The sequence below is a fragment of the Anticarsia gemmatalis genome, chromosome 18 (assembly GCF_050436995.1).
Source record: "Anticarsia gemmatalis isolate Benzon Research Colony breed Stoneville strain chromosome 18, ilAntGemm2 primary, whole genome shotgun sequence".
In the NCBI taxonomy this organism is placed as follows: Eukaryota; Metazoa; Arthropoda; class Insecta; order Lepidoptera; family Erebidae; genus Anticarsia; species Anticarsia gemmatalis.
Genome location: NC_134762.1, coordinates 8881257 through 8934636, shown reverse-complemented (window position 1 = coordinate 8934636; position 53380 = coordinate 8881257). Strand labels below are relative to the sequence as shown.

Here is a 53380-nt window from a genome sequence, read left to right as displayed (position 1 = left end):
TGCATAATATAATATATTCGGCGGATATTTTGCCTTCAGTTCTAACTAAATAATACGATAACAGGGAAAGGCGTGGCTTTGCTGGTCACCCATTCGCTCAGCATTTATAAAAGTTATGGATTTTACTTTCAGCCGATTTTTGGCCTGAGTCCACGCTGCAATACCTCAAAGACCGTTTTAAAGAAATCTTAGGGAGGCAAGAGTTTATCTAAATGTCTTCCTTCCGCGTTAAAGCTAGCGATTATTATTTTAATATATCCATGCCCATTTAGGTCGGCGGCGAAGGTTTTTAAAAAACACGCGAGAATTTCGGATCCAACTTCAATTTTCCGTCTTCAACACTCAAACGGTCGCCGGTTTTAAAAGAGTCGGCGGAAGTGTAGTGTAAACGGTGCTTTCAATGATTGACCTGAGAAAGATAAGATACGTTAATATAAATATTGTTGAATTGCGTAAATGTATTTTATTGTATCACCTGTACTGGAGAGCAAAATGCTTGTGTTTATGGTACTAGCTGTTTATTATGCAGCTGTCTCAGGTATATTTTTGAGCCACATAGATTTGTACAATATTATATTAACTTAGCCACCATGTGTTAAAAGCCAACTGTATCAACTGATATTTAACCTAACTGAAGATTTTAAAACAGAAAATTCAGTAATACACGTCAGGATTGATACTGCTGCGTTTTTATCAAAAAGAAAGGCTTCCTTTTCCATTTTTTTTATACTTTTTTTTTTTAGAGGCGCCTATAGCCATTTGCGCTCACCGGTTGGTAAACGATCTGTGGGTAAAGCAACCCTTGGCGCGGTCACTCTATAGATGGGTGACCGCATAGTGGTATTTGAACTGGGCGTCTCCGTGCTTCGGAGGGGGCGTAAAAAGTCGGTCCCGGCTGTTGTTTACTAAGATAACAGTCGTTAAGCCATGTTCAAGGCATTCGGGCGGCTTGAACAACTTTGGCACTAGGTTGACCACTAACCATACATTATGAAGAAGAAGATATACTTTTTTCATCGCTCTCACTAATTGTTTGACATTTCTTTTCTAGCTGTTCCTTTCAACTCTCCGCGGATAGTAGGTGGTGAGGAGACTACTATTGACAAATACCCGTCAATGGTAGTTATTCTTCAAGCCTGGGATTCAGTGAACTTTCGTCAAGGATGTGGTGGTACCATCATGAATCAAAGATCTGTTCTCACTGCCGCTCACTGCTTTGAGTAAGTATTGTTTGAAGGAACCATATGCTAATTTAGATCGATCTATTGTCAAACACAAATTATTTAGTGGATTTTCGGAGCATATTAGATGACTGGTTAAGTTTGGGTTCAAAAACAAGACACTCGACCAAAAACTGCAGAAAAAACGTACCGTGACAATATATTCTCTCAATTTTCTTTACAGTGAAAGACATTGATTCTCAATACCTATATTTCTTTTGTTTTTGCAGCCCACCGACTGTCTCATGGTACCGCGCTCGCGTCGGTTCCACATACGCACACAGCGGAGGCACACTCCACACTGTCAGCAGTCTCATTATCCATCCCGACTACCGGACAGGCCATGACATCGCTCTGATGCGCACAACCAGTCCCATTGTGTACGGCGACGTTGTTCAACCAGCACCTATCGCTGGTCCCAACTATTTCCTGGGAGACAATGAAGAAACATGGGCAACTGGATGGGGCTCTGTTTACGTAAGTATATGACATTGTACTGTTGATAAACATAAGATGAGATAGAAATAAGCACTGTAGGATGTGACTGTCAATTCTGGAGAGCTAAAACAGGAAGAATTAAGAGACAAATCTGGAGTCCTTGACACCTTACGAGTTGTTCGAGCCTTCGCACGTTGTGTACTTTTTGCCAATAAGCATCTTAGTGTACACATGATAATGGCCGCCTTTACACACACGCTCTTTCGCGCTTTCTTAGGAGCGAACAGGATTACGCACGGGAATAACGGTGCGTTCTTAACTCGCGATTTTCTTTGCAGGCTTGACAGATGAGCGCGGCGCGCGCTCTTCCCTTCCCCTCACACACCCTTTACACGCGCGATTGTTGTTTCATGCGCGATAGAGCGTGTTTGTAAAGGCAGCTAATCTCTTACTTACATACTTTTTTACTTTTTAGATGATGGGACCCAGATCTGAAGAATTGCGTCACGTTAAATTCTGGACTATCAACCAAGATATTTGTGGTGAAAGATACCGCACTAACATGGGCGACAATATCCTGTGCACTGGCTGGCTTGATGTTGGTGGTGTAAGTCAGTGCCATGGCGACTCCGGTGGTCCCGTCTACCACCACGGTGTGGTCGTCGGAGTCACTCATGGAGGGAATGCATGCGCTTCTCCTATTTTCCCTGCTCTCAGCATGAGGGTGTCATTCTACTCCAACTGGATCCAGGCTAACGGATAAGATTGTGTGTTTAAAAATAAATGCTATTGAACTTTTGATCTTATTTAAATAATATACCCATATGAAAGCTAACCTTACTTTGCGTAGCTGTGTCGCTATAGGTCGACCACTTAGTAGAAAGCGACGTCATGTACGATTAATTTAATCTAAAAATATTCTGTCCTATCCTGTAACTGAACAGGCTGGTCAAAAGTAGTTTGGGTTGATTTTGCTAGTCAATAGTAGTGTTGACTGGTTAAGAGTTTTGATGCAACATATCTTCTAGCAGTTGTAGCAAAAGACTGCATACTCTTCTGGGTCAATGATGCTCTAAAATCTAAATTTATTGTACTTAAGTTAAGTTTAGTCATCTGTCCGTAAATTGACCGCACCAAACATGTCTTAACCAAACTTGTTGCTTATCATTGATAGCAACTGACTGACTTAAAGGCAATTCATGATGACTTGTCACCAGTAGCCAAACAGATTACGACTCAATAATATTCTATTCTAAGAAAAAATATACCTTACTTGCATAAAGATTAATAAGATTTGTGTATCATAACGAGATTAAATTAATAATTGTTAGTTCAAAACATTACATTACAGTAAAACTATCTTATGCCCCCAGCTACGCTCGAGATGATTCATTTATTAATATTTACGCATTATGATCTAGAATAAGAACCTCTAAGAAATAACAAACATAATATACCTACTTTTTTGACTAGTAAAACAAACACTGCTGCAAAGCACAGTAATATTAAGAAGTATATTGCTTAACTAGTATCACAATTCTCTACCTCTATCGACTACCGACAACTGGCTGGCTATCGAAATAAAAGTTATGACAATTGGTACAGCGCCTCTAGCGGGCGTCGTAAAAACTATTTTGTAGTACATTTTAAAAGTCAAACTTTCGACGCGCACGCAACGCCGCGCCGGCCATTCGCACACGCCCGAAAAATGTAGGTAAACCAGAGAAACCTAGTAGACAGGAAACTGAAGCCTAAGTAACAATTTAGTTATCATATCTTAGTAAGTATCAGTAGCAATCGAAATTCACAGATAATTTTCAATTGGGTATTTCCAGTTCTTGTTTAGATCAACAATTAATCATGTGTTATCTGAAAAATGTATTTGTATAATGATTATAATATTAAGAGAATCAGATTATTTGATTGATTTCTTTTGATCTTATTAAGTAGAGGAAATGGAATGTTCTCTGAGATGCTAACGGTGATACTATTAAACTACTGTTATAACGTACGTTTAAAACATACTAGAAAATTTGTTAGCTTAGGAATGATGCAACTTTTGCTTATGTACAACAACTTCTTTTCTTCTTGTACAATGTACATAGCAGAGGCTTTTGATTCCTTATGTTGTAATTATCAGAAGTGTAATTATAATCATAGTTTTTACCCTTTGGGTACGGAACCCTAAAAACTAGTAAATATATCGATTGATATTGATACTCAAAATCCAAACGTAAGTAACTTTTTTCAAACATACGTTTAAAAGATAAAGATACTTTAATTGAACTATTACTACTATAAAACATTACAGGTCGTTTAAACAATTAATTCAGAGTTCGTATTTGAAAATGAAACAAAGTTCTCTTTACACGTAATTTTTATTTATCTATTTAATCTTAAGCATTAGCTTGAATCCAGTTAGAGTAGTGTGTGACCCTCATATTGAGACCAGGGTATAGGGGGGAAGCGCATCCCGTTCCTCCATGAGACACTCCGACGACCACACCATGATGGTAGACGGGACCACCGGAGTCACCATGGCACTGGTCACGACCACCAACATCAAGCCAACCAACGCACAAGAAATTGTCACCAAGAGTACCACGGTACCTTTCCCGACAAATTGTCTGGTTGATGGTCCAGAATTGTACGTGACGGAGTTCTTCAGACCTGGGTCCCATTAACTGTGAAATAAAATAATAAAGTTAGTCGAAGTTTTCACGTATATGGAGTTCTATTATAATAAGTTAGTGTATGTGATTCCGCGTAGAGTAGGTAATCTGCTACCCTGAACACAAAATGGAGTGGAGCCACAGATTAAAATGTGTGGTTAATGCAGGAAGTAGGTATAGTGGTCCGGTTGACCTGACAAAGTTATGGACTTTACTCGTATATGCTTCTGCTTTTTTAACCTACGCGCCTTCACCCAAGCAACCACCACGGCGCACAATTTTGTGATGCACATTCTATAGTGGTATTATCCAATAATGTACCTGAGGAGCTCGTGGCTTAGTTAACAACAGCTGCACGGATCGATCTCTTAGGTTAAACAACGCTTGCCGACTTTGAACTGTTTTGCTCTTCCATGTACATGATGATATCTATTTATTTATATTTATGATGTTTCGTAAGACACGATAAATTGTGGGTCCAGGCTGTCATTTCCAAAGACCTTTGACAGCTATTAACAGTAGGCAGGAGCTCGAAAGTCTGACAACCAGTCTTACTGAAGGGTATCGTGTTATAACCCAGGTTACTAGGTTGGTCCGATAGGCAGTCGCTCCATGTAAAATATTCGTGAGACTGGAAGCCGAGTCCAATATAGTTGGAAGATAAGCTAGGCTGACGATATCTTAGACTGTACTTACATAAATAGTACCCCATCCAGTAGCCCACGTCACTTCGTTATCTCCAAGAAAATAGTTAGCACCAGCAATAGGAGCTGGTTGTACGACGTTGCTGTACACAATGGGACTGGCGGTGCGCATCAAAGCTATGTCATGGTCAAAGTAATTGTAGTCAGGATGGAAGAGGAAACTGCCTACAACGTGGAGTGTACCTCCACTGTGAGCGAATGTGGAGCCGACGCGAGCACGGTACCATGAGACAGTAGGGGGACTGAAAAATAGAAATTTTAAGTCAACCAAGCAAAATTTGAAGGAATTAAAAATAGGATATTATAGTTAAATTTGAATTAAATTACGGGCTTCTTATTGTTAAATAAATAAATATTATTGGAGAACTCACACACGGTCATCTGATTCCAAACTAAGTAGAGCTTTTACTATGCTAACCAGACAACTGATAAACTTACTGATATACTTCTAAATACATACAAATATTAATAAATTAACCATGACCAACGTGACCATTGAAACCACTGCGCCAAACGTGCAGTTATGCAAATCGTCGAAATGAGATTGTGTCAAGAATTTCAAGATATCGGCAAACTAGTTTAGTAGAAAATGTTTTTGTATATTTTTATTCATTTTTCAAGACAACTTATTGAAAAATTCCATATTATTTTAGTTGAACACTAGATTGGTTACAGTTTGCTACAGTAAATAAATATTTAATTAATACAATACTTACTCAAAACAGTGAGCGGCAGTGAGCACAGATCTTTGATTCAAGATGGTTCCACCACATATTTGATAAAAATTCACAGTGTCCCAGCCTTGAAGGATAACTACCATGGAAGGGTACTTGTCAATAGTGGTCACCTCACCACCCACAATCCTCTGAGAGTTGAAGGGGACAGCTAGTGAAAGAAATGTAAAATAAATAATAAATGATGTAAAGCATTAATTTCGACAAACGGTGAAGAAGAATTGAAAAGAGTGTTCTTAATATTATTTACTTTTTAGTAGTAGTAAGTAAATAAGTATGTTTATAAGTTATTTGGTTGCCATAGTCCAAGCTCTGCTTAGTTTTCACATGACCGCGTGAGAGTTGCCTAATAAAAAAAATATAAACATGTAACACGATAAAAAAGAACTCATACCTGAGACAGCTGCATAGCAAGCAGCTAATAAAATAAACACACGCATTTTCCCCTCCAATAAAAATAATACAAAAAATAAGATTTTGACATCCCAACAACATTTATATTGAAAACTTAATCTTATCTTTCTTAGAATTCTCATAAGCCACGTATACACTGCGCCAACCAGATTTCCAATATTTGCGCCCAGACGTAAATTAAGGAAAAGGAAGAAGAAGAAATTGTACATCGAAAAAAAATTCAACCACTTGTCGGGTCATAGAAATTTGATTTTTTTAGAAATATTAGTCATTTCTACATGCAAAGTGTCCAATTAGATTTCAAATCCGGCGATAGTTAGTGAATATGTATGAATGTTTGTTACTCTTTCACACAAATACTACTTACTGAACCGATTACGATGTTTGGGATGTAGGTAGCTGAAAATCCAGAATAACACATAGGCTACTTTATATCGGGATTTACACGGGAAAGATTTCCACACGGATGAAGTCGCGGATGGCTTCTAGTCAATAATAATAATACAGATATTTTTAAAACCCATTGAAATAAAAACCGCGTTGGAAGTGGTTCAGTTTAAGTTCAATATTGGTATGTGTATCGGTTCAACATAATGGGAACGGTGCCTTGTTTATATCAATTAACTTGCTAATCGCTTAGTTATCAGAATCTGCTAAAGATTAGAAGTGATGTAATCTATACAGATGTGGAACAATAATAATTGTGACCCAATTGACGCAACAGTTCTTGCGGGACACTTCCTTTAAGCAATTTATAGAAGACATTACTTAAAATGTATACTAAGATACCTGGGTCATATGTGGCCAAAAAATATGACCATATACAAACCAAACACGAAATATTATAACGCGACCATTAATTGTAGCAAGTGTCGCATGAATCTAAACAGCGTACCTGTCAACCCTTCCAGCGCCCTGCTAGTCGCCTAGTGTCAGTTAAAGTAAAACATGCATGAAGTTCGCAACAATGGTATGTGGCCATATTTCACCCAGATACCTTACTTGTCTTATATATATATTCCCTTCTCCGTTTGAAAAGAGACCCTTGCCCAACAGTGGAACAGTTAGGGGTTAAAAAATACTTATCTATACTAATATTATAAAGCTGAAGAGTTTGTTTGTTTGAACGCGCTAATCTCAGGAACTGCTGGTCCGATTTGAAAAATTCTTTCAGTGTTAGATAGTCTATTTATCGAGGAAGGATATAGGCTATCTATCATCACGCTACAATTAATAGGAGCCGAGTACCAGTAAAAAATGTTACAAAAACGGGGAAAATTTGACTCATTCTCTCTTATGTGACGCAAGCAAAGTTACGCGGGTCAGCTAGTGATAAATAAACAAAAAACGATTTTCATCATCTTCAAACATTTCTCAATTTATTTAAAAATCTTAAGCGTTAGCCTGGATCCAGTTGGAGTAATATGAGACTCTCATATTAAGGCCAGGGTAGATCGGAGAGGCACATCCTATTCCTCCATGAGATACTCCGACAACTACACCATGATGATAGACGGGACCACCAGAGTCACCGTGACACTGATCACGACCACCCACATCCAGCCAGCCAACACACAGGTAGTTGTCACCAAGGTCATCGCTGTACCTTCCACGGCAGATATCTTGGTCGATAGTCCAGAATTGAACGTGTCGCAGTTCTTCAGATACAGGTCCCGTTTCCTGTAAAGTATAAAAAATATGTAAGTAAGAGATTATTCTGCACATAAGATGCTTATTGGACTACTACTACTAATCGTATGGTTAGTGGTCAACCTAGTGTCAAAGTTGTTCAAGCCGCCCGAAAGGCCTTTGACGTGGCTTAACGACTGTTATCTTAATTGACAACAAACGGGACCGACTTTTTACGTGCCCTCCGTAGCACGGAGACGCCCAGCTCGAAAACCACTATGTGGTGACCCATCTATGGAATGACCGCGCCAAGGTTTGCTTAACCCACAGATCGTTTACCGACGGGTGAGCGCAACTGGCTACGGGCGCCTATTGGCTATGGTATATATTATGGGCATATTGGAAAAAAGTATACATATAATGTGCGAAGGTTCGTGCTCGTACAGCTAGTAAAGTGTCATCGTCTTCGAATCTGTCTCGTAATTCTTCCTTAGCTCCCCAGATTTTACAGTCACACCTGCATATTTTTTTGCCGTTATATGTCTATTAACAGTAAAATAACATATACTTACGTAAATAGCACCCCATCCAGTAGCCCAGACTTCTTCATCACCTAGTAGCTGATAGTTGGGACCAGCGATAGGAGCTGGTTGTACGACGTCGCTGTACACAATGGGACTGGCAGTATGCATCAGAGCGATGTCATGGTCTGTCCGGTAGTCAGGATGGATTATGAGACTGCTGGCAGCGTGGAGCGTGCCTCCGCTGTGTGCGAATGTTGAACCGACGCGAGCGCGGTATATTGAGACAGTCAGTGGGCTGAAAAAATAAAAGAATTATCAGGTTGATAGAGGAATTTTGTCTGTACTTATTAAGAAAGGATGCATATGATGGCAAAATTGAAAAAGAGAAAAAGATGTCTTTATATTTATGACAGTTGTTTTTTTTCGTGTCTTATTTCTATATTAAACCTTTTCACTGTGCATTTACAATGTCTAGCCATACTTAGTCCAGATCAACTACACATGTTTGACGATAGATCGATCTGCTCATAAATCTTTAGTTATGAAGCTGAAGAGTATTTTTGTTTCTTTTTAAAAGCGCTCATCTCAGGAAGTACTGGTTCGAATTGCAAAATTATTTTTGTGTCGAATAGACCATTTATTGAGGAAGGCTTTAGGCTTTATATCATCACGCTACGACCAATAGGAGCAGAGTACCAGTAAAAAATGTTTCAAAAACGGGGCAAATTATGACCCATTCTCTCTTATGTGACAAAAGCTAAGTCAGCTAGTTGTTTATATACTTACCGAAAACAGTGAGCGGCAGTGAGAATAGATCGTTGATTCAAGATGGTACCACCACATAATTGATGAAAATTCACAGAATCCCAGCCTTGAAGAATAACTACCATGGACGGGTAATTGTCAATAGTGGTCACCTCACCACCTACAATCCTCTGAGAATTGAAGGGGACAGCTGGAAAAGCAATGTTAAACAATTAGATCAATTAAAGTAAAGTATTAAAAATGTTGAAAATGAAACCTTTACGGTATTACAGAATTTAGTAATTTAGTTGAATTCAGTAATGTAGTTACGCTATTTATCTGGCCTATCGTCTGTGGATGTCTAAATTAGACGCACCCCCTTGTCTGTGGAGCCGATTTAGTGGGTTCGATCCGACAATCCGATCCGTCCGATTCAATCGATAATTACGATATTTAAATGACATGTACCGGCCGAAATCTTGGTCCAGTAACAAAATTTTGGTTGCTTATGAAGCCTTCGTAAGATTTAAAAAGGGAACTATATATAAACCCCTAAATATGAAAAAAAAACTACCCCTTGCAGTAGGGGTGAAATTTTCGCGACCGGTCGCTCCACAGATGCGGCATTTGCAAGACCGACCGGAAGCCGCTTCACAGACGAGGGGGTAGATACAGTTGGCTTTTAACACTTAGTTTGTAGGCATGTCAATGTAACTTGGTACAAATCGACATAGTTCAGAAATAATTTCCATACCTGAGACAGCTGCATAGCAAACAGCCAGTAACATAAACACACGCATTTTGCTCTCCAATACAGATGATACAATAAAATACATTTTAGCCATTCAGTTATATTTATATTAACTTATCTAATCTTTCTTAGGTCAATCGTTAAAAGTACCGTTTACACCCACCGTTTAAACCGGCGTATAGACAGTTTGACAGACTTAGAGTGTTCTTAGGTAAAAAGGGAGTTTGAAATATGTTACTTAATTAGTCCAGTCATTATAGTAAGTTCACCTGGGAATTCGAGATACCCAGCTGTAAATCTGTAAATACTTGTATATTGACACCCTAAAAGTTGTCTCAAAACCTACATATCGATACTCGACAACGGTTCACCGTAAAAAAGATGTTTTCAAACAAAATTTGTAGAGAATTTTATACTGTACAATATTGATAATGAATACAAATAGCAAAAATTCCAAAGGAAATGAGATATTTACAAAAAAAGCGCAAAAAAACAGTTTTTGTGACCTTTGACCATGAAATTTTATAGTTGCGTACACCCTACCATATGTAGGTTTTGAGACAACTTTTAGGATGTCAATATACAAGTATTTACAGATTTACAACTGGGTATCTCGAATTCCGAGATTCTTACCTAATTTAAGCTTAAATGACTGGACTATAATATTGAATTTGACTGTCGATTAATAAACACAGCACGCAAGAGAGGGGCGCGTGCCCACTCCAATAAACACAACTTCACGACGCGCGGTCATTGTCCACATAGAAAAAAATACTTTTATTACCGCTAGAGGAGCTCGTGGCTGAGTAAACAACAGCCGCACGCATCGATCTCTGAAATTAAGCTACGCTTGCTGAGGTTGTTCTGTGGATGGGTGATCGTCTTATACATAACGAGTTCCTCCGTATTTCGGAAGGTATGTTAAATTGAGGATACTGGCTGTCATTTCGAAGATCTTTGACAGTCGTTAACAGTAGGCAGAAGCTTGAATGTCTGATAACCTGTCTCACCGAAGGGTTTCGTATTATGACCTAGGATAATTTTATCGTTTAAAGATATATTATGATCTAAGAAATCAAGAACCTTTACTATACACACGAGGAAAAGACGTTATTCATAAACAAAAGTTGCACTAAAAGTTTCAAATTGATAATTTCGAAACATATTTTTATTCCTTAGCATTTTAAGCACTCGAAAAAAAATAAGTGTAAAATCACCCTAAAAATCGGGCAATAAATAATCTTAAAAGCTAAGGGAAAACCCTCGAACACATATATTTATTTCCTCCATTTTATAAGAGTAAAAGTAATCAATCAATAATTTGATTCACTTGATATTATAATCATTTTACAAATACATTTTTCAGATAACACATTTTTAATTATTACTTAATTGTTGTTCTAAACAAGAACTGGAAATACCCAATTGAAAATTATCTGTGAATTTTAATTGCTACTGATAGTTACTAAGTCAATAATAACTAGAATCGACACCTTCAGCACATAATATCGTAACACCTTTTTTATCGAAAATACATTTTTTACACTACCGGTATCGTAATTACGGGTATGCGTCGGGAGGTCGTGGCTTCTATTCCCACACGGAACAATTATTTGTGCGATCCACAAATAATTGTTTCGGGTCTGGTTGCGCTTTGTGTCCGTTGTTTGTATGTTTGTAAAAGTCCCCGCGACACAAGAGAAATTGTCAGTGCGGGAGTAGTCTTTAAAAAAAAATGATCCCTGAAATCAGAGGTACGAACCTCAAAATACCACCCTATACGCGGTAACTTTTAAAATATACGACCGTATGCCTTTATAAGACTCGTTGATTAAAAGTAATTTTACTTTTCTGATTTCAGGGATCTATAAACACTTATACCCGTAATTACAATAGAAGAAAAAAAAATCGATAAAAAAGGTGTTACGACCGTATATGCTGAAGGTGTCGAGATTGTTAATCAGGCTTTTATTTCCTGCTATTTTCGGTTACTAGATATACAATATATTTGACTAGCGTATGCATTAAGTGGGGGAAGATATAATGATATATAAGTACGAGCTTCATTATTACGCGAAAATAATTCAAACCAGATTGCAACCATGTTCTATGGTACTATTTTACAGAAAGAATACGTTTGTAAGTTTTGAAGACCCTTGAAGACAGAGCTTTCGGCACATAAAATGCCTCCAATGATGCCGATCTACTCATCGGCCCTGTATAATCTATCATTATAGACACCTACATATTTTACATATTGACTGCCTCTGTGGCGCGGTCGGTAGTGTATGCGACCACCGTGCGCGAGGTCCCGGTTTCGAGTCCTAGATCGGGCCTAAAAGTCTTTTCTGAGATTTTCTGTTAAGAATTTCTTAGAAATTGCTCGGAGTTAGGAAAAAAAACGAAGAAAATAGTCGAAAACCTCCGTGCCTCGAAGAGCACGTAAAGCCGTCGATCCTGCGCCTGACCTCTCACTGGTCGTGTCGGTTATCTGACCCACCGGGTTATGAGAGGAAAGGAATAGAGAGTGTACCTGTGTATTGTGCACACACTTGGACACTTTAAACACAGTCCTGCATCGTTGGCCAGTTTCAATAAAACATTATTATTATCGGTACTTAATTGTACATGGTACAGCTTACTCCTGGCCGAGTCAGATTTAATTTGCAACTGGCTGCTAGATTAAACGCTGCAGGTGAAGAAACGCCTTCGTACAAATACCACAAAACAAATTACATTGCAAACTCATTATTTAAATTCTAATATCCAAAGCTTGTTCTCCGGAGATGAAAATTAGCGACAATTTCACGTTGCTTTGTTGTTAAACGCAATTCCGCGGTGCATGTCCCCTGTAGATTGTTCTAGAAGTTCCTTGGTACAACTTTTAGATTACAATAGTGGAAGTTGTAGAAAATTGTTGCTTGTCGAGCCAATTATGAATCCTTTTTGTGGGTTGCTATAGTAATTACGAGGAACTTGGATTCAAACTTGGATTTAGTATATTAAATATTATTTAAAGGAATCTTGCTTGAATCTTAAAGACAAGTTAGTTATAAAAATATTTCTAAGGAGAAGTATCTGAGGAAGTTCTTATAACTATGAATTGTAAAAAAATATTGTAGAATATACAAAACACTTGTTTTGTTGGAGAATTTGTGTGTAAGGCTTGGTGGTTGGTGTCAAGCTTGCCTTTTGTTGAAGTTAATTCTAAAAACCATTAAAATTCCTAGTTTTAGATAAACTTAGACATGCGTAATAGTGTCAAAAAACATTCAAATCAAGCGTAATCAGGAGCTACAGATTGTTATACTGTAATTGTTGTGAACTAACAAAGAGCTATTTTGTTTTGATTTAGCCAGTTTTCCATATAAATATGGTTGTATTTGTTTACCAATAATTGAGCCCTTAGGCAACAAAAAGTATAATGCACTAACTATAGGTATGATAATTCTAATTTCTGCTTTTTTGTACCATTTAGGTAGATGCTGTACTGTCTGCTTATCTTTAATAAAATAAAAACAAAACTTTTCTTTAAACATCATAATTTATTATGAAGTATATATGTTACTGTAAAAGCCCGAACGGTGGTAAATCCTAAGATTTTCCGGTATAACCTAAGATTTACCAATTCGCAATGGTAAAAGTCCGAACAATTCTTTTATTTCGAACTTTTACCTATTTTCACTTGATGATGTCCAGATGTCGCCGGAGCCCTTACACTACCTTAATCTTATCTTTATTATTCAATTGACTTTAATACGTTTTATCTATATGTTCGTTAAGCTATCCGGTATTTGATTTATTACTGATAAAGATAGCAAGTATGTATGAGCAGGTGGTTTTATTTATGTTTGTACTAAGTCGTATAAGTGCTACTGTTTTGGTTCATCCAAGTACAAGAAGTGGGCGTTAAGGACATTAAAAACTCGACTAGAAAGTTTTTTATATAAAGTAGTCCGTACCTCGATTCTCTACCACTATCGACTACCGACAACCGGCTAGCTATCGACATTTTGACATTTAGAATGTACTGTCAAAAAAGTTTCTCTGACGCCCGTCAGAGGCGCTGATCAGATTTTCATACAAAATTTCTCGATGACAGTTCGGTTGTCGGTAGTCGATAGTAGTAGAGAATTGAGCTACGGGTAGTTTTATTTATGTTTGTACTAAGTCGTATAAGTGCTACTGTTTTGGTACATTCAAGTACAAGAAGTGGGCGTTAAGGACATTAAAAACTCTTTAGACAGTTTTTATATGGCAGGCGCATTTATTGGAAGTCTGTGGCGCGGTTGGTAGTGTATGCGATTGCTGCGCAAGGGGTCTCGGTTTCGAATCCTGGGTCGGGACAAAAAGTCTTTTTTGAGATTTTCTGTTAAGACATTTCTTAGAAATTGCCCAGAGTTGAAAACTTGAGGTCGTAGACCTCCGTGGCTCAGAGAGCATGTAAAGTAGTCCGTAGTCCTGTCCGTCCCACCGGACTATGACAGTGAAAGTATAGAGAGTGTACCTGTGTATTGTGCACAAACTTGGACACTATAAACAAAGTCCTGGACGGTTGGCCAGTTTCAATGAAATTGACCGCCGGATCGGCTGTGACATTATTATTATTAGTTTGTTAGACAACTCTTGACCGGCGAGAGCAACTGGTTACGAACCCATCTTTACGTACAAATATTAAAAAATATAAAAGTAAATAAAAAACATGTCGCCCGTTCATCCCACTTAATATTCGTGAAACGTAACGCAATAAATCTAAAAATATAACTTTCCCTAATTCGGGGCGCGGCTCAATTTCAAGTAATAAAATAAAGTTTTTATATGAGGGTTGGACAGTGACCTCGGTTCTTTTTAATTACTTTATAAGTACTTTAATTAACTTGTATTCATATTTTTGAAACTGACTTACCCCCGGTTTCTATCTGCATTAAACGGTAGTTTATCTATTCAATAGCGTTTTTTTTGCATGAGTTTTGACGCTCTTGAATAGATAAACTACCGAATGTACCTCAGAAACCTGGAGTCAATGTGTTAAGTGTAAACTTCTGTTATAGCAAATGGTTTGCTCTGGTTTTACCTGGATTAGGCTAATTTAGCAAAAAATATGTACAGAAGCTTCGAAAATCATAATTATACAATTATACATATACACAAAGCCACAAAATTGTTGTACTCCCTCCAATATTTATGTAATAAACACACCAACAATTAATAACAACTCATGAATCCACCCTGTACACCATAAATAAGAAAGTCTGTCTATCTGTTACGTTCTCACGGCTAAACCACTAACCGTTTTTGACGAAATTAAAGCCCGGGTCATGAACAAAATTTATAGAGTAAGCATTTTTTTTAAATCAGCCTTTATCTAGCCGCAAGTGTTGAAAACTTGTACCTAATTGTAGCCGAATGGGGCATCTAGTTTTAATAAATCTAATAATTGTACTTTATAGATATCCTCTCATTTATAAATCAAACATTGCGCTAGGATCACCAAAACACAGAGAAAAATTAATTTATAGTCCCACGTTGTAGCTGTAACGATTCCTAGAATCAAACTCTGGTTTTCATACTCGGAAATTCGGCATAATATTAAAATTGAGACCAGTAAGTAAGCGACTATACATTTTAGAACGCATGTCGGGACATGGGACCAATTCAATAAACCAAATGGATGTTTGTCGCAAAGGATTAAATGTTCTATAGACAGATTCTATGTTACAACTTTGAATAGAGTCCTACGAGGGGCTTAGTCTGTGTAGGCAGATACATAACACTATTGTATGATTTAATTATTTTGTTGTTTTGCTAGTTGGGAATTGATTTATGTGCATAAATTTACTGTTGTTGTTTTCAGTACATACACAATATCACGCTTTTTTAAACGGGGAAAGGCAGAGACCAAAGAATGCCACTTGGTACGATCCTTACAAACTTCCCTTGCCTCATTCTCATATCTTATCATACAGTAACGCCGGTATATCCTTTAAAAGGTTTCTACGTAAGATTGTCGAGTGGTCCACCTAGTGTCATAGTTGTTCAAGCCGTCGAAAGACCCGCTCAAGGGTCTTCTTCATGATTTAACGACTGTTATCCGATGGACAATATTCGGAACCAATTTGTAACGTGCCCTTTGAAGCACGAAAAACATCAAAATTACTGATATAAATGCATGAATAAACTGACTAGGCTTTTTGTCTGTCTATTAAAATTTAGGGCTTTAATGCTGTTTGATGTTTATGATAATGTGATAGGAAATTTCACATTTTTTTATTCATAATTCCATGCCCATAGAGCCGTGGGCAGAAGCTAGATTAAAATCAAATCAAAACAGACATCAAAAGTATCTGTTCATATTTACATAAATATATTTTAGTATTGATTGATTATTCTCCATTAGTGGTCCGGGGTTTTACTAAGACTGGCGAAACATGGATGTGATACATACACCTCTGCAGCCGAAAATCATTGTTGTGCCTACACTGAAGCGCAATTCTCTACACAAGGTACTGTCGAGTATCCCGTACCGTGATTTTCTACCACTATCGACTACTGACAACCAGCTATCTATCTAAAACTTTTGTGTGACAATCGGTTCAGCGCCTCTAGTGGACATCGTAGAAACTATTTTTGCCTCGATACCTATTTGTTGGTTCCAAGAGGAGAGGTTCGTAGAGAATCACGCTACTGATTTGATCTTTTTGTATTGTTGTGAAATAATAATAAGTTATTGTTAGTGCCAGCTACAAAATCAGTGCTTTGCCTAGCACAACGTATACTAAGCTGAAGACTCTTGTTGCATTTCAGTATATATTAGTAATTATGTCTGTAATTTATTTACTTTTAATGTTTAACAAAAATAAATGGCTTAACTAGACATCTCCACAACTCGTCTACTTCAAGGCATGTACAAAAGTGGAGTTTCTACGTGGAATACACAAGTTAATTACAACTCAGTAACACGTAGAACTGAGACAGAACTTACAACTTTGAGACCAGTTTAAACTCACTCACAGCAATATAAATGAGTTGGTTAGCTTACTGCGTAGAGAGAAGTTTCTTATAGTTTTCTTTAATGAGTTGTTATAATTTGTGGGTAGTTTAAGTAAATGAGGAAAGAAGTATCAAGTTAGTTACTATTTTCCTTCAACGCTATACTGTATTTTCAACGTAGATACCTTTTGGAGACTGGTAACTTTGATACAGCGTATAAAACATTTTGTTTTCTTTTTTTAGGCATTCAGCAATACTATGGTTGTTGATGAGATTGTGCATTGTAAGATTATGACATGACAGTGACACTATGACAATATTTCATGGCAAAAGAATTGTTTTCTTCGTATATGTGACTATGTCATCGATTATCAGTACAGTCCACATACAGTCGCCATTAGCAAGTATCGAGAGCTTGACATTTAAAATGTTCCTGAAATTAATTCTCACAGCACCCGTTAGGGCGCTGATCGGATTTTCATACAACATTTGTGGATAATAGTAGAAATTCACACTATATTGTATTCACTGGACGAGTCCTCTCCCAAAATCAAATTTTATTTTTCATATTTTTCCCCCTAATTACACCACATTAAGCGTCACAAACTTCTTTAAAAGCAAGTCGTTGAAATATTGACTTATTCACAACAAGTTGTCTGCTCCCTCGGCGCTAAAACACCTTTTAAAACTCGCACTGTGATTTCACGTCAAACATTTTGAAGTGGAACACCAACTTAGAAGCGAAGAGCGGGAAGCAAGTTTAGTTCATAAAACATTTTTATACGGAAAACATAAAATCGGGCCTCGTGAGATGTGAGTGGACTGACTGGGTTCCATTTTTTTCCACAAATAAGCAAATATTAAGGACTTTATCATAGAAACTCTTGTTTTACATTTTTTTGGACTTTCCCAAGTTTCGGTTCGATCGAGAAATTTATACTGAAATGCCGCAGAGGGGCGATTTCCTACCTCTATGGACAACCGAGTAGCTATCGACAATTTTTTTGTGAAAAACTAATCAGCGCCACCTCGTGTCATTCATCGGAACTATTTTTTTAAATGCATTTTAATTGTCAAACTTTGTACTCGTTATCGAAAGTTCATACCGTACATAAACCGGATTTTTTCAAGAAATAGTTCCGCTCTCCTCTATTTCTTTAAACACAGCCTTCTCCACGTGTTCTACTTAGCACCCTGAAGATCTTTACGTTGCACTCCACGTTAGTTTGTTGTTACTTAAGATGTCACCTTCACGCTAAAAATAGTCTACAACTTGCAGTACTTAATGTATGAAGTTTTGAAATATTTCCTATTAGACTGTAAGTAGGAAAGAGGCTTGGTAATGGTGTAGATAGTTGTGAACTCTGTAAAGTAAAAACTATTTTCAAGTAATATTTTATGTATCAAGTCCCTAACCCGCAATTGGCCAGCATGGTTGACTCGAGGTCTTACCCCTCCCTCACTACGAGAGGAGACCCTTGCCCAGCAGTGTGACAGTAATGTTAAATTTATTTGTTACTAGCTGACCCGGCAAACGTTGTTATGCCATATACCTAAATAAAAAAAGTGTCACGTAGGACATGAAAAATAGATGTTGGCCGATTCGCAGACCTACTCAATATGCTCACAAAATTTCATGAGAATCGGTCAAGCCGTTTCGGAGGAATATGGCAACGAAAACCGTGACGCGAGAATTTTATATATTAGATTTTATGTATTTGGGTAATCGTGTTGAAAGTTATTGTTGAATAAACTTGTTACGAAAATGAACGTGTATTGTTACTGAAAAAAATCTAATAAAGCGTTACAGACGTATCGAAATTTAAACTGGATACAAACATTCTAAGCTGTCAGCAATTGATGGTATTAAACAGTTATCGGTATATCTCTTCCCCACTTACTATTGACTGATTTTGAACCCTGGTTTGCGTGACGTTTCGCGCTGGTTACCGTGGCGCTTAATCTAATGGCAAACAAATTATAGTTACGTTACATTACATGTTCGTTACGTGTTTGTAACGTAATGTAACGTAACTGTAATTTGCTTGCCATCGAGACGCTAAGAAGAAGAAGAAGAAGAAGAACATAATGTACATACTAGAACATTTGCAACAGCATTTTAATCAATAAAAATAGTAACAATACTAATGTTTTTTATCTTCAAAAGTATTTTTTTACAATCACTGTATATTTACGAGCGAATCATAGTAATAATTAAATGGACGTATTCATACAATAAAATACGATGCAATTTGTACCTGACTCTGCAAGTTCAATTTTGCAAATAACCTTTCATATTATTTTTATGCAAAAACATTCAGTATTTTAACTCACCTAGTAATATCTTTCCGCTACGGAATTATTCATTCATTCGCATCAATAAAACCATATTTCCCACTCAAAGTAAATTAATTAATTAAATACTGTTTGTTTCGACAATAATGGCTTCATTCCACACAGGGCTATTTGTAAAACACTTCATACTCTTTAGTGAAGGTGGGTGAATTTAATTTATTAATTTTGTCAAGCTTTTATAATGTTTATGTTTCTTCTATTTATTTATTATTGTTTAAACAAAACGACACGAGGTTCATGCGATTGTTATTTACCTTCATATTATAACCTTCAAGTAAAATGTCGCTTCAGTACATGCAAGAGGGATTTTTAAATAGGGTCATATCGTTCAAACGTCACATGATATCGAGAATTTGACAGTTAATCGATAAGAGTTCGATACCAATGTCTCGAAAAAGGTTTATCGAGTTTTACTATTTAATCCTTATTTTTATTTGGGAACGTACCTACTATACTTTATTACTATACTATTACATTTTTGTAAGAATCATTAATGTTAAATATTATGTCTGTTATGTCTCTAGAATTAAAATCATATTTAATGTTAATGTTTATTTACTCGTATGTTGTCTTTTTAAAATATTTTACTCTTATTTATTGTTATTGAATTATTATTTAGAGCTCCATATAAATCAAACAATCAAGCTTTCAAAATCAAAAAGCTTAACTCTAAACAGCGGGCATTCAACAATGATTGTTTTGAGGAAATTCAAGTATTTTGCTCTCCACCGCTTTTGAAATAACAAACAATTAGACAGGAGTGACGTCTGGAGGCGTTCATTAGTTTATTTTCTCATTTGTGAAGGAAAACAAAGAATCTCATTGTTTGAAAGTTTACTTCTAATAAGAGGAAGGCTATTGTGCTTCAGTTTACGGCTTGAGGTTTTAGAAAATAAGCCATTTTTTCATAAAAACTACTTCAGTAGCGTGATTCCCTACGGTTGGTACTATCGAGTACCGAGAGCTAGACATTTAAAACATACTGCGGATATACTTTCTACGGCGCCCACTTGAGGCGCTGATCAGATTCTTATACAAAATTTCTCGACCGTAAAATTTTTCGAATCGGTTGTCGATAGTTGATGAGAATCGCGTTACAGCTATCCGTGTTAAAAAATATTTGTTTTTCTAACGTTATTGTGGCACATGTCGCATTTGGCCAGCAGGGTGGTGGACTCAACGTTTAATATAACCTCTCTCTCGTCACGGGAGTAGATCCATGCCCAGCCATCGGACAGTAGAGATTTAAATTTAATTTAATTTTTCGGTTAATATTTTGTTAGTCACTAGTCTAGTTGTATTCTAAGTATGTCAGTAAATTGGTATTCCGTGATACTTAATTATGATGACGTGACTTCTTCATTCATCTCTTTACAACATTAAATCCCTAATGTAGAGATATACCTTCAACTAAAGATACTGAATTATAATAAATCAGTTTCACAAAGCTCCATAATTAAATCGGCTTATCCATCGATATCAAAGGAAGCTGCATTCGATATTGAATATGTTATCCATTGATTCGCTTTTGTCAACACATTGCAGGCTTAAGGCTTAAGTCTGTTTCTGTGTATATCGTGTGCATACAGATTTACTAACGAGCTTAACATATTAATATATACTATATGCATATGCTTTTTCAAAAGTACACGATTTACCGGTATACATATACTGCCGTGATTTCGGCTGCAAGAAAATATTTCGCGGCGTAAAATTCCCACCTCTTAATCTATGATAGGTTATTAGCTATCTGTGTACCAAATTGCATCAAAACCCGGTCAGTAGTTTTTGCGGTAAATAGTAAGAAATAATCTGCTATTAATCTATCCCTACAAATTTTCGAATTCCTTTTAGTAGTAGAATTAGTAAATATCTAATAAAAGGACCGATTTCAAATATATTTAGTTTGGAGAAGGTTTAAAAGTGGCGTTAAACATAGGCTACTTTTCTAAAAATATAACCCTAAAGCGGCTTAAATAGGGGATGAAACATTGAACGCGAGTGCAGGTCAGTTAAAAACGCCGTAAATATTTTTAAACCACCCCTTACTCAATGCCAAACATGCAGTGAAAGTACAACCTTGCTGTTATTCTTTCAAACGATTTTCTTATTTTCAACCCTAAATTCAACCCCATAGGGTTTAAATTTATGTTTCAGTTAGTTCTATTTATATTTTTTTAATCGCAAGCTCAACAATGTTTAAAGTGCAAGTGACAAAACAAACGGTTCATACAAAGCCTTAGCGTTGCCGGCGACTTTTTAAAAGAGGTATCAACCCTGAGCCGACATAATAGCTTATTGTTAACAGAATGTTTATGAAACTTGTGAGTATTAGGGTTGATACGCTGGGCTGATTTTAGTCAAAAATATATTTAGGCTCTTAAAAAAAAATAATGTTTCTTGCCTAAAGCTTTTGCACTCATTTCCCTCAACCCTATGGAATATAATCGTGATTTTCTTATAATTATACAATGTAGGTAAGTGATGCTATGTAGAATAAAGTTTTTGAGAGAAAGTATACCAATAATATTAGGTTCTTTTATTTCTACAGAATTTTATAGACTTTTTCTACGGGATTGTCTCTATTTGTGGGTGTGGATGTATGTATAGTTTAATTAAAATAAAGCAGTTTTTGAGAGACAGTTGGTATACCAATAAAATTAGTGGTTCTCATATTTCTACAGAACTTTATGTCCAAAAAGTAAAGCATTATGTACAATTTCTAAATAAAAATATCTTATAAAATATCGCGGGATCATAAAAGCTTCCAATTTACGAGTATTACTTATTTCACAGTATATTATAAATAATTCTGCTCTCAAAAATTCCAATTTTAGCCGTACAAAATTAAATCGAGTCTCATTTTATATTAAAATGATAATGTGCTATGATTATCTGAGCGTGAATTACTTCGAAAGGTTTGAATATAATTTCGTGAAAAATATATTAGCATCTAAAATTAGTTTGAAGCGGAAAATTAATTTACATATACAATCAAGAACATAAACATATTCATTTTAAAATATATATTTTAGAACTAAGTTGTGTAAATAACTATTTGCTCCAACATTATTAAGATTAAAGTTGTGATAAAAATGATTACAAGTTAATTTAATATTTTTAATTTAAATTTAAGAAGAAATGTTTTTGAATTATACATATTATATTAATTGTGCAGATAACTGTACTTTTCATATCAGTTAATTAAATAACTTACCAAAACGATGATATTTTATTCACGAAATAAGTTAATTATTAAAATATTCTTTTCTCTTTTTATTAGAGACTACTCCTTCAATAAGAATTGCTATAACTTAAACCAAAGCAACTACTTGTGGATTGCACAAATATTTTATCCGTGTTGGAATCGAATCCACGACCTCTCAACTTATGGGTAATGACGTGGCGACCTTAACCGCTGCGCTACGAATGCCGCTGAGTTAACTTTTGAATAAAAATATTTAGTAGATTTGGGATAGATAGTAGGTTATTATTATATTATATAGCAAAATAATATTTGTCGGTTCATCTAGATTAATGTTATACAAACCACAAAGTTAATTATTTCACAACCAAAATTCAATTACCGGTGCAATATGATAATACTATCATATTATGTTATAATCGCTAATTAGAACGCATAATGTGCACTAAATCTACTATTTTGTGTGATTGGAATAATTCGTTTTATGTTCGCTGGTTGTTTAAAAGCCTATTGTTAATATTATGTGAAATATATATCATCTATAACAGTAACTAATAATGTAACATCGAACTTTTCTTAACATCAGCTCAGCTGTGAAAGCTTAACAGGACCTAGGAAATATCGCTTTTGCAATTAACAATTTATTTCAAGCAGTTAAAATACTGCATTATACGTAAGAAAAGTGGTTTTGCCTGTTCAAAATTTAACTCTACCATGGCTTTTTCACCCCAACTCCCCCCAAAATATACGAAATATAACCGAGCCATTATCGGCTTCTTGACAGCTTTGAGGAAGCTCGGTTTCCCGTTCGTTATGTACGAAACCCTTGTCACCTACCTATTGACCTTGCATCCTCAATAAGAATTGTAAAGCGTGGAAGCATTTTTCGGCTGCGTTTCCCCTAAAATTGTTCGAGGTACCTAGGCCGTGCGCAAAAAATCTACCATAAAAATTTGGGGAAAAATAGTCTAGGTTCTAAAGTACATTCAACAATGAGTGGGTTTTTGAAATTCACAATTATATTTTGTATAGTATACTATAATATGGGCTTGTTCTTATACATGCTAATCCGTAGGCATGTATTTGGTAGTATATGTATATGTAAGTATGTTTATCACTTATTTGGTTTGCTTAGTTTGGAATCAAATGAGCGTGTGTGAGTTGTCCAATGATATTTACTTGTTATTTAAGTGTTTCCTTAAAGTACCGAGACACGAAATTAAAGCTTAGTGCGTAAATGCCTACAAAATAAAAACAAAGAAAACCATTAGCGGTAAAGATTTCAGTCGCTTAACAACCTAATAATGTTCAACTAAAATCAACAGCCACTTGAGGACCGCAAAACGGCAAATTAAAATGAAACGACAGAGATTTTTGTTTAAAATCTAGTTGTTTTTCCAAACTTGTTTCTTTTATGTTTGCCGTTATTTTAGTAACCCGCACTGCGGACTCGTTTAAGGCTGAAAAGATTTTTATGTACTAGGAGACGTGTACAGTGCTTTTTTTTTCATTACACAAAAAAAAGGTTCTATACAACATCGTATGTAACATTTTGGTGGTCTATCATCTAGGCTAAATGCTGTCTGTACTTTTATAATTATGTTTCTTTTTCATATTTTATTTCGGAAAATGTTTAGTCGTCTCATCTATCAGTGATTTTTAGGTGCCAAGTTCGTATTCCGTGTAACTTTAATATTTCAGATACGTTAGTTTAGTTCTTAGGAAAATACATATTTACATAAATAAGGATAGAGACCCAAAAAAGCAATTTGCTACAATTACTGCAAAAACTTTATTTTATAAAAAGACATTCGCTTTTATGTTAATAATACATGATGAATAGAAAACTTCTTTTTTGAATCTGATAATACAAAGGTCTAGTGCATCTTAAAATAATAAATTCGAAAAAGAAATCTCCACAACAATACGAACAAAACAAGTCTCTAAAAATTTCATTTCGTAACAAAGTTAATTAAAACCTTTAATTATCGCTTTTTTTCTTTGCAAGAAATTATCATGGAGCTCGGTCGCTTTGACATTCAAATTTTAAATTGGTGCTCTCATACACAATTCAGAATGCGGAGCGACGGAAACAATGCTTGGGGAAATTCGGTCGACTTTTACGCTAAATTTTTATATTGACACTTAGGTATGAAGATCCCTTTCTAAGTATTTGAGTGTAAAGTTAAAACTAAATCAACAAAATAATGATTTTTGAAGTTGTGTGTGTTAGAAATAATTATAACAACTGATGGAGAAGAAAAACATTGTGTGATAACCTTGCATGCCTGAAAGTTCTTTAGATAGTTTTCAAGGAAAAAAGTTCTTTACCTGAATGGTAGACTGCCGGTTTAACATATCTAAGACTCCGGAAACAGACCCGTGAAGAGTCAGGACAGTCATTAAGCAACTTTATTTTCTGGCTAACTAGCACGCATTTCCTTACAATGTTTCTAAATTATTAATATAAATAGAATAGGTCATGTTAGTTCTACCTCAAAAAATCTTGAATAGTCATTAATGGGATAGGTTTAAAACATTACATTGAAATCTTCGAATTGCGTGGGTGAATTCCCTCTTCATAGCCCTTATATCACACGGCTATTATTCCTTTCATATCTATAAAAATCTAAGCTATATTTACCAGAAGCGCATGCACATTCAGCCAGAGGATATTTATAGCCTTTATTGTTCTAAATAAAATGTGGGTATGCATGTGACGTCACAGTTTACGTAAGCCGCTTAGCAGTGTTTTATACAGCCTGCATTGTCAATGCGATGAATGTAAATGTGTTTTTAAATGTTACTCCCACTCGGGAATAAAATGGAAATGTAAAATGGTGATTACTTTAAACAAAATTACGGAGTATTTTTTAAATAGACTTTCATTTCGGAAACTATGAGCATTTCGCATTTTATTAGCGAGTGCAAGTTTCTTGCTAATTCTTCTCATGAGGCTCTATCCCCTTTACGAGCTAGTGGTTGGTTCAGTTATTGTAACTATCAACATTTGACCTAAATGGATAAGGATTTGATTTGATTTGATATGATTTATTAAGCTTATTGTATGAAGAATCAGAAGTATGGTGCAATGCAATTGTTTTGATAATGTCAAAGGCATATGTAATGATTTTCCAAAAGTTTTAATTGAACGCCGATTTTTCTTAGTTTTTTAAAATAACAGTTTCAATCACACACCGTAAAAGTAGTCAAGAATTTAATAATTTTTGAATATTGAAGTGATTAACGATACCACACACACAAAAAATAGAAAACTGAGCCCTAGTTAGGACGATTTGAATTGGTACCATCGAATATAAAAAAGATTGACATTTAAAAGTGTACTTAAACATTCTACCTAATTCCACCGCCTGAGACGTTAATGGGTACTTTCAAGCTTGTTGTAAATAGTCCATAGAAGTAGAAAACAGTCCCTCTGTAACAATATGCAACGTATGTATAAAGATTATTCTTGCAATATAACAGCTTCCCACATTCTAACCTACATTTAGAACAAAACAAAGGCTTAGCGATTTATCTCTGGTCGTGTTGAACAGAATGATGGGTCTGTCCGAATACCTCAGTTGTCCGCGTATCTTTTAATACGCTTCGCTGGACAGCGTGTGATGCATTCTACGTGCTCCCACGCTAATACGACTACTATAGGTACGATAGACTGTTTCGCGTTCGTTATTACAGGTTTATAATGAATATCGTTTGATGAAACTATAGAATGGTTCAAATTAATGCCGCATTTTGAAGAAGAAACTCATAACTAATGTTATGAATTTATGTTTAGTTATGTCAGTCTGTATGTTTGTCTGTCAGTAATAGTAGAGTTTAATTTCCGAAAATTTCATGGTAACGTGAACCACGCGACAAAGAGCCATATAGGTAACTTTACTATGCATTGCAGGACTCATACCCTAAAATATTGTTTTATAAGAACACTATAATTGTCTCAGTTTCATTATCTATACATATTTGTCTGGTATGTGCACCTACATACCTTTTTCGTATGAGACTTTCATTGAAATATGATTTATGTATGGTTCCTGAGATAATTACCACAGACTCCACCCTTTATAAAAGTAAAAAGTTATATATTTACGCTTATAAGTCTAATCTCATTCAAACGACCACAAACAAAATTGCACGACCACACACTGACCTTCACAGACAAAATATAGTACGATAAAGAGTATGGAAATATAGAATGGGTCTTCAAGAAGGACATACAAAGATGTAAATGGTGATAATATATGAGTAGATGCGCAGTACTCGACACCCGCGGCCTTTTGTAGCCTTTATCTGTCCTCGTGGGAACAAAACGAAGCATAGTACTATGTAATACGCGCTACTTCGTCTACATGAAGATTTTCCGTGGTTAGAAGTATCATATGTGATAATTTTGGTTACAAACTATCTGTGTACGAAATTCTATCAAAATTCGTTGGGTAGTTTAGGTTATACATATTATGCTAACAAAACTTATAATGTTGTACAGACTGACTACCTGGCAGCCTAGAAAGATTTGCCAGTGTCGTATCAGCCTAGCCTTTCTTCCAAATAAGTTGGAGTCAGCTTCCAATCTCACCGGATGCGGCTGGATCAGTATTTTACATTGAGCGTACTGGTGTTGTATTCTCAAACATTTCAAAAAGTAGTACCACTAATTAGCTGTAAACTGTAAGTTGATAAGTTGGCAATATATTGGAGCCAATTATTATAGCTTGCTAGTAGATTATAAGTCGGCTTGATATTCGATTGCAAAAATCTTCGATTCGACAATTCAAAAGAGGATTGGCAGGTAACCAAAGCGACGAAAAAATAAATTACGCTGGAACACGTCAAAATCGCGATGAAAATCGAGTTTGAATCGAGTTCCCATAGTACATGTCAACATCGTTTTGTTTTCTTTTCGCGATAGAGCGAGTTTGTTTCCGATTACACGCCGATTATTCACGAGCGACCGGCGTAGAGAACTGACTGTTTATTTACGCATCTGTAGCTTTGAATATGAATCGTATTTTTTTTTGCCTCACTTGATTAGTTATTTGATTTTTCTGTTTGGATACTCTTGATTGTAAAAAATTGTGTATGCGATTGTTGGACTGTTCTACAAGTTCAAGTGGAATATATTAAACTAGCTGACCCGCGCAACTTCGCTTGCGTTACATAAGAGAATCATAATTTTCCCCGTTTTTGTAACATTTTTCACTGGTACTCTGCTCCTATTGGTCGTAGCGTGATGATATATAGCCTTCCTCGATAAATAAGCTATCTAACACTGAAATAATTTATCAAATCGGACCAGTAGTTCCCGAGATTAGCGCGTTCAAACAAACAAACAAACTCTTCAGCTTTATAATATTAGTATAGATAAAGATTAGTGTTTAGGACTGACTAAAAAACTAAGAGACGGTTTGTTTCCCGACTCGGCTGAAGTATTTTTGGGTTTTTCCAGTTTCATTTGGAATACTTTCAATAGTAACCCGTACCGTGGGTTAGTAACTACTTAAATTAAAAATACTAATAAAAATGTTCTCAAACAAATTTTTGTGGCAGAGTATCTTATTTTAGGTCAATAGATATGGATTGTTAACCAGAAAAACAAGCCACTAAAACAATAAAACCGAGATAATAAATCACTTGACTAAAGCAGTCTGAAAATAGACGTAAGCATGACTCTATTGTCATTTCTCTTGAATAGTTTGCTGTGGGAGTCAGCCTTCATTGTGAAACGTCATAATGAGACCTCTCCCTCCCCCCTCGGACATGTTCAATGTCCTTCAATTGAAGGGCACTTGTAAGCGTTTGAGAGGTCAAGTTTAAATGGTCAGTTGGTACGTTTATTTTAAGCTCATGGGTTGTATTATCATGACGCTCATGTGAACGGTTTTGTTGTTATAAATCAGGTAGTTATAGGGTATTTTTAGAACCTAGTCTATGTAAACGGATTGAATGGATGGGATGTAAGTGTTTTGTGTTTGAAAATCGATTTAATTGAAAGAAAAAAACGATTAAAATCGTGATCGTGAGTTATAAATAAGCGTGTTTATTTATTTTTTAACTCAATGTATTTTTTTTGCTGAAAAATGCATACGGGCTACGGCATCATGAAATCTAAAAGATTGTATTTAATTTATTTAGGAAATTATGTAGTTATAGACACGGAAATATTCCATTCAACATTTAAACTATCAATTTACACTAGTACATCACAAATTAACATTATTATCATTTAATAAGTCTCAAACTCATATTTTTTACTAAATATGTACATAATTACAGTATGTACATATTTAATAAAATATGTACATATAGTCATATTTTGTACTAAATATGTACATACTTACAGTATGTACATATTTAGTACAAAATATGTACATACTTACAGTATGTACATATTTAGTACAAAATATGACTATATGTACATATTTTGTAAAAAATATGAGTTACAACTCATAAAGGAAACAGAATTTATCGAAGTAAAGAATATTTGTAACTACTAGACTGGAAAATCTAACAAGCAATAACTTCGAAAGATTCAAAGAACTGTACATTTCCATGTTGGCCAAAGTGGCCACCACTCATAACTTTCATAATGTTCAATATAAAATGGTACCGAAATACGTTCGATAATGGAAAAGTTCTCAATAGCTTTATTCTAGTTAGTTTTTTGCAAGAAACGAACATTCTGCTCCTTTCAAGACCCACAACTTGAACGACTTCGAACACAATAGCGTAAAATAGATGTTAAGTTATCACAACTTTGACGTAGCTCATATTTTATGAAAAATATTAATTTCTGAATTCTTTCGTCGAGACGAACTTTTGGATATAATGTTTGTAATTTTTCTTTGAAATGCCTGAATTAAGATGTTGAAATTATTTTAGTTTGAGATTGATGATCTCTCTTTGAGTTTTGTTTGAATTGAATTTGTTAGAGGTTATGTTTGTAACAATTGTTTATTTTCGGTTATCTACCAAGTTCACTTTATACTATTTTTGTACTACTTACGCGACTTACTACACTATTGTATTTATTTTATTATTGTAGCGCGATTCTCTACAGTTGGTACTATCGAGTATCGTGTTTGACATTAAAATGTATTGCAAAATTAGTTCCTACTGCAACCGTTAGAGGCGCTGATCAGATATTTATACCGATTTTGTCGATAGCTACTCGAAGACCTTTCGCTGTCCGTGTAGATAATAATAACTTAAAAGAGAGCTTGATTATTATTCAGCTTAATACATGACTAATTTATGTATTACCTACCTTAATACTTTAATGTGAATCAGGCTTTAATTTTCATAAGCATTTAACTTCCATATTTTGATTTTAACGATTTATGTCAAATTCAGGCGATCATTAATATATTGTTTAAACACGATTCACGTAAGCTATTAACAATATCTGATAGCTAATTGGCTTCAGGCTTGTGTAGTTATTTAACATTAATTTGTAACAGCAGTGTAAAATTAATTTTGTATTATGATACCATTATTAGGTGATATTGTAGTAATTCTAATTAAGTCTCAAATAATAAATAAACAATCTATTTGGGTCTCAATTGTGGGCACGGGTCTACTTCTATAATAAGGGATGGATTAGGCTTTGAGTATACCACTGTAGTTAAATGAGAATTTATGGAGTTCCCCTTAATAAAGCTGTTGTTAAATATTTTATTGTTCTCTCAGCTTTGCCTAGCGGTTGATTATCCGATTTTCCAGTTTTCGATAGTCGATAGTGGTAGAGAATCGCGCTGCTGGTCATACATAAATACATATTAATAATTTGTCGCCACGATTATCAGATTAGGTTTCTCGTACGCATACAGAGAGCGTAGCAATAATTGTGAAGTCTTCATCTTATCGTATGGTTAGTGGTCAACCAAGTGTTAAAGTTTTTAAGCCGCCTAAAGGACTTTGACGGGGCTTAATCACTGCTATCTTAATTGACAACAACCCTCGCCCTCCAAAGCACTGAGACGCCCAGTTTTAAAATACCACTATACGGTCACCCATCAATGGAATGATCGCGTCAAGGTTTGCTTAACCTACAGGTCGTTTACCGACCGGTGAGCGCAACTGGCTATATTGCAAAGTGAAAATAAATGTAGCATTCACGTAAGTGTACGAAACTATGACTGGAAACATTTTTCACCCGCGAGTAGTGAAGTGCACAATATGCTCCATTGCGTGCAGACAATGGTACCCTTGAGGCCATTGTAAGATTTTACTGAGTACCTCTCAAGGTGGCAGAATATGATGGCAAACTTCTCTTGAAGAAAAATCTCCACTTAGTGAATATTACTTGAATTAGAAACTGTGTATTAAGTTTAAGGTTTCTTCTTTTAAGAATAAGGTATTATCGTTTAATTCATATTAATAAAGGTCCTTCAGGAAAATACATATATTTCAATAAGTAGAATGTAGGCAAAGATGTATTTTTACACTTGTTATATAACTGTAAAGAGGGGACTGGAAGAAAATGGGGGAGGCCTTTGCCCAGCAGTGGGACAGTACGGGCTAACAAAAAAAAAATATATATAACTGGTCTCAAGCCAATTGTATATACTAATCTTTTCATAATTTTGATCAATCTGGGATCACAATGCCGATCAACAGCGGTACTGCAATTTAATGCATGTGTTGAGTATGCCACATACATAAACATACTTCCCCATACCACAGGTATACAATAACGTTCTGCTGTAAATGAATTTTATTAAATGCCACAGTTTTCAATACATTATCCACTACAAAACAACGTAATGTTAATATCATAAACCAACCAGTTATATAATTGAACGCTTGAATGATTAAACATTGTTGTTTGTATGTAAATCACGGAGTAAATTAACATTTTCAGATGAGAAATCGTGCCGTGAAATTACTAGTTATGAAATGTAATCATTTTAACTTATAACGCTCTACGAGACTGCCTTAATATTTAAAGATTTGTCTTTATAATAATTGAGATGTTAAAAAAATACTATTAGTTTGAAGAATATAATATCCATACTAATATTATAAATGTGAAAGTAACTCTGTCTGTCTGCTACTCAATCACGCCTAAACTACTGAACCAATTTGCATGAAATTTGGTATGGAGATATTTTGATACCCGAGAAAGGACATAGGCTACTTTTTACCCCGGGTAAATGACGCATTTCCATGGGAAAATTCAGGTGGCGGACGAAGTCGCGGGTAAAAGCTAGTATTAAATAAACTAAAGTCGTTAAGGCTTGTCAAAAATCTTATAACTGCTTTAACAACATAACCATAATAATATAAACGAATCATAATGAACCTGTTCATTTTAATATCATTCTTAACTAAGAAACCGCTATAAAGATAGCGTAGGTCTTATTTACAAATCAAACAATTAAATTCTTCACATTGACTATGAAATTATTTCTGTCGTACTTAGTTTTTATACAAGGTTGGGCATTCAAATATACTTTTTTATTAGCTTAGTACCAAAAAGATTTTTAGCATGCCGAAAAATGGCATGAATGCGGGCGGGAAACAGGCAGCATGCGCGCATAGTCTCGTATACCTAGTACACTATGACTGCTTTCAGGTTTGTTGGGCAAAAAAAATGTGACGAATTATTATAAGCACACTCAACTATGGCGAGCAAATAATGTGACTTCTGAAGAAGTGCTTGGTAATTTTGAAGATAGAGGTAATACATACGTAAAATCACTTGAAGGTGAAGTTGAAAGTCCGCCTTTGTAGCTTAACGAATGTTATCTTGGTTGAAAACAACCGAGACCAACTTTTTACGTGCCCTCCGAAGCATGGAGACGCCTTGTTCAAATACCACTATATGGTCCCAACTATGGAACGACCGCGACAAGGTATGCTTAACTCATAGATCGTTTACCAACCGGTGAGCGCAAATGGCTATCCCAGGCTGAAGTGTTGAGCTGATGTAGATTTTTTACCTAGGTATAGATAAAGAATTGAGCACTAGTTGATATGTTTCAAAATTCAACCTATATAACTATTTATTACGATAGAAAAATAACATATTTATATTTTTCAACAGCACGTACGACTGAAGATATTTGGCAGCGGAACAATACAATCTACTTTGTAGTAAACATGGATGACATGTATGTATGGCATGACCTTTTCAGAAGACATCATATCAAGTACGACGTGTTAGTGGAGAACCTCATGCGAAATATTGATGACGATTATATAAATCAGTTTGAATTGTATTGTGTAGTTTTCTTATACCTATTTGCATTGATGATAAGTGTTGACTGTACTACTACCCTCCTTCGAAGCACAAGGTCGAGGTTTTGAACCCATTACACCAATGAGTTTTCGAAATTATAGGTATTTTTTTTATTTTGTTTAACCCATTACTGTCCCACTGCAGGGCAAGGGTCTCCTCCAAACGAGGGGGAAGGGTTAGGCCTTAAGTCCACCACGCTGGCCGAGTGCGGGTTGGGGACTTTGCATGCTCTCAAGAAATGTATTAAACAAATTTTGGGCACGCAAGGTTTCCTTACGATGTTTTCCTTTACCGTTAGACAAGTGATAATTATTTCTAATAGTCATATAACTTCTTGATACCTTTCATACAGAAAGTTACTAAAACAGTTCTTATAGGCTTGCAGTTTTACCAAACCTCGCTTAAGCAGTATGGTTAGGTTTCTCGCTCCCTTGTTTAGGTTATAACTAATTATAAAGGAATCAAATACATAACACATCTATAGCAGTGTGTAAAATCTATAATTATTATTATAATGAAGGTCGCAAACCGAAGGCAGGGTTTGCCAAACAGTGCGGTTAGTATCTGTTTATATCGTGTAATACTGGTGAATATGATCAAACTTCAGCATATTGCATTTTTAATACAGGTAGAAAATATTGTTTTACAATTATAATCAGGTATGTATGTACTTCAGACGTTAGTACAGGCATTGTAAAGCTATTCTTAAAATCGTTTCGTAGTTATTATTTCCCTAAAGAATAAAAGGGGGTATTTTTGTGTTATGGTAATAAAATGAGTTACGTGGTTTCTTCAGGATTCATTTACATTTTAAATGAAACATGACATTGCTTTTGCTTTTTTTATTATTCTCATTGGAAGGTCGAATATTTGTTTGTATTATTTATTTATTTATTGAAAGTTCTTTTAACTATTTCAATGATGTATTGCAGTATATTTAGTGGAGGGTTTTGTGACAAAAGTATACGGAGCAACGCAGTTATGGCGAGCAGAAGATGTAACTTCTGGGGAAATTCTTGAAGATTTTAACGATAGAGGTAAATAAAGTATTCGTCGATAGGGAGATTTGTATATTTTTTTTGTAAATGCTGCAAAAGAACTTACGGTGAAATTTAATTTGTCACTTAGCCACTCCTTTTCCTGCGTTCCGTGCTCTAAGCTAGTGTTAGTTTGATTCCCGTACGAAACAAAAAAAAGGTCAATTCGGAACGCCTGATTGTATACTACGATGTGTTACTTTTTTTCCCTTAATGTTACAATATTTACTTTTCAAATAAAATGGTCTTCAAAAACCGTTTAACAATAATATACATTTTGCAGCTCACAGAACAGAAGATATCTGGAAAAAAAACGACGACATATATTTCTTAGTGAACATGAACGAGGCAGCCGCGTGGCATGAATTACTCCAACAACACAAGATTAGATACCATGTTCTTATAGAAAACGTCGTCGGTGGAATAGATGATGACTATTTGAAGCTATTCCAGAATCCTTTCCCTGTAATGGGATAATTACATTAACATTTACCACATTTTTATGTATTAAAAATAACAAATTAATCCGATATAATAGTAAAATTTTGCTTTGGTAATTATTTAATGACGGTGATACAAGTAGTCAGTGTAGTCACTACTTCCTATCATTACGCTTAGGCTTATATCCCACTGACGTTTTACGAGTTATGGCGTTTCTGAAACATAGACCGGAGACCGCATAGTGGTATTCGAACTAAACGTCTCTGTGCTTCGGAGGGCAAAAAGAAGATCCCGGTTGAAAACTACTAAGATGATAGTCGTTAAGCCATGTCAAAGGCCTTTCCAGCGGCTTGAACAACTTTGACACTACGTTGACCACTAACCATACAATCAAATAAAAAAAACAATATACGGCCAGTCATAAAGTCTATAAAAACGTCAAAAATATATTCATGTAACCCCTCTTCTGTTTTTGTTATATTTCCTTCCCACAGAGTCAGTTTTATTATAACTTGTTATTAGTGGCTTGGGACACATTAATTCAATAGTTTGTTTCCTGTCGCCACAGTCACGGCTCCCGACAACTTCCCCGTGTCATGTCTACTTACGTATAGATTTATGTCATAGGAAAAATATTTGGATCTTTTATTTTTTGTTTTAAGTAGGATATTATTATTTTCTACCACATCTGATAACTAGACTAAAACAAAATTATTGAGTACTATGGTCTTAAGAACTATTACTGTATTGATTAAAGCTGTGTCTAAATCTTACAAAGTGACATTTAAGATGTTCATTGAAAAAGTGGGAAACCCGCCAGGGGCGCTGACTAGTACAGTATGTCATACAAAATTTATCGATAGCAGCCGATACACGATAGAAAATGGCCCATCAAAACTACCAATTTGAACCTTTTTTGGTAATTTTATCTATTTTCTCTGTGCTTAGTAGTGAAATAATAGCAAATTAAAGTCATCTACAAGCGTGGTAAATATACTTAAATAATCGCAAGTACTATGAAGGCCGATAAAAAATCATCTAGAAGGCAAATATTTATTGTATTTATTCATAATCTTATCACTCTCATAAAGATTCCAATTTCTAGAGCCGATGAACGTTATACCAAGTAAATGAAATCTAAAATTCATAAAGGTCCGGAATTTTCTTTGCCAGAATATGAAATTACATTCCGCTGAAACAATTTTTAGGCAATTTATTTTGTTATTTCAACACTCTCATGTGTGAACGGAAGTCTATGTACTAGAGCCTTGAACGTTTTTAACGTATATTATGTAAAAGACTTCGGATTTTGAACCTTATGTTTTTATACATATCTATACTATTATTGTAAAGCTGAAGAGTTTGTTTGTTTGTTTGTCTGTTTGTTTGAACGCGCTTATCTCAGAAACTACTGGTCCGATTAAAAAAAATATTTTAGTGTTAGATAGTTCATTTATCGAGGAAAGTTATAGGCTATACATCATCACGCTATGACCGATAGGAGCAGAGTAGCGATAAAAAATGTTACAAAAACGGGGAAAATTTTGACCCATTCTCTCTTATGTGACGCAAGCGAAGTTGCGCGGGTCAGCTAGTGATTACTAAAACCGACCGCCCGTCCGCCGACAAGCCAGCGAGTGACTGAAGTCCTAAATTCTCGATGTTATATATCCAATGTTGTATATACCTTGAATACAAGGCTCTCTACAAATCAGTTCCTGCATTATAATCTCCATTCATTTTTGCGTTGCAACAAACCAGAAATTGTGATTTGGAGCGTGGGTGTTTGTTCATTCAATTCAATATATCTATGTCACCTCCTTTCTTCACTAAATCATTTTTTTGCTGCAGTTATCTCTTCAAAAATAAAAGTTATTTTCTTTTAGTTACTTCGCACATTCTTGTTGTATGCTAGCCTAAGGCCAAGTACATACACGACAAATGAAAGCTACACGTGTCTCATTATAAAGGCTACAAAACTAGCACCGTATTACAGTGCAAATTGCATCGCACTTATGGTATCTCGTTATATATACGTATGATACTTCTAGCAGGCGTTGGATCAATGCCTCTGTGGTTATTTCATCGACGGAGATTATAGATTGCATTCCCATCAGCTACAAATTTTCAACTTTTTAATAAAAAAAAATAAAAAATTTAGTCTGTCTATACATTGTTGCCTGTACGTAATAGCTCTTTCGGCACGAAATCAATTTTTATGTTATCTCTTAAAAAATGTGAGTTATTTTCCTCCACACACATTTTTGTTCTAAACTAGCCTAAAGCCAAGTACACACAGGACAAATGAAAGCTACACGTGTCACACTATAAAGGCTACAAGCACCGTATTACAGTGCAAATTGCATCGCACTTGCGTTATCCTGTTATGTTCGTATAAACGGTCAGTTACTGTCGGTATCCTTGTTATCTGCGACAAAGGAAAACTTGTTCCTGTTGCGTATTATATTATGTTTGTAGCCATTTGTGTGCTAGATGTGTATCTTATATGTATTTAAAAGTAGATACTTCACTCTGCTTAAGAAATATGGTTTTTCATGGTGGTCTTTCTCATTACGTAATGTTATATCTGCTGCGTATGGTATCAGTATATCATAAGAAAATAAAGTAATTTGTTCTAGTGTTTAATAATACACTAACAAAAGATAATTTTACTAATTTGATATTACCTCATTTTTTATTAAAATAACTATGTTAAATAATTATTTTTGGATTTGGTTCCGTCGGTAGGTAGCTTGTCTGCTGATAATTTTCTTTTATTAGCATTTTTAGTCGTACCGCATGTTTAATTACTTGTATAAATTCAGTGACTTTCTATCGTAAATTATTACTATTTTTCAGGGTAAAACTGAGAGTGCGAGGCCCCCGTATTCTAAAATACTTCCCCTATTTACTTCCATATATATAATATCGTCAACATTTGTTAGTACATCTAAATTCAATATGGCCGTCGTTACACATCAACTAATATTATTGTACACTCTCACGCACATGCTAACATCACGAAGTAAATATAAGGTCTGTTGGTCTCCCAATGCGGCTGTATACGTTTTGTAGGCATTCTGCACGCGATAAGAATTTATTGACGGTCGCAAAAACGTCCGGGACTTACATTATGAGAGTCTGTAAGAAAGCTTACATTACGACGACATGGGCATAGTAAATATATAAAATTACAAGCAGTATGGAAACATAGAACAAATTTTTGGAACGCAGAGACTCGTCAACAAGATTTTAAAGCCGTTTCGTGAATGACTGTATTGCGAGGTCCGCTTTAAGATCTAGTAAATGACTACTGACAACGAAAAGCGTACTTAGTGTTTAACTTGAATTACGTCCTAAATCATTTGGCACACATTTATTTTATAATCTAAACTGTACATAAATTTGTATGCCAAATTATACCTAAACTTTTAAAGTCTTTTTTGTGTGTAAGAGTTTCGCAATTATAGTAATTGTAGGAATTCCTATTTTTTACTATATTTTTTGATACAAGCTTATTATTATTCAACTAACCACTTTTCATACTAGCCGTTTTTTCTAGATTAACTCTCGTTTATTTTAACCTGCATCGCACTAGACGGACTAAAAGACCAATAGCACTATGTCCAAAACTAGAAAATACTAATTATAGTACTAAGCCCGAATCGAACCCGAAACCTCGCAATCAGCAGCCAAATATACTACCGACCACGTCACACAGGCAAATCTCTTTATTTCTATAAAAAACCTGACGTCACTGTCTAACCATGCCCCCACATACTGACGCGTGTCTACACATACAAAGCCTTTGACTCCTTGACCTCTAAGCTATAGAATACCAATATCCTCTCAAATACAATTTCCCGGTATCCACAGTTCTTGGAATACGATTTCCGTTAGCAAACATCAGTACATAGAATTGTATCATTCGAATTGACACTCGCCAACGCTTGAAGGAATTCAATAATGTTCTAACTATCGGTTACAGCTTAACACGAGATACCAGTAATTCGTAATTCCTATGCTATTATCTATACTATACTAATATTATAAAGCTGAAGAGTTTGTATGTTTGAACGCGCTAATCTCGGGAACTACTGATCCGATTTGAACAATTCTTTCAGTGTTAGATAGCCTATTTATCGAGGAAGGCTGTAGGCCATATAAGTATATAGCAATAGGAGCAGAGTACCAGTAAAAATGTTATAAAAACGGGGTAAATTATGACCCATTCTCTCTTATGTGACGCAAGCGAAAAATATTGTAAAAATAAATTGGTTATTAAAAGTCTGGGTAAGAATTTCTCGCCAGCTGTCTTCATTGGCTCTGAGTATTGGACTGGCAGTACATCTATCTGTAACTCTAAGATATTGATTCTTACCAACCGTTGTTTGACAAGTTTTATTGAAACTCTAAACCGTGTGTTCTTCACAATAAACAAGCGAATCTTGTATTTTTTCTATGCAAATGCAAAATCTTGAATTGCTCTTCAAGAAACTAAGGACTTTGATCCGATTTTTCATAATGCAAAAACTTTCATAATACGAACCAGTTGGTTTTGATTAATTTGACACAAGCGTGAAATTTTAAACGTATTCAATTACAGTCATACACAGATAAACTATTGCAGAGATAAAAGTTGTTAAAAAAACGAAATCTGGGGGCACGGAAGTGCCCCCGCAAGTCGAGCAAAAAAAAAGCGGCACGGCCGTAACATCCTTTTCTCGAAGCAATTCGGGCTATTTTTGACACCCCTATAATTTCGTTGTGGATAAAACAAGAAGCCTGGATTTTCAGCAACTAATTAGTAATTGTATAAACACGGTATATTTAAAATTTCAGTCAATTTGAACCAGTAGTTTAGGAATGACAACTTGTTAAAATTTTGAATTTTGTCACTCACTGATTCACTGACTCACTGACTCACCGATCATCAAAAGTCTAAGGTACTTCTAGCAGACTTAGAAGCTTAAAATTTAGAATACAAATAGGGTTTAGTGTCTTAATCATGGGAAAAATTTAATATTTTCTAATTTCGGTCCAGTTTTCTAAATACACCAACTGCAACAATAACTTTGTAATCCCATATAAATGTATAAGATTACAAGGTTACATTTGCAGTAAATGAATTATTATTACAGTAGAAAATAAAATAAATAGGAGTAAATAGGTACATACTATATGAGACATAACGGGGGACGGGGTATAGGGTGGATAAGGGTGTTTAGCCCATGAAACTGAACAACATTCCCAAAGGAAAATATGTTGAATTATGAAAAAAAAACGTCTTTCCATACAAATTGGACTTATGTTCGCTCTACAAAAAGAAGTGAGATGCCATCAAAAACATTCTGTAAAAACCTCAAGTCTCGCCGTAAAAAGTTGTGAGATCGATATAATACCAAGTCGATTAATCTATTTAGTCTCTACTTAAACGACCTTCTGTCTTAAGTTATTACGTATGTTATTATCATGCCAATTTAAAAAAAAAATACCTTTAAAACAATTAGATCGACTTGGTCATCGCAAGAAAACACAAATTCGCCATTAACATTTTCCTGAAATGCATTAACTTCTTGTCGTGCTGTGTAGTGTGATACATACTAATAATTAAATCATGCGATGGCCAGGTCGGTCTAATTGTTTTAAAGGTATTTTTTTTTAAATTGGCATGATAATAACATACGTAATAACTTAAGACAGAAGGTCGTTTAAGTAGAGACTAAATAGATTAATCGACTTGGTATTATATCGATCTCACAACTTTTTACGGCGAGACTTGAGGTTTTTACAGAATGTTTTTGATGGCATACATTTGTACGTGAGCTCTTGAAAATCTTTTTATGTCACGTTTCAAAATGACAAACAAAACAATTAATATCTATCAAATCAATTGGTATTGCAAAGAACTTTCGTCCTCAACTACAAACAGTACTTGTGTTACAGACTTGTTCAGTACGTAATTCAGCAAAGCTAAGGTTTCGTTCTTCTACTGCCTTAGCCAGTTTACTTCACCTGACTGAGTGGGTCAGCTCTGAGTGACAGGGAAACATGTACGTTCAATGTTATAGCATGGCAACATTCTATTCAGCCGTTATGTTGAACATTTAAAATTATCGTTTACTTCGCCATGTTCAAACAATTATAATATATATACAGGGTGTCCCAAAACTCAACGATAATCCGAGACAGGATGAAAGGCCAAGTCATACCGGCTAGAGGAAAAATAAAAAAAAATCCATATCACTTAGTTCAGCAATAATAGACACTTTTCAAAAAAGTTGAAAATCCACACCCTTGGTCGCATTTTCAAGTCCTTTGATCACCAATGTCACAATTTCGCTGTGTTTTTTTTGAATTTCTGTGTTTGCTTGACTGGTGAAAAAATCTTTTGTACGTCGTTGCAGAGCCTGTATTCGTGCCAGAGGAAAGCAATTATTTTTAGTAAAGATGTAATTGAGTCAGTCCATAACAAATATTTAATGTAATAAACATAATAGGTTATAATAATTAAAAAAAAAAAACAATGAACGAACCATCGATCTTATTTAATTATTCTCCTTAAACTAAAGTTATTCCGAATTGTTTTCCTCTAGCATGAATTCAGGCTCTGCAACGCCTTACAAAAGACCTTTGCACCGGTCAATCAAAATTCCTTGCATTTATTTCCTCTGACGCTGTGTCAATTTTCTGGCGAAGTTCTGATAGATTTCGTATTGATTTCGAATAAACTTTTTCTTTTATACATTCCCAGTAAAAAATATCTACTGGATTTAGATCGGGAGAACAAGGAAGCCATAAAATTGTACCACTGCGTCCGATCCATTTGCGAGGATACTCTTCGTTCAAATAAAAATAACATTTTTAATGGCAAGAAAAGTGGCAAGTGTTATACTATTTTGAAATCTTGATTAAATGTGCCAACTTTTGAAATAACTTGCCAAGGGTAGTGTAGTACATTTTTTTTTCAGTATGAAGCGTCAAAGTTGACCAACGATATTTTTGAGAAAGATGACTCACTAAAACTTAACTTTTTTTATTAAATTAACAATGTTTTGTGCATTAATTTGTTATACGATTAATAGCATATTTAATTAAGATCACGAAATTCAAAAAAACACAGCGAAATTGTGACATTGGTGATCACTGGACTTGGAAATGCGACCAAGGGTGTGGAATTTCAACTTTTTTGAAAAGTGTCTATTATTGCTGAACTAAATGATATGGATTTTTTTTTTATTTTTCCTATAGCCGGTATGACTTGGCCTTTCATCCTGTCTCGGATTATCGTTGAGTTTTGGGACACCCTGTATATTTTTTAAAACCCTTTACAGCAAAACCTTTAAAAACCTTTTACATATAGACCGTATCAAAATCCGTTACGTAATTTTAAAGATCTAGATAATTATACAATACATACGTACATACAGACATAGGGACAGACACGGGAAGCGACTTTGCTTTATATAGGCACTACGTGTTACATTTATGGTCACATGGAGATGCTCAGGCAAAAGACAGGCAGTAGACCTGCTTAGTTTCGATAATCCGAAATATCGTTACAATATCGATGTTCGATAACGATATAAGAAAGTAAATTATAGTAGGAATGAATTGTTTTAAAACGTCATTCAAAGGAAGCTTCGCAAATTAATAAAATTGTGGTAAGAATTTACATTTAATATGCGTAGAACTCCAAAATCGCCAACTTATACAGCATATACTATTAAATTACTCCCTATTCGTTGGCAGAGAATGGCTGAAATTTGTTCAGAATACTTCGTACTCATAAAATGTACCCGCATACTTCAAATCTAGTTCAAATATTATACATACGCGGTTGAGTTTCTTGAAGTTAGTTTCTAAGGGAATTGAAGCCTTTCATTCTGCGAATAAAGTTAGCTGACAATAGAAAATTAGGGCTTTGAAGTTACAACGAACTGTAAAACACCGTGCCATTTCTTTCATGAGTTTAAAATGAATTACTTTTGGTGCACGTATCAAAAGGTATATTAATTAGTGCAGCTTGCACAGGTTCATTATTACAAAAGAATTCAAACGCATTTTCACTACTATATAAGATGATACTTAATTAATCATTTTTTTAGGCTACTGCCCATCCATAAACACCTTAATCAAAGAATAAATAATAGTTTAAAACACACTCTTAAAGGTTGATGTGGGTGAAACATAAAGGTATCACATTTTTTTGTTGATTTTAAGACCTATTAGTGTACAGCTATTACTGAAAATTCTTATTAAAATAATGGAAATATAATAAATGCCCATTTTCTGAGTTAAAATATTTTATGAAAGTCAGGTAGTGCAGCAATTTGATTAATGAAATTCTCACCAAAGGAAATGTTTTTCTAGAATAAAATGTGCGGTTTAACATCACATCGGAAAATCATATTTGAATAAAAGTGATAAAATCTGAAATATTTACTTAGTTAGGTTATATGGCCCTAACAAATCTTTTTTTTTAAATCTGTAGCTGTCTTGCTGATAGGCAAAGGTTTTCTTCCAAACGAATCAGGGGCGAGGCCTTGGGTCTAGTCTACCACGCACCCTCAAAAAATGTGTTAAACAATCTAAAAAAGGCCAAATGTGTAACTCTATAAAAAATATATAAACATACTAGGTTCTGTCCACGACTCCAGGTGAACAGATTTCCCGTGATAAAAAGGCCCTTTCTTAATCCAGGTTATAATGAAAATCCCTCCAGAGGGCAGATTGATTACTATTTATGTAGAATACGACATAAGTAGGTAGTATTCAATCCGTACTTAAGATAAAAACATGCATCCAATGAATTAAACATCCAAACTTTCGTATTTATCTAGTTGGTGAGGTTAAAAAACCCGTGAGACACAGAAAAATATTAATTGGCCGCGTGTCTTCAAAAATAGTTTTCCAAATAATGATTGAAGCTTATCTATTTTCTATTGAAATGCCATTCTATTCTATAATAAAGTCTGACTTGACCAATTATAGATGGTCATTGTTATCTGAGCATTTTTCATCGGACGACACGGTAACGATCCGTTGGCGATATTTTAATTAAAAATTATAGGACGTTGTTTAAAAGTCAGCTTGTTCCATGTTAATGACTTAACATAGTTATAAAATAAGTGCCTTGAAATATTAATACTACTATATACTATATTGTAACATAGGTACAAACAAGGGGCGCAAACTACAACCAGACACGAAACCACTATTAGTAATACCCATAATATTTCATGCTCAAGCATGTTTGTCTTTTTCACATGTCGTATTTACTATATGAAAGTAGTTATAAAAATAAGCCACTGCATCATCATTGATGTATCATTTTCACAGTGTTTTTATGTAAGTACATAGATAACGTTTTACAATGTAACATCGTAGTCGTGTCGTTTCACGTAAGTGTCTCTTTTAAATGTCGCGTATTTTCGGACAACCCCATTCGCGAATGGAAATATCTGTCTGGGACTATAATAAACGAACTAAAATATTTTCATACAGAATTAGAAGTGTATTGACGGAAGGGCGACCCCTTTTAGCCAATAATTGGTCAGGTTAGTTGTATTTTCGTAACAATAATAAAATGTTAATAAAAGTATAAGGCATATAATGTAAAAATACACCACATTAACGGTTAATTGTCCCGATTTTGAAAGATAAATTACTTGCCAACACAGTCAAACATCTTTGAGCGACCTTAAATTTAATTTTGATTATAACTACAAAAATATATCCACTCAAACATCCATGGATAGTATTGTAATTTAGTTTTGAATACTATAGTATCCATTGGACGTTTGAGTGGATATATATATTTTTTTGTAGTTTTTCACTTTTCAACAGAATCTTTTCCTATCGCTGGCCAAGTGCGGATTCCAGTCTTTTAATTCCAACAAGAACTCTCAGGAATGCAAACCCTGATGTTTTCCTTTACATAATTATAACAAGTAATTATTCTGTCTTCGAAACCTCAATGTGCTACACATAACAATTTATTTTCATATGACTGTATAATCCGACTAATTAGAAATACGCGTATTGCCTCAAGCTATTCCATAATATTAATAGCTAAGTTGTATGGTAGGTTTATACACCCGGGGGTTGTACTATGTTTATTTATAGTGGACATCTTTGACATAGAGGCGCTTACGAATTATGTATCACAATCCAGGAAATTACCGTATTAATATTATTTTTGATTTGGAAAGAAAGGGAGAAGGTCTTTGCCCGTCAGTGGGACAGTCGAACAGGCTAAGGAAAAATAAATTATTTGTATTATTTATTTATACATTCAACGGTTTACTTTAATGTTTTACTGAGTGTAATGCGAGTTCAATACTTTGTCCTCTCTCATAAACAAGGATGATTATAAGACTTTAGGCTGCTATTATGAGCATATTAATAGAAATTATTAACACTTTTGGATTTGGCAATCAAGTCTGAATGAAAGTTTTTTTTTTTTTTCTTTTTAAAAGACAACTCCCGCACTAAGAATTGCTCTTGTGTCGCGGGGACTTTTACAAACATACAAACAACGGACACAAAGCACACCCACACCCGAAACAATTATTTGTGGATCGCACAAATAATTGCTCCGTGTGGGAATCGAACCCACGACCTCCCGATGCAGTGGTATCGGCGTGGTGACCTAAACCACTGCGCCACGGAGGCAGTCTTTGCGATAGGTAATTGTTTGAGGGACAATTAGATATGTGTCTAGTGATTGAAAAGTAAATAATATCTATGTAATTTTTATATCTGTATAGGTCAACTTAAAGTGGGAATCCAGAGGTAACTCGCAATTTATCTAATGAGTCTTTAAACAATCCAAAAGTATGGCATGAAAATTGAACACGGTGATTTTCAGTTCAACGCACTGCCATAGTATATTATGAGTAGTAGGATTCTGATACGATACCACTTGTAATAGATAAGGGAGTTCCGGGTTCTAGCCCCGGGCGAGGTACGATGTTTGCACATAAAATGTTTGTTTCGTCTGTTCCAAACATGTACTCCTACTTTGTATGTTTTGTATGTAACTTTGTGTTCAGAAGAAAATTATAATATACTTGTATTACTTGCAGAAACTTCATTTGCAATATATTATTGAAATACAATTAAATACAGGCTTTAAATTAAGAGTGTGATAGTTAACTGTTGTTGATAGTTCAATGTCCTATTGTAAAATCAAGTGCTGATGGACAATAATCTATAGTATTTATTATCGTCTGTATTCATGTACAGTTTTAATTCAGCAGCCGAGATTTTAACTAGAATTGGTACCGTATATGAAAATTTAGCATTACATCAAACGTTCGGTTTACAAATTGTCGAATGTACATTAACTATGTCATGAATCTGAATTTCTGTCTATAAATTATCTACGATTAGGTTCTCAGAGCATTGAAAAGTTCCCAAGTCCACTACTAGTTCTGCTGAACATGGATGTCAGCTAGTTTAAGGCATTTCATTTTCTTATAATTTACCCTCTTGAATATTATTTTTATACCAGCTATGACCACCAATAAACAGTCACATTTCACACCAAATATTCACAAAAAAATAAACCACATTTCGAATTGAAACGTTCAATTGAAAAACACATGGGACGCATATATCCCTTCAAGAAGAGCGCCTAAAGCTATCGTTTATTGAATTTTCTTTATCTTGTACCCTTTTGTTGTCCGCTTCCAAAAGTCGTCTGACAACCGTTAATCTTTGTTCATGACGGTATTTTCCGGGATTCCTTTATGCATAGTCCCGGTTCGGGCAATTTTTTAACGCCAAAATACTGCTATGTAAGGCTTAGTACCCTTTTGATTTTGCCTTTTGTTGCTTGTCCGGTAGTGATGGGTGAAAAGACAGGAAAATACTCTCGTTATGGATTTCAGTGTAGGAATGTTATAGATTTCTTCAGTTTAGGAAGAATATGGCCACCGTGGACTATAGATAGTTTCGAAATATTTTTTCTTGTTATCAAAAGAAAACTCCTGCCCCTACTCGTGTATCGCAGGCACAATTATATATCTATGAATCCCAGAAATAGTTGTTCTGTGAAACAAATGAAAACGTTAAAATCGAATTGTTAAAATAAATGTACACGATAGCCGTACTAAGACACTTTATTTTCTTCCAAACGGATGAAGTTGCAGGTAAAACCTTGTACGATCTAGTAAAGACCACTGGTAAAGAGTAAATATCTGTTGTCATTTTAGGTATTTTTCTAAATATTTCTAAGTGCATCTTGAAATAAAACGACCACCAAGAATATTGCAGACTTTATGAGGATAGGTTTAAGAAACAACGCACTATATCTTGACCCCTACTTTATCAAATCGAATTCCACTTAAATATTAAAAGAACAGATGCCTCTGTTCTTTTAATATTTAAGTGGAATGGAAGAGTATCCAATCAGAAAATCCAATTTGATCTACAGGGAACTATACAATGTTGATAGCAACGAGAATACTGGCAATTTGTATGCATTGTGTTGTACAAAGGTACGTAGGTGAGATAAAAAGTAATTTTTAACTCGTTGTCGACTTTTTGTAGAGCGCAGAGCACGTGACTGGACAGCGCTGCGATTTGTCGCTAAAGTCACGTACGATTGTACGATCTACTAATTGTTTAAACAGTACTGCAGTGATCGATTTTAGAGTCAGTGATTTAGGAAAGTGAAGGAAAGCAATACATGTGATTTCTTCTATACCTACTTCTCGAAAGTAGAATCCTCTTTTTCAATTGACGTCCTGATTTCTGTGTCATCAATTATGAGGAACCTCTTACTCACTAACCTAAAATGTTACTTAAGATTAACACTTAAAGTTCACACCCGCATTAAAATTGCATTCCTAATAAACACAAAACAACCGTGTAGGGCTTTTTAATAAAATTATTATGTAAGGTTCTTTGACGAGATTCAATACAGCAAAGATGTGCTTGCAGCTTGGACTTACTCCATACATACGCATCGATGGTGAAAACAAACGGCAAGGAAAAAGTTTTACGACAGAAACACATGTTTAGTGTGGCCGATAGTAAAAGCAAAGTATTATAGTTTTGTGGTTACCGAGGATATCGCGTTGCAACAGTTCAATGTTGGCTGCTCGAAAGAAAATCAAATTTATTTATATCTCCTTTTTAGGACGCATACAAAATTAGGATTTTGTGTTTTATCAAATAAAATAATATAGTAAAGAAATACAGCCCAGTGCTGGGCAAGGAAAAATGTATATATTATAACTGTATCTATTTTTAAGAAAGGCTTACAACATGCTACTATCCTAAAATCGGACATAATTGTGAGAAGAACTACAGGGGCTATGAAACGTTTTGGCTGCAGGTTTTGGCCCGACTAAGAAACGAAACATCATTAAACCAGACTTTTCACAGAGCATTTCAAAACGGAAAAATGAAGTTATTTTATTAAAATTCTCATTTAATTTCTACGCAAGTTTTAACTAAGTCGGCATTTCAAGCAAAGCTAATGTTAGTCGGCAAGTTTCCAAGTTGCAGACTCATTAAAATTCCATAAAAATACGAGAGACCTTTGAGCCTCATATAATGTTTCATTTAATTGCAAAGGTCATTATTTGCAGCAGTTTTGGGCGTAAATTACGGAGTTTTACACGTTATAGTCCTTTTGGGGTGTGTCATTTGTAAGTTTGTAAATGTAATGATATAATGAAGTATTGAAAACGTTTGTGTATGTTTTTTAAAGTATAATCAGCTTTTTAATGTGTAAAACGCATGAAGTCATCATTTGTTTTGTTTAAGTAAGTAACAAATATACATAAAAAAGATATACAACTTATGTAATATACTTGCACGTCTATGAACCGAACCATCTATTCCTGCGGTTTTGACATCATTGTTGTTTTTCTTATATAAACAAAAAAAAACCTTTCCTAGATAAATCTATCACACTGCTAAACATTCGAATCGGTTGTAGCGTAAAAGACGGAGAAACAAATATATATATATTGAAGCTTTTTATACGTGTAGTAAGATGACTCTCCTGACGACTAACCTTAATAAATAATACCACGTTTCCGGCCAGAGCCCCCAAAGTCCCAAAGTTTATTCGAAGACGTTTTCGTCGCAGTTCATCCGCAAAAATAAATCGTAAAGTAAGTGTTAGCTTTATCTAACGGGCTTCCAATGGACTCCACAGGTTTAGGAGAAGCTGACACATAAATTAGTTCAATCCCTTTTTCGATCAAATAGCTGATAAGACAGTGTCAATGGCGTAACGGTGAAGGTGATAACACTGCGCAGATTTGTGAATTAAGTGTAACAAATAGTAACCCATTAATTATTATTTTTCACGTTTGTAAAAGGGCAGAAAAAGCTTATTTATAAATATTAAGTTAGAAATTTATGAATCATTAATTAATCATTGAAATATAGCACCAAGTGAGACGATTACAGTGTATGCAGGTACATACCTGTTTGTAGCCTATTCAAAAATAACACTTTGCTATATTTTATGCTGAAGTATCCAATAGAAAATATAAATATAAATGCATAAATTCAAATGTCTAGGATAGCTGTCAGTAAATGGTTACTATATTCAATCTCGCACCTTACTTCACTTTTAAACCATCTTCGTATCGCACTCATCAATTTATTACAAACGTTCACAAAAACCTGACAAAGAAATGCGCTGATCCAATCTTAACCGAAAACCAGTTGTTGATTGATGAAGTTCCTCACTCCCTGCAAATTACCACCATGATCGATTAGCCCCTGATTTTTAAGGAAATGGGCTTTTTTCTTCAAACATTGTACGATTTGTAAGCCTTTAGAAATGTTCTTTGTTTGCATTATGGCTCGACTTTGAAGATATTTTTACTTGATATCAAAGAAACGTGAATGAGGCAAGGGAAGTTTGTAAGCATCGCAAGCAAAAGGCGTGGAATTATGTATGTTTGTATGTATAAAAAAACTCAGGACAATATCGATATTGCACATATTTTTTAATTTTTTTGTGGTGATACTTTTCTAACGTTGTTGGAAGTAAACCATTAAAAATAACTCTATTGAACTAACTGCTAAATTCTACGAATAATGTCTAAAAAAATCACTATATGTTATCAATCATAGTTACACACGCCATAACGCCCGTGTCTGATCGTCATATACTATGTATTTTTGTACAAAAGAATTTTTTTTTTCACAAGAAGATTTTATTGTACAACTTATATCCTGAGCGATGATATATAGATTCCGGGAAACCCAAAAATATACAGTAAAATTTCTCTTGCAACTTTCGTTTGACGTGACCTTTAAAATTAATTCGATTATGTTCATTCCTTTCCTTGTAACACCCGCCCACCAAATAATGAAATAAGCTATGAATTTTAGGGGATACTACCGACCAAATATGAAGCAATAGTTGTAAATTAGGTTTACAATTAGCAAGTAATTTTCTATTGCGTCTAAAGGCTTTTAAACTGAGTTTTAGTAAAATTTTGCAGGGCAATCAATTATACCTTAGAGTAGTTCATACATATAAGGCTGCTAATAATAAAATAACAAAGACGCTAAGTAGCTCGATTCTCTACTACTATCGACTACCGACAACCGACCTGTCATCAAAAAAAATTGTATGCAAATCTTATCGACGCCTGTGACGGACGTCGCAGGAAATATTTTGGCAATATATTCTGAACGTCAAAATTTCGATACTCGAGAGTACCGACTGTACAGAATTGCGCTAAAGATATAGGTGTGTATTAGTATCTATACCCGCTTTAAAATCCCCCGTCACTTCAGGATTTTTACTTACCGAAGTCTTCTAGTAAAAGTAATAAAATATCCCCAGTTCCGCAAGCCGGCTCTTTCGAGAAAAATAACTACTTCCTGTCTCTCAGCTTAACGTAAAAATGTTCGATAATTTTGTCACTAATTGCGAATAAATTCAATAAAGTGAAGAGCAAGTCGTTTAGCTCGGGAAGATGCTTTTATAAAAACTTTGGATTTTTGTTCAGATTAGTTGCACGATTTATCGCGTGATCTTTTCTTTGCGCAATTAAATTTTTCTACTATCAATACACCAAGTCTTACATATTGATGTTTGTGTAGAAAATATCAAGGCGTATATATTTATATATAATAATTAATCATTTATATATTTATTTACAGGTAAGACCCAACGCGGCAGAGTATTACAAACTAATAATAAACTTCTTAGTTGTTTCATATATGCATAGCATATATACTTTAGCTATTGACAGCTAAAGTGATAGCTAAAAAGAGACTTATGTAAGTCTTATATAATATAAGACCATTTAAATCCCAATATAATAACAAGGTTTCATACATAAAAATATTTTAATAATGGCGTAAGTAAAGAAACTCGTATTATACAGCCTTAAAACTGATCGAAAGCCTTACTTGTTATCAGTTTAGCCGTTGGCTGATTACATTGATATTCCGTCTTCGTCTTCCAACGGATATGAGATAGACGTAGGTATAATTTTTCTTCACAACTGAAATATTGGTGAAATGACTTATAACAGTTCATTTGAAGAATTTTGTTCGATAATTTCAGGGCTTTTATATTTGCATCGTACGTTAGATAGCTAAAGACTTGTCATATTTTTTTATATTACCACAGAAGCCTAAAGAAAGGGATGTCATTGTACACTTAAATTACTTGGGTGAATTTACTTAAGTGATTAATTCACCTAGGTAAATTAACTCTAGGTAAATATTCTTTTCGTAAAGTTTAAACACTTGGTGTGATCTGGGTGCATTAAATTTACTTTCAACAAACTTTATTTCCACTATTTACCTGAAACATTCTACTCACTTTTTTATATACAGCTCCACTGTTCAATTAAATTGATAAATAGTTTAAAATAAATACAGATTTATAGATTTTAGCGGGAAATAACATCATCATGTGTACTTGTAACTATGCAAATATGCGCCGATAAGTTTGACAGCTATTATATGCGGTCTAGAACATATTTTTATACCTCCACTATCTGACCCGGCAAACGTTGTTTTGCCCTAAAAATTAAAAAAAAAGTGTCACTTAGAGGCATGAAAAACAGATGTTGGCCGATTCTCAGTCCTACTCAATATGCTTACAAAATTTCATGAGAATCGGTCAAGCCGTTTCGGAGGAGTACAGTTACGAAAACTGTGACGCGAGAATTTTATATATTAGATGTTCCTGACTTTGCCATATAAGCGTAACAAATACTGCAAATCAAAAATATCAACTTTAAAACTAATTTCCAAGATAAGTTTTGCCCGTATTAATCCTAACTTCATACACTTAGTTATCACAAAGTGGAACAAAAAAGCAATTCTTCACTTAATCCCGGGAGTGTTTGTTTAAAAAATAGTCTCGAATAAAAAGAGTATAACTAAGTTTTATAGACTTAGGCGACATGACGACTTCTCGATAACTAGAATACGTGGTCAGAATGTATAATCTCCCTTGTCGATAGGGAACCGACCAGCGGGGATTTTATTCGTAAATATATTTCTTTGATCTATACTAATATGATAAAACTTAAGAGTTTGTTTGTTTGTTTGTGTGGCATCGTTCCGAGCAGTGGTGGTTTGAGTTGGCGCACACTATCTCTTTAGGCGATGGGTAAGCTTATTCAGGCTTGTCTTTTGCAGAGGCAGTCCTTGCACTACCCCTCAACACGAGTGGGTCTTTGGGGCGGCCTTAGGCCACAAAGACCCTCAGAGTAGCACGGGAGGTCGCGCGTGATGATGTTTACGCGGCGAGCCTACATAAAGCTCTAAACTATTGTTTTGAATAGATTAATTACTGCCAAATATTTCATTAATTGAGGCAGGCTAAAGCTATAAAAACATTATGCGATGACTAATAAGAGTGAAAACGGGAAAAATACTTAAGTCCACGCGAGCAAAGTCGCGGGTGGTAGCTGGTGATCGATAAAGGAGGGAGAATATTTTTATTCCGTCACTCCGTGAGACGTTTTAAGATGTTTTTATATCGCTACGATAGTAAATGTTTACTTCTTTGATGAAATTCGACATATATTTTTATAGATTTTTTAGGGGAATGACCTGGATTACGTGAATATTTTGTTAGTATTCTCGAACGTGTGAAGACTTGTCGAAATAAGTGCCGTATTTCACTGTATATCTTAGTTTCTGGTAACACGAAAACATGATTATGCAAATACAATATTTCTTGTAAGTAATTTTTAAAAGTGTAAGTTCATAACCTTAAATAATCATAAATGGAAGCTTTTCAGTAGCTCGATTCTCTACTACTATTGACTACCGTAACCGGCCAGCTATCGATAAATGCTCAGCTGCACGAAAGTATGGTCAGCACCTCTAGCAGGCTACAGAAGAACTAGATTGGCAGTACATTTTAAACGTCAAACTCTGGATACTTGACTGACTGTAGAGAATTACGCTACAGTTCTACATTATAGCATACACAGTAATACACACTGAATATGTATGCTGTTATCAAAATACAAATTAAAAACAATATGAAAATCTAAAACAAAGTTGATGCATTCCAGTTCACAAAAATATAATGACCAAAAACTGAAAAATTTTATTGATTACTATCTACAATATAACAGCAACCAAAAGTTTAGTCAATATAGATTTTCAGCTACCCTCCTGAATACAGAATACTGCAATAAATACATTCACAAGTTTGTCCGCTCAAAGTAAACTTGAACGAGAGCGAACTGCAAGAGACATGAATTTTTCATTACTTCTTAAACTAGACTCGACGTTTACTAATCGTGTTTTGGCAAAGCGAACGCTAGTTTATTAAACTGTTGTAAAGACTTAAGTTTACTAAGACTTCTGTATTAAAGATTCAATGAAGTAACCAGCTTGCAGGGAAGTTACGATAATAAATCATGGACGTAACCTGTGGTTATTCTTAAGAGGAGCTCGTGGCTAAATGAAAACAGCCGCACGAATCGATCTTTACCGAGGTTGTTCTGTGGATGGGTGACCATAATTTTAAGGTACACACTGAGTTCCTCCGTGTTTCGGAAGGCTCGTTAAATTGTGGTTCCCGGCTGTCGTTTTCAAAGATCTTTGACAGCTGTTGTAATAACATCCTATATCTAAGCTGCCTGCTAGAATTAGGTACAATAAAACCATATCCGTGGTTTCGTTAAATAGTCAAATACGACACTACTAGCTTTAGATTAGGCCCTCTTTCATTATCAGAGAATACAAATTGTTCCTAAATACCTAAAAAAATACTCGAGATCTTTCCAATAAA

At 34.9% G+C, this 53380-nt stretch overlaps 4 protein-coding genes and 1 long non-coding RNA gene across 5 annotated transcripts; 3 read left to right on the top strand and 2 right to left on the bottom strand.

Moving 5' to 3' along the window:
* Window positions 1-475: 475 nt before the first annotated feature.
* On the top strand, window positions 476-2447 carry LOC142980604 (trypsin, alkaline C-like). Its single transcript, XM_076126077.1, has 4 exons — window positions 476-538; window positions 1052-1220; window positions 1451-1697; window positions 2134-2447. Exons 1-4 carry the CDS (start codon window positions 493-495, stop codon window positions 2419-2421), a joined length of 750 nt encoding a protein of 249 aa, XP_075982192.1. The 5' UTR covers window positions 476-492; the 3' UTR covers window positions 2422-2447.
* A 1607-nt stretch (window positions 2448-4054) lies between these two features.
* Window positions 4055-6208, bottom strand: LOC142980776 (trypsin, alkaline C-like). Its single transcript, XM_076126354.1, has 4 exons — window positions 6163-6208; window positions 5751-5919; window positions 5027-5276; window positions 4055-4342 (listed from the first exon to the last, which is right to left on the bottom strand). The coding sequence occupies exons 1-4, from the start codon at window positions 6206-6208 to the stop codon at window positions 4055-4057; spliced, it is 753 nt and encodes a 250-aa protein (XP_075982469.1).
* A 1366-nt stretch (window positions 6209-7574) lies between these two features.
* On the bottom strand, window positions 7575-9879 carry LOC142980775 (trypsin, alkaline C-like). The gene is made up of 4 exons (XM_076126353.1): window positions 9834-9879; window positions 9122-9290; window positions 8384-8630; window positions 7575-7862 (listed from the first exon to the last, which is right to left on the bottom strand). The coding sequence occupies exons 1-4, from the start codon at window positions 9877-9879 to the stop codon at window positions 7575-7577; spliced, it is 750 nt and encodes a 249-aa protein (XP_075982468.1).
* A 21741-nt stretch (window positions 9880-31620) lies between these two features.
* On the top strand, window positions 31621-32621 carry LOC142980700 (uncharacterized). Its single transcript, XR_012959894.1, has 3 exons — window positions 31621-31834; window positions 31976-32080; window positions 32447-32621. It is a non-coding gene; the product is annotated as an uncharacterized LOC142980700 (long non-coding RNA).
* A 705-nt stretch (window positions 32622-33326) lies between these two features.
* On the top strand, window positions 33327-34672 carry LOC142980672 (uncharacterized). The gene is made up of 3 exons (XM_076126184.1): window positions 33327-33502; window positions 33574-33678; window positions 33962-34672. Exons 1-3 carry the CDS (start codon window positions 33463-33465, stop codon window positions 34153-34155), a joined length of 339 nt encoding a protein of 112 aa, XP_075982299.1. The 5' UTR covers window positions 33327-33462; the 3' UTR covers window positions 34156-34672.
* The last annotated feature ends 18708 nt before the right edge of the window (window positions 34673-53380 follow it).

Bases quoted from the DNA above. Each gene is read 5' to 3' on its own strand.
- LOC142980604 (XM_076126077.1), top strand. From the start codon at position 493: ATGCTTGTGTTTATGGTACTAGCTGTTTATTATGCAGCTGTCTCAG. The intron at 539-1,051 runs GTATATTTTTGA...TTTCTTTTCTAG, and splicing joins TTATTATGCAGCTGTCTCAG to CTGTTCCTTTCAACTCTCCG. The intron at 1,221-1,450 runs GTAAGTATTGTT...TTGTTTTTGCAG, and splicing joins ACTGCCGCTCACTGCTTTGA to CCCACCGACTGTCTCATGGT.
- LOC142980672 (XM_076126184.1), top strand. From the start codon at position 33,463: ATGACATTGCTTTTGCTTTTTTTATTATTCTCATTGGAAG. The intron at 33,503-33,573 runs GTCGAATATTTG...GATGTATTGCAG, and splicing joins TTTATTATTCTCATTGGAAG to TATATTTAGTGGAGGGTTTT. The intron at 33,679-33,961 runs GTAAATAAAGTA...TACATTTTGCAG, and splicing joins TGAAGATTTTAACGATAGAG to CTCACAGAACAGAAGATATC.
- LOC142980775 (XM_076126353.1), bottom strand. From the start codon at position 9,879: ATGCGTGTGTTTATGTTACTGGCTGTTTGCTATGCAGCTGTCTCAG. The intron at 9,291-9,833 runs GTATGGAAATTA...TTGCTTTTCCAG, and splicing joins TTGCTATGCAGCTGTCTCAG to CTGTCCCCTTCAATTCTCAG. The intron at 8,631-9,121 runs GTAAGTATATAA...TTATTTTTTCAG, and splicing joins ACTGCCGCTCACTGTTTTCG to CCCACTGACTGTCTCAATAT.
- LOC142980776 (XM_076126354.1), bottom strand. From the start codon at position 6,208: ATGCGTGTGTTTATTTTATTAGCTGCTTGCTATGCAGCTGTCTCAG. The intron at 5,920-6,162 runs GTATGAGTTCTT...TTCTTTCACTAG, and splicing joins TTGCTATGCAGCTGTCTCAG to CTGTCCCCTTCAACTCTCAG. The intron at 5,277-5,750 runs GTAAGTATTGTA...TCTATTTTTCAG, and splicing joins ACTGCCGCTCACTGTTTTGA to TCCCCCTACTGTCTCATGGT.